This window comes from Macaca thibetana, chromosome 7 (genome assembly GCF_024542745.1).
Source record: "Macaca thibetana thibetana isolate TM-01 chromosome 7, ASM2454274v1, whole genome shotgun sequence".
Classification (NCBI taxonomy): domain Eukaryota; kingdom Metazoa; phylum Chordata; class Mammalia; order Primates; family Cercopithecidae; genus Macaca; species Macaca thibetana.
The window spans coordinates 73,844,897-73,916,985 of NC_065584.1; the positions used below are offsets into that span (position 1 = coordinate 73,844,897).

The 72,089-nt window shown below is 41.7% G+C and overlaps 1 protein-coding gene across 1 annotated transcript; it reads left to right on the forward strand.

Moving 5' to 3' along the window:
• Positions 1–18,162: 18,162 nt before the first annotated feature.
• Positions 18,163–45,729, forward strand: EGLN3 (egl-9 family hypoxia inducible factor 3). Its single transcript, XM_050798125.1, has 5 exons — positions 18,163–18,860; positions 38,186–38,305; positions 40,236–40,372; positions 42,856–42,929; positions 44,049–45,729. Exons 1-5 carry the CDS (start codon positions 18,504–18,506, stop codon positions 44,078–44,080), a joined length of 720 nt encoding a protein of 239 aa, XP_050654082.1. The 5' UTR covers positions 18,163–18,503; the 3' UTR covers positions 44,081–45,729.
• The last annotated feature ends 26,360 nt before the right edge of the window (positions 45,730–72,089 follow it).

Sequence of the window (72,089 nt, forward strand, 5' to 3'; positions counted from 1 at the left end):
TCAGCACTGCTGATTGAGAGACTGTCTTTTCCCTGATGTATATTCTTGGCACCTTTGTTGAAAATGAGTTCACAGTAGATGTGTGAATTCGTTTCTGTGTTCTATATTGTGTTCCATTGGTCAGTGTCTGTTTTTATGCCAGTACCATGCTGTTTTGGTTACTATAGTTCTGTACTATAATTTGAAATCAGATAACGTGATTCCTCCAGTTTTGTTCTTTTTGCTTAGGATAGTTTTGGCTATTTTGGATCTTTTGTGGTTCCATATGAAGTTCAGGATTTTTTTTTTTCTATTTCTGTGAAGAATGTCATTTGCATTTAGATAGGGATTGTAATGTCTAGATTGCTTTGGTAGTATGAACATTTTAATAATATTGATTCTTCCAATCCATGAACATGAAATTTCTTCATTTCTGTGTGTCCTCTTTAATTTCTCACATCAATGTTTTATAATTTTTATAGAAATTGTATTTATTTTCTTAAAGTGGCTCCCTAAAATTGTATCAGTTTCAGGACCCACAAAGCTTGGATACACTCCTAACCTTAACACAACTGGGAGATAGATAATCTCCTATGAGTAACAGAGGCTCCATTGCACAGTGATAGGAGGGGGATATGGTAGTACTATTTTTAGTTTTCTAAGGAAAATTGATCTGTTTAACTAAAAAAGAGAACATGGGCAGTGGGGTGCAATAGAGAACAGGAATGGAACAAAACTGAGAGTTTGAAAAACGTACCACAGGTCATTATGATATGCTCCACCACTTTGAAATCCACTACTACTCTGTTCAATGCATGAGTCCCCAATCCTGCATAGCCCTCCACCCCATTCTCCTTAAGGCTTCAAAACCACTCTCACTTTCACATGAAGACTAAACGCTGCAGGTAAAGTTCAGGTGTCCTTCATCCATTTAATCACAACTCCCTGCCTTTATCAGCCTAGTTCTCCCAGCCCTTGAAGTGCCCCTAAGGAGCTCAGACTAATGGATCCTAATTCCAGAGTCGTTTCCTCTCCCTGGGTTTTCCGATCTCTAATTTGAAATGCAGCTACTCTTCTTCATCTCATGTTTATCAAGAAGATAGCAATACGCTGAAGACATTCCCAGATCATTCTCTAAGCTCCTCAGTCTTCTTGGAGGCAAGCAGCCTCTAAACAGTTCTTATCTTTTAAAAGTGGCGTGAGTATTCACTTTTTATGTGTTTCCTTTTTGCCAGTTGTCTGACAAAACTGATGCTGCTTCTGGGAAGTTTTGGAGAAATTTTGAGGAGGCCAAATGAGTAGTAAGCAGGCTAGCAGGAAGCGTCACAGTCACGTAAATCAAGAAGTGAAGTTATGCGGGGTTTTTTCAACCACAATTTTTTTAAAAAGCAAGGGAGGTGAGGCATGGAACATTTGAAAAATGGAGAGGCAGGCTTAAGAGTAGTGCCACTGTGTTTAGTAAGACATGATTCCATTTACTTTTCTAATTTTCCTTCTTTCCTTCCTTCTGATGAAACAAAAACTTCAACTGAGCTTGCCCAGGTGCGGTGGCTCACTCCTGTAATCCCAGCACTTTGGGGGGCCAAGGCGGGTGGATCACCTGAAGCCAGGAGTTCCAGACCAGCCTGGCCAACATGGTGAAACCCCATCTCTACTAAAAATACAAAAATTAGCTGGGGGTGGTGGCACGTGCCTGTAATTCCAGCTACTCGGGAGGCTGAGGCAAGAGAATTGCTTGAACCCGGGAGGTGGAGGTTGTGGTGAGCCAAGATCACGCCACTGCACTCCGGCCTGGGCAACAGAGCAAGACTCCATCTCAAAACAAAACAAGACAAAACAAACTTCAGCCAAATGCAATTTAAAGACGTCTAATTGAGCAATGAATGATTTGCAAATCGGGAAGCCTTCCAAGCCAGAATAGACTCAGAGACTCCAGCACAGCCACGTGGTGGAAGAAGATTTGTGGACAAAAAAAGGAAAGTGACATACAGAAAATGGAAGTGAGGTACAGAAACAGCTGAATTGGTTATAGCTCAGTGTTTGCCTTCTTTGAACACAGTCAGAGCAGTTGGCTACATTTGATTGGCCAAAACTCGGTGATTGGCACAAGTGTAGGCTACAGTCTGTTTACACCTCTTCTTGTTAGTTTATGATATACAGAAAAACCTTTAGGCTGAACTTAAATATGTAAGGAGACAGCTTTAGGCTAAATTTGTTTTAGTCCTTCCTTCCTTCCTCCCCGGCTCCCTTCCTTCTTTCCTTCCTTCCTGCCTGCCTGCTTTCCTTCCTTCCTTCCCCTTCCTGACTTACCTTTAATGAATAAAAATACCTAAAAATATTTTATATAAGTTTCTTTTGTTATTAATATGATTTTGTGGTGTTTCTGAGGCTCTGCCTTCATCTGATTTGCCTTCAGACTTATAAAATGAAGGCACCTTCAGGGGGTGCCCACACTAAAGATTCCAATTCAAATCCACAATGATTTGGGAGAAAGTGGTTTATTCCTTTAAAATTGAATTCCACCTTGAATATAGTTATATTGAGCGTGAACAAAAGAAATATGGCAGAAACCAGCCACTCCTGATCAGTCAAAGAATTTTGTCAGACCCTTCAACCTCCATCACCCTCTGCAGCCCCCTCCACTTTTTTTCCCAATCGTCTTCCCTCTTCATCTGTGGGGTGTTGGTTCCAGGACCCCTGCAGATACCAAACTCTGAGGATGCTCAGGTCCCTGTGATATGGTTTGGCTGTGTCCCCACCCAAATTTCATCTTGAATTGTAATCCTCATTATCTTCACATAATGTGGGAGGGACACAGTGGAAGGTAAGTGATTCATGGGGGCAGTTTTCCCCATGCTGGTCTTGTGATAGTGAGTGATTTCTCATGAGATCCGATGGTTTTAGAAAGGTCTGGCATTTCCCCTGCTGGCACTCATTTTGTCTCCTGCTGCCTGTGAAGGGGTGTCTTCTGCCATGATTTTAAATGTCTTGATCCCTCCCCAGGCATGTGGAACTGTGAGTCAATTAAACCTCTTTTCTTTTTCTTTCTTTCTTTTTTTTTTTTTTTGAGATGGAGTCTCAGTCTATCGCCCAGGCCAGAGTGCAGGGGCACGATTTCAACTCACTGCAACCTCCGCCTGCCCTGTTCAAGCAATTCTCGTGCCTCAGCCTCCCTAGTAGCTGGGACTACAGGCACATGCTACCATACCTGGCTAATTTTTGTATTTTTAGTAGAGACGAGGTTTCACTATGTTGGCCGGGCTCTTGAACTCCTGACCTCAGGTGATCTGCCGTCCTCGGCCTCCCAAAGTGCTGCCATTACAGGTGTGAGCCATCACGCCTGGCTAAACTTCTTTTCTTTACAAATTATGCCGACTCAGGTATTTATTCATAGCAGCATGAGAATAGACTAATACACCCTGTTATAAAATCATGTAGGATTTGCATATAATTGTGAAAGGAAAATATATCTCAGGACTCCAAAATCACTAAGCCAAATGAAGTCAGGCAAACCTGCCTCTCATTTTATTCCTAAATAAGATAGCTACAAAGATAAAAAAGCTACACACCTCCCTCACAATTTCTTCACAAGGAAATTCCTTGTGGGCGTCAAGTTCTTTTCCCTAAAATGGTTCTGTTGAATTTTACCCTGGCAATGTAAATTGATAATTTATCTTAACAGGCACAGACAAAGGATAGAACTAAAAAGTCATTTCTCTGCTCACCCAATATCTGCATATCTGATTGATTCGATTCCTCCTCCCTATTGTTTATGTAAAAATGCAGATTCACTGAGCCAGACTAAGGCATAAGTGACTATTCCACCACTCCCCTCTCAAATATAAATTGCGTATTTAGTGCAAGGCTGACCAAAGACTCAAAAGATTGCAACCTTTTGTCCCTTATCTACCTATGACCTAGAAGCCCTCACTTTGAGATGTCCCATCTTTTTAGACTGGACCAATATACATCTCACACATACTGATTGATGGCTCATGTCTTCCTAAAATGTATACAACCAAGCTGTGTCCCCACCACCTTGGGCACGTGTCCTCAGGACCTCCTGAGGCTGTCACGGGCGTGTCTTTAACCTTGGCAGAGTAAATTTTCTAAATGGATTGAGACCTGTCTCAGATACTTTTGGGTTCACATAACCTACGCACATCCTGCTGTACACTTTAAGTCACCTCTAGACTACTTATAACACCTAATACAAAGTGAATGCTATGTATATATTTGTTGTATTGTTTTGGGAATGATGACAAGAAAAAAGCCTGCATATGTTCAGGACAGTAGCAACCATTGCAGGTGTAACTACATTTTTGACCTGTGATCAGTCAAATCTGAGGATGTGGAACCCACAGGTATGGAGGGCCAACTGTACTGGCAGAAAAAAGTAGAGGCAGAATGAGGTGCCAGCTGTATTAGAATAGACTAATACACCCTGTTATAAAATCATGTAGGATTTGCATATAATTGTGAAAGGAAAATATATCTCAGGACTCCAAAATCACTAAGCCAAATGAAGTCAGGCAAACCTGCCTCTCATTTTATTTCTAAATAAGATAGCTACAAAGATAAAAAAGCTACACGACCAGAAACGTGGTCGACTCAAGTTAGAGAAAAGAGGCTCCGTTGCTGGGGATCACACTAAAGGGGCACGGGCCTGCCTCCCATCAGGACTCAGTGCTCAAGCAGGGAAGCCCACACAGGTAGGTGCATCCGCCAAGCCCAGAAGGCTGTGCGCTCTGTCATGAGGACCTTGGAACAGGGGCATAGTGTGGGTTGGGGTGGGGTTGGGGTGGCAAGGAGTAGTCTCAGCACCAGTCCCCAGGGTTTTCACGAGCTTGTCACCATGAGGAGCTGAAGAACGAGTACCAGCAGCCACAGTGTGTTCCTTGTGGCTCTGAGGGCTTACAGAGGCTCTAGGGGGCTTTTCAAGACATCTGTTCCTGAATGGGATACCAAAGTTTCAGAGGCTTTTCCTAAGGCCTGAAGTCGGCAGAAACACTGTCAAAGGCCTCTAAAATAAGAGGGCTAATCAATGGGAAGACTCAAAAGGTATTTGTGGCATAAGAAGAAATAAATTCTTATAGAACACCAAATAAAAGTTGCTTAGTTATACCAAGTAAAAAGAAAAAATATGTATATTTGATTCTTGTCCCCAGTACCTATCATAGGCTCCTAAAACCCTTGGAATTTCCTGAGTGATAAGAGCATCTTTTGTTATTTATAAGGAGCCCCTTTTGATCATACCTGAGATGAGATAAGTCAGGGTGGGGCCAGTCACCAGAAAGACCAAGTGTGGAGAGGATTAGAGAGTAGGATATTTTAGCCCCACCCACCAGCTTCCTGGAAGGGGAGAGGGGCGATGGAGATTAAGCTCTGTAGAAACGCTTGAACAATCCTCAATGAGCTTCCAGGTCACTGAACATGCATAGGTGCTGGGAGGGTGGTGTTCCTGGAGAGCACTTGGGAGCTCGGTAGCACCTCCCCCATACCCTGCCCCCTCCACCTCTTCCTCTGGCTATTCACAAAGTGTGCTTCATTGAGTTCTGTGAGCCATCCTAGCAAATTAGTCAAACCGGAGGAGTGACTGGTGGGAACCCCGATTTATAGCCAGTTGATCAGAAGTATAGGTGACAACCAATTGCTTGCAAAGTGGGAGCAGTCCTGTGGGACTGCGCCCTATACTGAGAAGAGCTGGACACTGTGTGAAGGACTCTGAGAGCTCTTTCAAGAGAAAAATGAGCCCATGTTGTAGCTACATGAGGGTTGATCCCTTCAGGAGATTTGATGCTTATAGCTGTCACCCAACTCCAAGCCCCAGCAGCTAGCACCAAACCTTCATCCTGTTCTCTTTGCCTCTGTGGTGCCTACCCCCAAATCCATTCTCTACACTGCGACCAATGCCACTTTTTAAACAATAAAAATGAAGTCCTGCATCCTCCACAACTGAAAAGTCTCCAACAGCTCCTAATCTCACTTCATAAATAAATAAATAAGCAAGCCCAGGGCTCAGCAAATATTTTCTGTAATGGACCACATATTTTAGGTTTAGCCCGATACCGTGTCTACTGTACTGTTGTGCTGCAGCGATTGACTACACGAGAGTGAGGCCATAAAAGAAACAAAGTTTGAGGCAATCACTCTCAGGGTCATGCAAGTGAGAAAGTAGCCACAGACAACATGTGAAAGAACAGGCAAGGCTATTTCAAGGAAACTTTATTTGGCCCATGGCTGTATGCACCAAGCTCTCACGTCCATCTTTGCATTTGCTCTTCCCTCTTCCTGGATGCTCTTCTACAGATTTTTGCATGGATGACTCCAAGTGCTAGGTAACTCAGTAAACAGATTAGACATATATTTGGAGAATCAGCAGGGTCCTAAAACAAGAAAATAATTTTAAAAGAGTTTTTAGATATTACCATAGAAGTATTCAAGTAGTTGCCATTGGGAAGAAAGCAGAACTGTGTTGACCTTGTTTGCAACTTTTTTTTTTTTTTGAAATAGGGTCTCACTCTGTCACCCAGACTAGAGTGCAGTGGCGCGATTATGGCTCACCACAACCTCTGCCTCCCAGACTCAAGCGATTCTCCTGCCTCAGCCTCCTGAGTAATTGGGATTACAGGGGCACGCTGCTATGCCTGGCTAATTTTTGTATTTTTGGTAGAGATGGGGTTTCTCTACCATGTTGGCCAGGCTGGTCTTAAATTCCTGAACTCAAATGATCCACCAGCCTTGGCCTCCCGAAGTTCTGGGATTACAGGAGTGAGCCACCACGCACGGCTGTTTGCATTTATTTTAAGGCTTGGTTGATTATTTTTATTTTGAATTACTTGGGGTAGAAGAGAGAGAAGACCCTATAATATCATCATGTTTAAGACATCGAAAGTCTCTCTTTAAAAATAATTGTTTTAAACTTTTATTTTAGGTTTAGAGGTACATGTGAAAGTTTTTTTACATAGGTAAACACATGTCACAGGAATTTGTTGTACGTATTATGTCCTCACCCAGGTATTAAGCCCAGTACCCAGTAGTTGTCTTTTCTCCTCCTCTCCCTTCTCCCACACTCCCCCATCAAGTAGACCCCAGTGTCTGTTGTTTCCTTCTTGTGTTCATAAGTTCTTATCATTTAGCTCTCACATATAAGTGAGAACATGTGGTATTTGGTTTGCTGTTGCTGCATTAGTTTGCTAAGGATAATAGCCTTCAGCTCCAACCATGTTCCCACAAAAGACATTATCATGGTATATATGTATTCCATGGTATATATGTACCACACTTTCTTTATCCAATCTGTCATTGACGGGCAATTAGATTGATTCCATGTCCTTGCTATTGTGAATAGTGTTGCAATGAACATTTGTGTGCATGTAAGACCTCTAAAGTCTCAATGTGGCCCTGCTGGCTCCTTCTGGTAACTCTGGCCTCACGGCAAGTGTTGCCTTCTCAGGCAAAGTTTTTCCCACTACAGACTTGGTGGTATCCCTCCACACCTATTGCATTTAGCTGTTTCACTTTCTCACAGCATTCAATCAAACTTGAAATTGTTGTGTTCATTCATGTACTTTCTTGTTTGTTTATTTATTTATTTATTTGAGACGGAGTTTTGGTCTTGTTGCCCAGGCTGGAGTGCAATGTCACGATCTTGGCTTACTGCAAACTCCGCCTCCCAGGTTCAAGTGATTCTCCTGCCTCAGTCTCCCGAGTAGCTGGGATGACAGGCATGTGCCACCATGCCCGGCTAATTTTGTATTTTTAGTAGAGACGGGGTTTCTCCATGTTGGTCATTCTGGTCTCAAACTCCTGACCTCAGATAATCTGCCAGCCTTGGCCTCCCGAAGTGCTGGGATTATAGGCGTGAGCCACCGTGCCCGGCCCCTTCCTTGTTTATTGTCTTTCTTTGGCATGTGGTTCTCAGAAGCACAGGGATCTTGTCTGTCTTCTTTGTGTGTGCATCTGGCACTGAGTACGGTGCCTGGCACATGGAAAGAATGAAAGAAAACATTTGTTGACTGAATGAATGGGACAGATGCCTAACTGAAGAACGCAACAGCTAAAACTGCTTCTAGAACTTGATCTGATTATAAGTGAAAATCTCTGGTTGTCCTTCACAGAGCCTTAAAAGTGACTTAGAAACCAGTTTAGAGAACCGCATCAACTTTACCTAATAGAGTTAAATCAATTTAGGTCAAAGCAAATTTGTCAACCGAAAAATTGGATTTAGGCCAAATTACACTTGGTAGAAAATTTTGCTGTGACATCTTCAGAAAATGTTTTCAGCTCTTTATTTATCTTTTATCCACTTGGTCTATTTTCCAAAAATGTTTATTTTTTAAATTCCTGCTTTTTAAGATTTTAATTAACTTGTGGCTTATTCTCTAGAGAAACACAGCAATCGAAGCATCTAACAAATACAGAATGTACTGAAATTAAATCACATTTTCTTCATTTCTAGGCATGAATATGTAAAGAAATATGCAGAGCATTCATTCAGCATATAGTGAACAGCTGATTTGTGTCAGGCACTGTGTTGGGCACTGGAAATACTGTGGTGAACAGGTCCCTGCCCTCATACTCCCGTGGGAGAGAAACATAAAAAGATCCATTTAACCAAACAGACAAACAAAAATGTCATGTTTTAGTAGGGACTACATAGGAAATAAACAAGGAGCTGAGATGGACAATGCTGACATCCTATTAGGTTGGTGCAAAAGTAGTTGCTGTTTTAGCCATTACTTTCTTTTTTTTTTTTTTTGGAGACGGAGTCTTGCTCTGTCACCCAGGCTGGAGTGCTTGGCTCACTGCAACCTCTGCCTCCTGGGTGCACGCCATTCTCCTATCTCAGCCTCCCAAGTACCTGGGACTACGGGCGCCCGCCATCAAGCCTGGCTAATTTTTTTGTATTTTTAGTAGAGACGGGGTTTCACCGTGTTAGCCAGGATGGTCTCGATCTCCTGACCTCGTGATCCGCCTGCCTGAGCCTCCCAAAGTGCTGGGATTACAGGCGTGAGCCACCACGCCCGGCCTCATTCTAGTATTTTTAAATAGAAGGAATTTAACATAAGAAATCAGTCTTAGAAGTGTTGGGAAGTTTGGAGGAACCAAAAGGGGAAGATGTGTTAACCTAGAGATAAGTATCTGCAGAAAATCACTGCCACTTGAAGGGCAGGAGGAATACCAGGGAGGGGGTGATGTTCTCAGAGCCCAGGAGTGTCTGGCATCTGACAGTGCAGGAAGCTACCGATGCTGCTGGAGCTGGCCACTGCCTGACACCTATGCGGCTGCTGGAACTGCTAAAGGCTACTGGAGCCCCTGCAGCTGCCAGTCACTGCGACGCCCCTTTCCAGAAGAGCCTAAAACAAAACAACAACAACAACAAGAAAAATGGGTCTCTCATTTCATGCATCTTCTCACCAGTGCTTCCCATTGGAGCATCTAACTGGGCCGGCTGGCAAGGGAATCTGGGAAATGTAGTTCACAGGATTTCAGCCACCTCCAGCAAAGCAGTGTGCTGGGAATGGTACTTAGCTCAAATAAGCCAATGACCCATGGAGGAATGAAAGATTTGTTTTTAAGTAGCAAAACAATCCCATATCCTTAAAAAAGTTCTTTTTCTTTCTTTCTACAAAAGCAATATGTGCCCATTAGAAAAATATTAGAAAACATAAACAACAGAACATAAGAAGGTCCATATTCCCACTTACTCAGAAACAATCATTAATAACATCTTGGCACCTCTCTCTGTCTCTCACACACGGACTCTTACCTTATATTCCATCTTATAACCCATTATACTAGATACATTCAATAAAACATTGGCTTTGTTTCATCTAGTGTCCAGTGTTATTTATGTTCTACCAACATTTTCCTATTATAAATTATAAATATTTTCCTATTAAAAATATATTTTATAAATATAAAAATTTCCTATCTAAATATAAATATTAAGAAAGGAATTGTCTGGAAACAAATTTGCTATTTAAGGAAGCCATTTGTGAATGATACAATTGTAACCTCTAATTTGACTATTATGTGATTGTTTGCTTAGGTAAAAGACCTAAAACTATTTATTTTAACTATAAGGTAAAATGTCAGGTCTTATCCTGTTCATTTCCTTTTTGAGGAAGAAAAAACGCCATTAGTAGAATTTCTGAGCTGGAAATGAGCAGGCTAGAGGTGGAGAGGAGCTGCAGCTACAGTCTGCACTAGAACCACCCCGTTGCCCCATCTGGTTTCCATGGAGTCAGACTTCTGATGGGGAAGCTGGTCCTCTGGAATGTGCAGAACGCAAGACACCCGGGCAAAGTGTCTTTAAGGGCAGGGACTGTTTATTATGGCTATGGGGTGACTACAGATTTCTTTGGTGTTATCTGTTAGAATGCTTTTGAGTGCTAGTAGCTGAAAGCCACAACTTAATTTGGCTTTACAAATAAGGAAATATATTATACAAATAAGGATATATATATATATATATATATCACATAACTGGAAGTCCAGAGGTAGGAGAGGCTCCAGGGACAGTAAGATAGGCAGCTCAGTGATGTCACCAAGGTCCCAAGTTCTTTCAGTACTCTGCTCTGCCTTCCTCCATGTTGGCTGCATCCTGAGACTGGCTCCCTTCATGGGGATGTGATGGCTGCCAGAGGCCACTGGGCTATCTGTTTCCCTTCTTCATGTGCAGCAAGAAAGAGAAAGAAAGGGAGAGACCTCTCCCTTTGTATCAATTCTCTTCAGTTCAAGCAGGCCAGTAGTTCTCAGCACTGTTGCACATTGAAGTCACCAAAGTGCTAAAGCTGTATTCATTACAGTCATGCTCTGCAAAATGACATTTTGGTCAACGACAAACCACATGTAGGATGGTGGTCCCATAAGATTATAATATAGTACTGCATTGTTACTGTACCTTTTTTCTGTTTAGATATGTTTAGATACACAAGTACTATTGTGTTACAGTTGCCTACAGTATTCAGTACAGTAACATACTGTACAGGTTGGTAGCCTAGGAGCATTAGGCCATACCACAGAGCCTGGGATATAGTGCGCTATGCCATCTGGGTTTGTGTAAGTGCACTCTATGATGTTCTCAACAACGAAATTGCTTAGTGATGCATTTCTCCAAACATATCTCCTTTGTTAAGTAATGCATGACTGCACTTGTTTATTGCTATTATTTTATTTTTATTTTGTTTATTTAATAACATAGTATGTAGCATTATTTATTTATTTTTTCTTTTCAAACTGCAGATACCTAAAGCTTTATCTTCAAAAACATTAATTTATTAATCTGGGGTGGGGTCCAGCTGAGAGTCATTTTTCAGAAGCTCCCAAGTGATTCTAGGGTACAACCAGGGTTTTCAATCACTGGATTTGGCTGGTGCAGGTCACCTGCCCACCTCCAGACCACTAACAGTTACCAGGGTAATGACATAAACTGATTGGCTTGGAATGGTGGGTCTCAAAATATGGTCTCAGGCCAGTGGAAGCAGCTCCTGGAAACTTGTCAGAAATGCAAATTATCAGGCCCCATCCCAGATCTACTGAATCAGAAACTAGGGGTAAGGCATAGCGCTTTGTGATTTAACAAGCTGGCCAGGTGATTCTAATGGCCACTAGAGTTTGAGACCCACTGCCTTAGAGCAATCAGGCTCTTTCTCTGGAGGGAGGGAGAAGGTAAATATATGGCCAAAAGCAGAGAGGTCTGTCGGAACTGGGAAGTCCAGGGCCAGTGGAGCTTAGCACTGCCTACTCCCACTTCCAGGCCAGGAGCAGGAAAGGGCGGGATCAGCTACCTGAACCCCAGAGACCCCTGGCTGTAGAAAGAGGGCCCCACAGCAATGGTGCCACTGACCTTCAGCCACTGATATGAACTGTTAGGAAAGGAAGAAGGCACATTCTGTAGGTAACCATTCATTTTGACCCTGGGGATTTTGGGAACCGTTTCTGTAGGGCTAAAGGGCTACAAAGAATTTAGTATCACTTCCCTAAAAACCCTACAAACTTATTTCTACCTCTGCAAACTTCAACAGGATCCGGGAAAAGAAAAAGGCCACTAGGTAAAAAACAAAGAAATCTGAACAAAATCAGGACTTTGGTTAACGATGTATCAGTATGGGTTCATAAAATATGACACACGTACTATACTAATGTCAGATGGTAACAACAGGGGAAGTGGGGTAGACAGGCACTCTGTGTATCAACCTTCCCGACTTGCCTGTAAGTCTAAAAGTGTTCTAAAATAAAAAGTTTACTCCAAAAGAGATACAATGAACACTGTACAAAGACACAATTTGACGTATTTTAATGATCTATGCAAAGGCTTTTTAGACACTTTCAGCTTAAATGAGAGCTGAGTTGGAAAACATTAATGAACATTTCTGATACTGTCACACTTCCCAGAATCTGCACACGGCCAGAATGATCAAAGAGCAGATGAGAGAGACTGAAACTTGTCTATGTGCTGAGAAACAAGAACTGATAGAGAAAGTAACTTTCTTTGCCATCCTCTTAGACCTGGGAAAGGGTAGGATAGCTCAACTCCTCAGAGAGAAAGGGACATAATCAGATCCTTCCTTCTCTAAACCCACTTTATACCAGTGAGCTCCAGACCATAAATTTACTACAGGCACTTTCTTCTTATTTCATCAGCTCCACTAAAATAAATTCACTCCTGCGTCCTGAGGGGTGGACCACACACTCCACCACACTGAGGGGCAGCTTATTACCAACCGTTCTCCACAGACCTGCGCATCACTAAATCTATGTTGATTCCTGGAAATCCTGGGCCATAATTGGAATGGAGCAGGGAGCAAAACCTAATTTGTAGTTTGGAAAATGACTCTTAACGTAGTGTACTATATAATTTACGGGAAGTTTTGCTTATCTCCCTTCTGCACCAAATATCAGTAAAGAAACCAATAATTAAACTAGTCATACAGGTGAAAGTGTTCTAACTGGAGTTACAACAAGAAAGAGAGTACTTAAGGGCAGAAACATTTTTATGCCAGACAGGTGGCTCAAAATGGTTCTCCCTCCGCACCCCCATGTTACTACCTTGGAATCTCTCAGATTTTGTCCTACATTGTTATACTCTTGCAGTGTGACCTTGGGCAAGTTCCTTAGCCTCTTTATTTCCCATTTTTGTCATCTTCACAATGGGGAAGAATAATAGTACCGATTTCTTGGTGGTGCTATAAGAATTAATTGAAGTAATGTTTGTAAACTTTTAGCACAGTACCAAGTGTTGCAAAAATGTTTAATGGACCAATAAATAAGATTGCCTTTGCTCACAATGAAGTCATGCAAAATAATGATAAACCTTCTGATGATCTAGGATGGCAAACACACACACAAAAAATATTCAGGTACCAGCTAGGAGGAAGAGAACCTCAGGTATGGCAGTACTTTGATGGAAAAGAAGATATGTGGACAGTTTTCATTAGAAATAAAAAACGACATGATGGAACCTTCCCATATTTCTGTTGGAAATGTAAAATGGTGCACCTATTGTGAAAAACAGTTTGGTGGTTCCTAAAAAGTTAAACATTGGCCGGGTGCAGTAGCTCATGCCTGTAATCCCAGCACTTTGAGAGCCCAAGGTGGGTGGATCACTTGAGGTCAGGAGTTTGAGACCAGCCTAGCCAACAAGGTGAAAGTTCGTCTCTACTAAAAATACAAAAATTAGGTGGGCATGGTGGCAGGCACCTACCACCCAGCTACTTGGGAGGCTGAGGCAGGAGAATTGCTTGAACTCAGGAGGTGGAGGTTGCAGTAAACTGAGATGGCACCATTGCACTTCCGGCCTGGGCAACAGGAGTGAAACTCTGTCTCAAAACAAACAACAAACAAACAAACAAACAAACAATTGGCTGGGTGTGGTGGTAGGTGCCTGTAATCCCAGCTATTTGGGAGGCTGAGGCAGGAGAATCGCTTGAATCCAGGAGGTGGAGGTTGCAGTGAGCCGAGATTGCGCCATTGCACTGTAGCCTGGGCGACAAGAGCAAACCTCCATTTCAAAAAAAAAAAAAAAAGTTATAAAATTACCGTATGCCCCCAAAACTGTACTCCTAGTTATATTCCCCAAAGAATTGAAAACAGGTACTCAAAATACTTATGCATGCCTGTTAATAACAGCACTATTATAATAGCCGAAAAGTGGCAACAACCCAAATACTCATCAGTGGATGAGTGGATAAACAAATTGTGTTCTATCTACACAACGGAATTATCACTCAGCCATAAAAAGAAAGAAAGTCCTGGTAAATGGTACAAAACATCATGCTAAGTGAAAGAAGCCAGTCACAAAAGGTTGCAGATTATATGATTCCATAATTAGGAAATATCTAGAATGGGCAAATCCATAGAGAAAGCAGATTGGTGGTTGCTAGGGGCTTGGGAGAGGAGGCAATGGGGAATAACTGCTTAATAGGTACAGTCTTCTTTTGGGGTGGTAAAAATGTTTTGGAACTAGAGAGAGGTGGTGGTTGCATAACATTGTGAATGTACTAAATGCTAATGAATTGTTTATTAAAACATCATAAATTTTATGCTTTGTGAATTTTACCTCATTAAAGTAAGAATACATACATACATACATAGGACAGTGTTATTGTTGAGAAGGCAGAAGCGTCCCATGCTTCCTCTTCCACTCAACTGAGACTCTTCGGTTTCCTCATCTGTAGGAAAATGAAGTTGAATTAGGTGACCACTAATATCCCTTCCAGTTCAAATTTAAAGGTAAGGAAACTCAACATTTTTCTTTCTCCTCTACTCCTCCACATGCTTGAAAATGACTGCATCTGTACTGCAGATGCACACTGGAAGACAATGTTGCTATAATTAAATTACAGGGAAATTAATTTGTTTTAGTTATTATGGAAAGGTATTTTAATATTCATTATTATGACACAAATTAGTGGACAAATAACTAAAGCAAATGCACTTTAACAATTAGCTTGGGTTTTCCCTCTCTGATGCTCAGATCCAGAGCCTGTGCCTGGCTCCAGCCTGTCTGTGTTCCTCCATGCAATCACACACTATGATTTTTGCCAGTCACAGTATCTCTGATTCCTCTGCCAAATGCAGTGCTGGCAGCCCTGAGCTGATCGGGAGGTCCTTGATTGATTAATGAGTGCCCTTGCCAAGCAGGGATGGTGCCAAGGGACTGAATTCCTCTCTAAACTGCCCATGCTTTACAACCAATGTAATCTAGAACGGTTGTCACTAGAACTCGCTTAGACTATTGCTCTAGTTATAACTAGTTACAATTTTACTTTGAAGTCTTGGGTCAACATGTTCATTCTGGAAGGTGGGTGTATAATTTTCTGTATTTTATTGACCACCACCCCTCTACCAGTGATTGTCGGCTTCCATTCCTTTGTAAATTCCCTCCTTCTCATTCCTAGGAATATAAGGTGTATCTACAAAAAACCTTCAGCTGGAAACATTTCAGCCAGTTACTAAGGATTATCTGTCACCTTCCCCCTTTTTGATTCTGTCCCTCTTCAGGGATATCTACTTCTGAGATTTACACAGTCCCCAAAGCTGCAAAACGCACAACCCAATGCCAACCAGGGTCTACATTCAGGCTGCCTTAGACCAGGTTTCTCCTGGTCACCCTGTTATCCAGAGTGCCCCTGGAGGAGATCACTGCAGGAGGCAAATCTGTTCCTTCTGTGCAGGGTTCAAGCAGAAGTGGAGAGGAGGGCTTGCCTCCTTTTTGGTACTGCACTCCATTTCACTTCTTGCTGAAATTTTTTTTTTTTTTTTTTGAGGCCAATTTCACTTTTGTTGCCCAGGCTGGAGTGCAGTGCCATAATCTCAGCTCACTGCAAGCTCCACCTCCCGCGTTCAAGTGATTCTCCTGCCTCAGCCTCCTGAGTAGCTGGGAGTACAGATGCCTGCCACCACTCGTGGCTAATTTTTGTATTTTTAGTAGAGGCGGGGTTTCACCATGTTGGCTAGGCTGGTCTCAGACTCCTGACCTCAGGCGATCTGCCCGCCTCGGCCTCCCAAAGTGCTGGGATTACAGGCGTGAGCCACTGCGCCTGGCCTCTTGCTGCAATTTAACAGTCCTCCAGCTTTCACTTGACGTCTCTGGCTCCCACCACTCAAATGTCCACTGCTCAGACAGACAAAGCCGAGAGACAAATGCCCTGTAGAACTCCTAACTGCTCCCTCCACTGGCCTCTTTTTTGTGCTGGGTCAGGCTAATTTGCCTGACTCTTTTCCAGTGACTTCTCTTTGGGGAGGCTCCCAGCCCCTTTTGCAAATAGATCCTTCCAGATAAGCCCAGACATACTGAATCCCAAGTGGAGGCTGCTATGGCTCAGGGTTAGACATTGAGTTCCCAGTAACTATTTATTAGCCATCCACTATGTGCTAAACACTGGGGTTCCAAGGATGATGGTCTCCTCTCATCATGGAGCTGCCTTGGGAATTTAGACAAGAGCTCTTTGAGCAGTGATGGCCTATTCAAGCCTTTACCCCAAGGAGGGGTACCTCCTGCTCAAAGGTAATACCAAAGGTGCCAACTAATCACTGACTTGGCAGAGAACCTCTCTCAATATAACTAGACGTTTCATCAAAGTTTCTCAAGCACTCCACCATTGACTGCTCCCCCTCAACATCCCCCAGGTTATTACTCAACCACGTGCCTCTGTCTCCTTCTTTCCAACTTGTAGCAGTACCTTTCCTCTTCCACTCTTTGTTCTTGTCCTGGATGTCATTCCCTTTCTCCCCTCAGAGGCAGAGAGGAGAGGGCTGCTGGAGGAAGAAGAAAAGTGAAAAAGCTGTAGAAATTTGTTTCCACAATAAACAATATCTGAAAAGCCTGTACACTTAAATAAAGAACCTGAGTGTACACTAATATGAAGTAAAAAAGGTGCAAATAGGCCGGGCACAGTGGCTCACGCCTGTAATCCCAGCACTTTGGGAGGCCGAGTGGGCGGATCACCTGAAGTCAGGAGTTCCAGACCACCCTGACCAATATGGAGAAACCTCATCTCTACTAAAAATACAAAATTAGCCGGGCCTGGTGGTGCATGCCTGTAATCCCAGCTACTTGGGAGGCTGAGGCAGGAGAATCGCTTGAACCTGGGAGGCAGAGGTTGTGGTGAGCAGAGATCACACCACTGCACTCCAGCCTGGGCAACAAGAGCAAAACTCTGTCTCAGAATAAATAAATAAATTAATTAAAGGTCCTTTTTTTTTTTCTTTTTTTCTTTTCTTTTTTTTTTTTTTAAAAAAAAGTGCAAATAGCTTTGCATGCAATTTATGAATTTTTCTTTTCTTTTTTTTCCTGATTCTGATCGCTAGTGTTCAGTAGGAAAGGGAATCAAAACTCCATAAAGCAAATTGACTTATCTGTAGATAACCAAAGTCTTTTCAGTGGTGTCTGTCCCTCTTGTGAAAGTACAGCTGCTTGTGGGAAAAGTAAGAGACCTAGAATACAGTGTACCTTTTGGGGGACATACTTCTGTTACAGAAGCATGTGATTAATTTTGAAGGTAGAATTTCGGAACATCATATTTTAATAGGAAGCTTGAAAGATAAGTAGAGGAAAACATCAAGCAAAGCAAAATACACCATTTGCAGAGTTCAATCAGATATGACTCAGCATTTCTTCATTGTGCTCATCCCCAGCTCCTCAAGCACATAGTGCCTTGCACACAGTAGGGGCTGAGGGAAATATTTGTTAGTGCATTAATTGTAGTTAAAACTAGATACCTCCTAATCTCTCAGTGGCTTGAACTGGGTCAAACAGCAGAGGAATGGGGTAAATAAGGAAAGACACCAGGTAAAGGTAGAACAAGACCACTGCTTAATAAATATATTTGTTTTTGGGGTTATTATTTTGCTCAAAAGTCTATGAGATGACCAGCCCAGAATGTGGCAGTTAATTCCATTTACATTTTCAGTGTGGGATCCAGGTTTTCAAGTTTATTATGTGATTTTATGCAAAACAATATGCAAATCCAGCGCATTCTAAAAATTCAGTCTGTTCTCCAGCCGCTCCCCTGGTCACAAACAACTAAGGTTGGCGCCGGTCTCTTTGGGATCCTTCGCGGAGGGGCAGAGCAGGCGGGGGTGACGGGCCGAGGGGCGGGGGAAGGGGCGGTCTGGGAGGCGGTCCCGGGGCGGGGCCCGTGACGCGCGGACTCGGCCGGCTTAAGGGCCGGACCTCAGCGTCTCCCCGAGTCTGGCCGCAGTCGCGGCAGTGGTGGCTTCCTATCTCCAAAAGGCGCCCTCCGACTCCTGGCGCCGCGCTGCTCGCCGGGCCAGTCCGGAAACAGGTCGTGGAGCCCCGCACCACTCCCGCTGGTTCCCGAACGCGGATCCCTTCTTCTGAGAGTTGCGAGCAACTTTCCCTTGTCCCCGGCGCTGCAGCGGCTCGGGGACCGTGGCAGCCGCAGGTTTCTGAACCCTGGGCCACTCTCCCCGTGCCTCGGCTTCGCGCTCGTGTAGATCGTTCCCTGTCTGGTTGCACGCTGGGGATCCCGGACCTCGATTCTGCGGGCGAGATGCCCCTGGGACACATCATGAGGCTGGACCTGGAGAAAATTGCCCTGGAGTACATCGTGCCCTGTCTGCACGAGGTGGGCTTCTGCTACCTGGACAACTTCCTGGGCGAGGTGGTGGGCGACTGCGTCCTGGAGCGCGTCAAGCAGCTGCACTGCACCGGGGCCCTGCGGGACGGCCAGCTGGCGGGGCCGCGCGCCGGCGTCTCCAAGCGACACCTGCGGGGAGACCAGATCACGTGGATCGGGGGCAACGAGGAGGGCTGCGAGGCCATCAGCTTCCTCTTGTCCCTCATCGACAGGCTGGTCCTTTACTGCGGGAGCCGGCTGGGCAACTACTACGTCAAGGAGAGGTCTAAGGTAGGACGCGCTCGGCGCCCTGCCGCAGCTGCCCCCGCGGGGACGGGAGGCACTCGGAGTCCGTTGTCTGTCGCCTTCCCAGGGCTGCAAGCGAACTTTGTTTTTTAACCAAGAAGTCAGCCTGGTTTGTCTCTACTTGCTGCTTCACCCCACCCCTCGCCCCAGCTCCTCTGAGCGAAAGTCCACGTTAAGGGGCTCAGGTGAATCATGATGATGACCTTCTGTTGACTTTGAAATATTGGCTCTTGTGGGTGACAAAAGCCAGACAAGCTGTGGCTTTGGTCCGCTTTTAAGACAAGAGGTTCTCAAAGATCCAAAGGAGGGAAAGGGTATTAGAAACACTGTGTATCATCTGAGACACACGTGTCCTTATGATCTTAAATACCTACTTTAAGGCCACCTAATACTGCCCTTCATTGTGGTCAGAAGAGATTTCTACAAAAGCACTCAGAATTCTGGAGGCAGTTGTGATTTTGCCATGTGGCAGTTGGTTTGTGGAGTTGGGCAGGTGTGAAAGGGTAAAACTCTACTCCTGAATGCTGCTTCTGCCCTCTGGGACCCAGCACATTGTTAGACCATCTTCTTGACCGAAAATTCTCTCCTGGTGCTTAGCCCTACACCACCACCTTCCTTTTCCTAACTATCAATTGACAACAAAGTCCACTCAAAACAACCAGTTAAGTGCTCACGAGAGAGTAGTCAAGCACCTCCGGAAAGAAACAGTGTTTTTGTTCACATAGCAGGAAGTGACTCCCTGGGTGGTAATTTATCTTGGAAACACAGGTAGATTGGCAGGAAAACGGGAACATGTAGGTACCGCGATGTTGGTGCATGTACATTACTTTGGGATAGGCTTTCTCAGTCTTTCCTCAAATGATAGTTGAGCCAGTTTTCCAGTGGCAATTCTGAGTGACTTGCGCTTGTCTTACGGTGTGGTCAAGGGACATTCAGAACTATGGAAAACTTTTACTGAAACAGCGAAGCAGAGTATACCATGGCATGAGAGGTACCACTCTCTGACACCTATGTACCACTCTTTGACAATAAATATAGTATTTCTCAAATCAGTCTCAAGACTGATCCTGTCTCAAAACAGACCATTGTTCTCTCCTTTCTCTAGTACACGGAGAGGAACACTCTGAATAAAGGCTAAGTGGTGAGAATTGGAAACGTGTGGGAGTGAAGGGGTGGAGATGGATGAGTGCAGTGGGGAGTCATAGTTTGTTGTACAACTTCCAAGCCAAGAGGCCATGAATAGAGTATCTGAAAGCATCGTTATTAGTGCACCCAAGTAAAGTAAATCTTAGAAGATCCTGCTTTCTAAATTTTACTTTGGGGAAAAAAATTATGTTAGCGGAACTCTGTAGAAGATTGATGTTAAAGTGTTTCTTCACTCTTCTTCCATTGTGTTGGTGGTGGACTAGTCATTTGTCTTTGACTAGTTTGGTTTTTGCATTAAATGACCTTGCTGTCTTCTGTGGTGGGGGTTTGGGGGGAGGGGAAGGGTCAGCTTCAGTGTTGCTGAGGTGCTGGTAGTTTTACCTGAAGAGCAGAGGGCTTCTTATCGGGTTTTTGAATGTCTCTTGTAAACTCAGGTGTTAGGAATTTTTCTTCACCATTCTAGGAGCTGAATTTGCTCTGAGGGACGTCAGAATTAATTGGTATAGAAAGAGGCCACTGACATTGAAAGTTAAATATTTTTATTTAGCTTTGACTTAATGGATAGGGATAGGATTTCAGACTAGAATTTAACTCAAGTGGAATGAAAAACACTGTGTAAGGGTAAGGGAAAGATCTTGTAGATATGATTCATCAATTTTAGGTTATCTTTTGGGTGGAATGAAAAACTTTTCAGGTGACCCTGTCAGAAGGTGATCATGAGTTGAAAAGAAAATTTATCCTGTCCCACCCCCAGATTTCTAGGTTTACTTTGGCTGGTTTGTCACAAAACTCCCTGCCCTTTAGATAAATCACCTTTCGATTGGAATATTCCCTGGCCAATTAGAACCAAATGCAAACCAGGCTTGAGCAAACAATTAGTGTAGCTAAATGTTTTTTAAGTGTGCTTTGCTTGTATACAGAAGTCTCCTTAGTGATGTCTTGTGGTCTTGGGTTTCTTGTTTGAAGTTCATTATTAAAGTCATCATAGAAACACTTTCCGTTTCTACATGATTTATTTTGGTTTCACCTTAATTTATTCCTTCTTTTTCTTCACTCACTTTTTATCCCTCAACTGAGCTCCTTATTTTGTGCTGCTTTCCAGAGCAGTGACAGAGACCTAGTTTACTGGTGCGTCCTTCACAAATGTTTTCAAGAAAAACTAAAATTTTAAATTTATTTATTATTATTATTTTTTGAGACAGAGTCTTGCTCTGTCCCAAGGATGTTGTGCAGTGGCGTGATCTCGGCTCACCGCAACCTCCGCCTCCTGGGTTCAAGCGATTCTCCTGCCTCAGCCTCCCACATAGCTGCGACTACAGGAAGGCCACCACACCCAGCTAGTTTTTGTATTTTTAGTAGAGATGGGGTTTCACCATGTTGGTCAGGCTGGTCTCGATCTCTTGACCTCATGATCTGCCCGCCTCAGCCTCCCAAAGTTCTGGGATTACAGGTGTGAGCCACTGTGCTTGGTCCTTAACTTTATTTTTAACTTTTAATTAAGGTTATTTTCAAACACACATAAATATAAGAGGCTAATAAGCCCCCATCACCCAATTTCAACAATTGCCAATATGTACATTTATTTTAGAACAATTGTTTTTTAGCTACTTAAAATTTCTTGAGGTTTTGCTTATTCATACACTTACCTAAATTTGGGTTTTTTTTTTTTTTTTTTGGTTCTTTGCTGGACTTTGAAAGGTCATTGGATAATATAATATTGTCCTTTATCTCAATGAAGCAATAGCAAAGGCATTGGGAGTAAAACAGAAAGACGCACTGGACCTAAAATTGAAATTGTGGAAGAATATAGAAAGAAATATTAGATGGTTCCGCTTCCTGCCAAGAAAGTGGTTAATGGTCAGAATTTATGTACCTCGTCTTTGCTGGAGAAAATTCCAAGGGTGTTGAAGACCCCTTGGGAAGTGGTTGCTGTAATGTACAGCAGTATGGCGCCCCCTAACTTCACGCATGATCATTGCTTTCAGGCTAGCAATGGATTTATCTGCTACTCCCTTTTGGAGATTTTAGACCATATCCAAGATAAATATTGGTCATATTTTGCTCCTTTTTCTTTGGCTGCCTAGATCTTGAAAAATGGCTGTTTTCCAGAGAATGTATAATTTTTAGAACCAAAAGTCCTTCTGCTTCAAACAGTTCACTGTAGACTCACTACTTAGTGACACTAATAAGAAGAACTACCTTTTATTGAGCAGTTTGTATTGTCTGGCACTGTGCTAAGCACTTTACAGATGCTATCTTGCTTAATCTTCAGAAACACAGTCTTAAACACATTGAGTGATTAAATACGTTGCCCAAAGTTTCAAAGTCAGTGGTAAGAAACAGTTTAAGTGGGGGCTACCAGCTTAGGCTCAGTGTTACTAACCTTGTGGCTTTAGGCAAGTTGCTTGGTTTACACCAGGTGTAAAATGAGGGGAAATAATGCCTTAAAGCTGCTGGGGGAAGAAGCATTCAATTAGATGATGTATATGAAATTTTTAGCAGCATTCTGAGCCTTCATCAGTGTTTTAAGTCTCCAGAGGGGAAATTTGGGATCCTAACCTAGATTTGTCTAAATCCAGAGGCTGTGTTCTTTCCTTTTATTCTCTCCTACTTCTGACTTTTCATTTATTCAGCAAATGTTTATGGAGTGTTCACCCTGTGTGGGGTACTGTGCAGGGTGATGGTGCAATGATGAACGAATTTATACTTTCGTATACTTCGAATTATAGGATCATCTCATTCACACTTGACTAATTCTCAGGCTTAAGAAAACCCTCAAACATTGAAGTGGGTCAGTTGAGTACAACTGAAGAGAAAATGGAGTACTGTGCTGATGTTTTCCTACTGTTATTTTTATTTATTTTTTGAGACAGAGTTTTGCTCCTGTTGCACATGTTGGAGTCCAATGGTGCAATCTTGGCCCACCATAACCTCCACCTCCCAGTTTCAAGTGATTCTCCTGCCTCAGCCTCCTGAGTAGCTGGGATTACAGGCGTGTACCACTACGCCCGGCTAATTTTGTATTTTTAGTAGAGATGGGGTTTCACCATGTTGGTCAGGCTGTTCTCTAACTCCCGACCTCAGGTGATCCGCCCGCCTTGGTGCCTCCCAACATGCTGGGATTACAGGTGTGAGCCACCGCGCCCTGCCCCTACTGTTATTTTTAGGAAAACATTTATTAATAGGGTTTGTTTGTAGGATTCCTGACCAGACTAGCTCTGGAAGATGACATTGTAAGGACTGCATTGTGAACAGACAGATTGGTCCTCCCCTGGAAACAATAAAGAGGAATGATGAAACAGCAAAACATTTATGAATAAAAGAAGATGTGTTGCAAGGTGGTGTGTTTATTCCTTGCTGTTGAGCAATAATAGTTTTGGCCCACCCTTCTCATGTGAGGTCAGGAATATACATTATTTAATGGAGCTTATCATGGTTGCAAGCTACTTTAAGGGAAAAATGAGATACTGTACTATGAAGTGATCTCTCAGGACCCAAGTGCAAGAAATGCAGCCAGGGTTCTCACAAGCTTAGAGGTATGAACTAGGAACCAGAAAGTCCTTAACATCCAGGACAGCTGGTGTGTTCTTTTCTCAAGGGCCTCATGACCTCCATCTTTGCTTCCCTGCTTTTGCTCTTCATTTCTTCCCCTCTTTTCAATCCAGCTTTTGCTGACCTCCCATGCACATGGGCTCAAGATGGCTGCCCCACAATGGCCACCTCAGCCTTTAGTTCCAGATGAGCAGAGACTTGAGTAACATTCCCGAATCCCTATTTTCATTGCCTGGGAGCAAGTCTGATTGTCTCACCTTGGCTCAAGGGACCTATCAGCCGTAGTCAGGCACGGTGGGAGGCATGTGGAAACCATGTGTCACAAAGATGGTTGCCAGGGCCCATGAGAGTTAGAGTTTTTAAAGCACAGAGTTGGAGAGCTGGATACCATAAATGGTATCTCTGCAATTAGAATCTTAAAAATCTATCTGTGAATAAGGTATTTTGGGGAGAAGGAGTGTTGAGTTTGAAGCTCTGGATCATCTTTCTGTAAGGATGTAAGGGATTCCTATAAAAGCTTTTGTATTAAAAATAACTTAGCTCCTGGAGGAAGGAAATTACTCCACAGTAATTTACAGAATACAGCCCCAGTGACAGTGAAACAAGTCTCTCCAATGGGCAAGTTTTCATGGGGTTTTTTGTCTACTTTGTGAATGACAATTGGAAACAAAGAAGGCAGGGGGGGTGTGTGTGTTTAATTTGTAATTTCTTTTGCTCAATTTTGGGCCACTGGCCACTTCACTATAACCTTATCTGCTTCAGTGAAGTGGATAATCAGGGATATCGATTTAATTCATTCCCAGATGACTCAGTGCTGTGCACTGCGGGAGACCTGTCCGTGGATGGGGGAAGGGAGGTGCCGAGTGATTATAAAACTACCTGAAGAACTAAGCTGAGAGTTGAGTGTAGGGTGCAGTGGTTGTCACCAACTCTTTCTCTTTTTCTGGTTAGAAAGTGCACGTTTACACTCATTAGTCATTGTTTTTCTTTGGGTTTTCTCCAATTTCTCTGTTAACTTAAAATGAAGCAACCAGAACAAGTGATCAAAACTATACAAGACGTTAATAATATGGGTTTTTAGGGCTAGAGAGATATTAGAAATCACATCTATCCAATGTCTCAGTCATTCAGCAGTTGTTTTCATATTTGGAGAGATGATATCTCGAGCAGGTCCTTGGGAAGGGATGGGTAAAAGGTACTTTAATAGAGAAGGGGTGGCCCGGTGTGGTGGCTCATGCCTGTAATCCCAGCACTTTGGGAGGTCAAGGCGGGCAGATCACAAGGTCAGGAGTTCCAGACCAGCCTGACCAACGTGGTGAAACCCCATTTCTACTAAAAATACAAAAACTAGCCAGGCATGGTGGTTTGTGCCTGTAATCTCAGCTACTCAGGAGACTGAGGCAGGAGAAGTGCTTGAACCCGGGAGGTGGAGCTTGCAGTGAGCCAAGATTACACCACTGCACTCCAGCCTCTGTGACAGAGCGAGACTCTGTCTCAAAAAAAAAAAAAAAATAATAATAATAATAATAATAATAAAAAAAAAAATAGAGAAGGGGCTACACTGGCTGGGGTTGGTCCATGAGTCAGATAGACTGGGCCCAGGGTCAGTAGGTTAATTCAGTGGCATCACCATTTTATTTGGGAATTTTAAATATAATTCTGACTGCAAATCGATAAACACCCTTAGGTGGAGTTTATGCAAGCCTGTCTCTGCATTAGGCTTTGGAGTATCATGAATTATTTCCCTTTCTAACCTTTCTGCTTCAGCTCAAGCAAAACTGGTAAAATTTTTCCTGATTCCTGAATCTGGCTGGAAAAACTTGTAACTTCATAAGTAACAAACAGCCCTCCATTTTATGACCCTATCCCAAGAACACACCATGTGTGAAAGACTTCTCTGAGGAAGCTTAAAGGTCAGGGTGCAGTTCTACCCAACCTCTGATGAGCAGAGTTTAAGCACCCCCAGCATCTTGTGTATTCCAGGATAAAGCTGGGAAGGTTGCTCACCTGCGGGCCACGTTTGGTTTGGCAAGGCCTCTGCTTTTGACCCAACTTTGCAGCCGTAGGTAAATTAAATTACATTTTGATCTGTGCCCACTGAAGACCAAGGAGTAGCTTGCAGGTTACCATTATGGAGAAGGTTATTAATTTTTTGTTAATTATTGCGGCAACAGACTCGACAATTCCTTGGTAGCAGCACTTTGTAGCTGTTAACTAATATTGCTCTAAGAAACGGGTGTCGCTTTTCTCTAGTGTTTGTCAAATGCACATGTTCTGACAGTAATGATAGTTCAGATGTATTTTGCTGGGCATCTGCCAGGGGTGCCCAGCGGGTAGCTGAATCCAGAGGCACTGGAATTGTAAATACAACAGACAAATCATTTTATGATGCCAGACTAAGGAGTTCAGCTTTGGCAGATTGCCAGGAGCCGTTGATTTGGCTCAGATTCAGTGCTATGTGTCTGTTTGCCAAGCAAGATTAGTTGTCTTGGTTAATTATACATAGAATTTGTACCCCCTTTCTCTCGATTATTTCCATCTTAAACCAGTATGACACTTGCTTTAATTTTGCATCTTGTTTCGATATTGATTTGTGAGTGAGTTTCTGTCCCTGTTTTTGGTGAGTCTGTAGTGACTACATGTTTTCCTGCCCCGGTCCCAACACAATCCCAGCCTTACAGGCCCTGGGTTTGCTGGTGTATAATGCAGGCTTTCAGATCTTGTATTGGATTCATTTGGTACCTTGTTACTTAGTGTTCTCCGTGTTCAGTACAGTGTCAATACCGCCTTATTAGATCAAGCTAATTTTTGATTCTTTAGAAGGTACAATGATTCTCAAGTTCTGGAGTACATGTGCCTATCTCATATTAAACATTATTTTTTCTTTCCAAAATGAGGCCAAAATACTTACTGTTGCTATACAAAAATAATTCCAGAATACAAAGAATCAAATAATATGATAGTAACCTCAATTCTTTGTCAGTGGGAAGAAGACAAAATGAAAAACTCAATTCCAGGTGCCAGTAACATCTCTTTTTTATTCTAATATGAGAACCTGAAGTTGTTTTGAAGTTGTCAGGATAATTGCATTTGAGCATTGCTTGGAAGCTGTAAGGATATACTGTTTGGGACAGTTTGTACATCTTAAGGAGCTTGCTGTGTGTTCTCCGGACACTGAGAACAAAGATTCAGCCCATGACCTCACTCTAGCTTTCCTCTCATTTCTACTCATCTATCTGGTCATACCTGAGGGACCATCATTCAGAAATCTCAATGCCACCCACATGACTGATGAGTCCTTTTTTTGGGAAGGAAAATGACTTCTTTAATGTTCATATTGTTTTGCAGGTTAAATTGAATGACTGGAGTGGAATAAATAAAACCCCTTTTACTTATTTTTATAGAGATGGGGTTTTGCCATGTTGCCCAGGCCTCCCAAAGTGCTGAAACTACAGGGGTGAGCCGCCAGGCCAATAAAACCCCTTTTAAACACAAAATATTGAACACTCAGGCAAGAACATACAGTATTGCTCGTGAAGGGCCTATTGTGCTTGTTTTGTTTAGTTTTGCTTTTTAGGTTCACTACAGAACCTCAAGTTGTCTTTTTTTTTAAACTAAATTTTCATCCCTTTCTTAGTAGAAAAATCCTTGAGTGGGGAATTTTTTTAAAAGTAACTTGCTATGGGAGGCTGAGGCGGGAGAATGGTGTGAACCCGGGAGGCGGAGCTTGCAGTGAGCCGAGATCACACCACTGCACTCCAGCCTGGGAGACACAGCGAGACTCCGTCTCAAAAAAAAAAAAAAAGTAACTTGCTGTAACCATAAATCACTTGCCATTGGTTCTTGTTCTCCCTGTAATCCATTTTATGTACTTTAGCTAGAGTGTAGTAGTCCCAAACCCAATTCTAATCATGCAGTCTCCGTGCTTAAAACAAAATAATCCAAAAATCCAATCATGTTCTTTCTTCATTATCTACTGTACAACACTGTAAAGACTATAAACTTAGCCAGCGTTGACAGCCCTCTATATCTGACCACATCTGACCTTTCTACACTTAGTTTCCCACCACTGCCTTCCTTTCCTCCCAGTCCCTGAAATGCCAGAAACTAACTTGCCAGGCATAATGAGCTTCCCCATTGTCTCCCACTCATCAAAAATCCATCTCTACCGCCTTCTAGTACCTGTTCCCTGAAGTCTTCCCTTCTGCTCCCCAGAACTCTGGTGGCTCAATCCAGGCTGCCCAGTTCCTGGGTTTGTTGGGCTGTTTATGCTGCCCACCGTGTGCTCAGAAATTCCTTGAATGCAGAGACTGTTACGCTTTGTATCTACTTTTAGTGCCTAGAACAGTCCCTTATACTTCATAGGTGCTTGTTGGCTTAATTTCATCTTCAAAAGGAACTTTGATTTTGATGGACATTTGAGTGTTAAAAAAAAAGCTAGAATTTTTTTGGGGGGGTGGGGGGAAATGATGGGGGAAGATGGGTGGCTGCAGCTCGGTCTCTAATTTGATGCCTAAGTATTTAAATATTTTATTAGAGTGACATGTTATGTGAGACCATCTCAAAGGAGGACCTTAGCTTTGTTAAGTTTTTTTTCCCTCCGTTTCGAAATCCTAGGCTTCACCCTAGAAATACCTGAGTCACACCTGGATCCTGGCAGCTCATACCTACAGGTCTGGCTCAGAGATGCCAGGGCCATGAGGCTTAGGGCCCCAGGTTCTGGTCCTAGCTCAGCCCCTGGCAAGTTTCATGGTCTTCCATTTCTACTTCTTTATGGTTGAGTTAGATATTTGTTTTCATTTTTGAACTTAAATTTGGTCAGCACCTACCACTTGACACTAGGATGGACACTTCAGATTTTATTTCGTCTTCCTATGGTCTTGGGCAAGTCAGTTCTCTGAGCCCATTTTCATCATCTATGACATAGGCACAATAATACTGAATAATACTGTATGTCTACCTCTAGGATTATAAGGCATTAAAATTGAGATGACATTTCCATTTGAGAAGGAAAATAGTTGCTTTCAGTGCCTCTTATTTGATTCCTGGAGAGAGTAGACTCGCACCAACATTCAACCCCAGCGCTGATATGACAGTAATCCTCAGAGGCAGAGGCCCACACAAAACAGCAATGCTAGAAAGTTACAATTGGAAAGTTTCCTGCCAGCTTCAGGAATGACACTGCAAAGCTGGTGCCAGAAACTGCCAGAGTCATTCTCCTCATTACTGCTCTACCCACCCACTTTCAGCTCCCCAAATTAATTAGTGCAGTTGACTAATTCCTCTTTACCTTTATCATTTAGGGTGAGGCACTGCACAAAAACTCTTGACTTTGCCATATACGGCCGTTGTTCTCTGTGGTCCCTGGATAAGAAGCATCACCATTATCTGGAAACATGCAGCAAAGTCAAATGCTTCAGCTTCTCCCCAAACCTCCTGAGTTGGAAATTCACACGTTCTCCAGCTGATCTCATACATGCTAAAGTTTGAGAACCATTGAGTAAAGTTAATGCATTAAGAAGAGATTAGATAGGGACGGTGGCGTATCTTCCTACAGTTTCCTTGTTAACAAGAAAGTCAGACGTCAGTTGATCAGACTTTAGATTATTTATTGCTAAAACTAAAAAACCAAAAAACAGATTTTTAGTTCACTTGGGAAATCTTTGAGAAAAATCTACGTGTTGAAACACACACATTTATAGCCTATTATTTGTACCAATATATTTAATTTTCCAGAACTAGAATTGAAGCAAATTTTGGAACCAATTCCCTCCTGTTATGGTGAACGGAGGTGAATGTCTGGCCTTTGGCAAGACAACTGCATTTGAGACCCATGTGGGCCCTGCAGGGGCTACAGAGAGTTTTTGGTGGGCTTGAGGTTGACCTGCACTGGGAATAACCAAAGCAAAGACAAGACAACTTGTACAAGTGTCAATTTTCTTGGCCTCTTGCCTTTGTTAAAATTCCCCCTTTGGACCTTTGAGTTTACAGACTGAATACCAAGCATACTCTTTTAAAAAATATTCTTGCAATTTTTTGTATTTTGTGATTTTTCTGTCACTCCGGAAGGGTGATAGGCAAGGATGAGGTAGATGGAGTCAAATATTTCAAGTAGAACCAAAGATCTTAGTTCCCTCAAAAATGAGGTGGGGGTGAATTTGCCAATGTTAGACATTAGATAAACTGAGTTGGTAAAGCATGACTTAAGACCTCGCACTCTTCAGCCAGACCGACTGGGTTCAAAAAGGCAACTTACCCAAGCTGTCTGTGCCTCCATTTCCTCATCTGTAAAATGGAGATAATGTTCCTACCTCCTGCAGTTGTTAGGAAGTGTGAAGGAGGGTCCGATCTGTGAAGCACACAGAACAGTGTCGGGCACATAGTAAACTCTATACAAATGTTTGTTTAGTAAATAAATATAGCCACTGAATTTCATGAGTTCTAATCTACGCTGACTTGCTGTGTGTCATTTTTTTCATTCAGCAGATCTGTTTTTCCAAGTGCCGAAATGCATATGTAGGTTTCTCCTGTTTTAAGATGATTGTTTCAAGGCATTTTTCATGATGTTTTGATTGGTAACTTCATTTTTTGGTACATTATCCATTAATAAAGTCTTGTCTTACCAATTATTTTGAGTTATGGATTCTTTAAGTATTTTAGGATTAAGTTCAGATGAAAATTTCAAATACTCCATTCTCTGATGGGCCTGCAGTCACAAGTATTCCTTGTCTCTGTTATGCTCAAAGCCTTTAGAGAGCCATAGGTGATGTTTTATTGTTCTGATAAGGCTGTTTTCTCATATCAAAGGAAGTTGAATATTATGTTTCTCTAAAGAAATAACCTGTGATAACTTCTAGGTCCATAGGGTAACTTCTAGGGTTAATGACTTCAACCAAGGACTTGTGAGCGGTGTGACTCAGGGCACACACTGCTGCTCACCTTCCCAGTAACCAGGAAATTAAACAAGGTATGTGCAAAATGCCACCCGGCTACATGAATTCTCAGGAAACAGCAGCTGTTAATATTTGGGGAAAGGCATCAGAAAGGAAATGGTTAAATGCGTCTCGATGTCCTTATCCCTGGGCTGGACTGACCTTTGCTGATTTTATAATTGTGAGGAAGCCTGGTTGAAAACATTTCTCTGGTGACTGGGGTAGCGATGGGGGAGGGGGATGGTTCCCAATGTCCGTTCCCAGCTTAGGCTGCCTGGCGGTGTGCTCGGGTGTGGGCTGGCTGCCACCCTCACGCAGCGCACGTAGCCCTGTCACTCAGCCATCACCCTGCTGGCTTAGAGCCAGTCCTCCACGGGAAGGGCGGCCTGCCCAAACCCAAACACCCTGTATTAATATGGCGATGTCGCCGGGCCTGTTTACTGTGCCTAATTGCATGGGCTCTGGCTGAATCCCCTCCAAGGAGAAGAATTAACCACAATGCAGAAAGGAATGACAATAGTCTCTTAAATTCCTGGTCTCTGAGCCTTTCAGTGGCTTCTTGGGGGAGGGTGATTCACTCAGAAGGTCGTGCATGAAGTGCGAGATCTCCTGGAATAGAATCTTGATCCAGCACAGTTCAACTTTAGAGGCCTTTGAACCCCCTGGACTTTTGTGCAGACTTCTATGTGTGCATGCATATTTCTTACATCCTTTTAGTGTAAGAATCTCAAAGGGCTATTGTGCCTGGTAGAACGATCATCACTGACCCAGGAGAACTAGATGGATGCTTCCAGTCTCTGGGTAGTTAATGATCCTGAAGCTAGGACCAAGTTCATCTGAGGACAGGTTTTAAAGTGAAGATGGTAAATTGTCTGCTATTCAGGCACGGTGCTCTCACCTGACCAGGAGGGCCTGGGCAGACCCACTTCACTAAAGCAACCAAGAGTCGGTTATTAATTCTTATTTTTTATTTTCAGAAGTTCTGAAGTTTCTACAGTATTAGAAAATTCAGGTGTAGGTGTATGATGACTGTTGTTCTACCTTGGGAGGGAGGTCATGTGTAGTGTTCTGGGTAAGTAGGTTCTGCGAGAGGAATTATTTTTAGTGTGGATTTAGGACAAATGAGGAAGGCAGAAGTAGTCTGCATTGTGGAAATAGAGTAGTAAAAAATATTTTCATGAATAATTTGGGGTATATTGAAAGGATTACCTACCTGACAGGGATTTGTCTGGTATTCTAAATCTTCTAAATAGTCTGGTGAGATGGTGAAGCTTTGGGAAGGTGCACATGGTGGCTGGACATGGCTTGCGTTATGGCCCACCAAAAGTGTATTTTCTCTTTCCCCCTCATTTCATTAAATCAGTCTGTAACTAGAGGCACTGGAAGTCAGGAAATAGAATAGCTAGGCTTGCTCTTAACCAACAACAAAGATAACCAGCAAGATGCCAAGATAACTGATGACAGTTTACACAAAATTTCCTACCTTTCTAAGAGCTCACGTTAGCTACAACTATTTTCTTCATGCCTGTCTAGGTGAAGTTTGAATGCATAAAAATTCTAAAGCACTTTTAATATTTACTAGTTAGCACTGCTTCATCATCACATTGAGACCTTTTTTGTCCAATTCTGTATAAAGGATAAATCCAACTGGCAGCAAATGTGAACTTTGTGTCAGTGACATTTTCTTAAAACTTGGAGAAAGCTTTGCATAGTTGCCATCGTCTTGTAAAGAGGCCCTGCGAACATTGTTCTGTAGGAATTTTATTTGACAAGAGTAGATCCCACAAAATGTCCTTGAAGATCACATATCCCTGGACAAGGGAGATGATAGAAGGCTAAAGTAGTAATTCCAGTTTGCTCTTCATGTCCTCCAGATTTAAGTGGCAAATAATTTTTTGAGTTCTTTTCTCTTACTGCTTGTCAGAGCCAAGTGGAAAATAATGGAATTGGACATTTTGGCTTAATTTGTCTTTAGATTTTTTTTTTTTTTTAATAAAACTTGTAAAGAGTATGTCTCTTTCAGGTTTTTTTTTCTCACTCCAGCCTTTCCTCCAGTATGCCTGCATATAGCAGTTTGAATACCTAAAGGGTTTTTCGGTTTTTCTTTCTTTTTAAATAGGAGAATTTCAGTTTTAGAGCTGTCACTAGCACATATAGTGCCTTTGTTCTAGTTACTAATCCCCTTTCTTCTCCCTCAGATGAATTACCAAATGGGGCCCCTACTGCAGCAGGGTGCCTTGATGAAGGCAGGACCTAAAGTATGTGATCATGGGGCTGCCCTGCTCACTGGCTGCAGTCAAGGTGTGTGTTAAAATATGTGCTGAACATAAACCCCCCAGAAAAATAGCCCTGGAAGTGCAGCCTTTAGCTCCTCTACCCACAGCTGACTAAAAACATTGGCAAGTTTGTCACCTAGGCTGTTTTACCCGAATATAAATGAGACCCATTTCTGGCCAGAAACCTCAGCTATCGCATTCTACATTGTGATGAGTTGCTTGGCTGTTTTACCAAGCAAAAGAAGGTGCATGGTCTCATGTATTTCTTCCCAACTCTTATTTATTTATTTACTTATTTATATTTTTTGAGACAGAGTCTCACTCTGTCACCCAGGCAGGAGTGCAGTGGTGCGATCTCGGCTCACTGCAACCTCCGCCTCCCAGGTTCAAGTGATTCTCCTGCCTCAGCCTCCTGAGTAGCTGGGATTACAGGTGCGCCCCACCATGCCCGGCTAATTTTTGTATTTTTAGTAGAGACAGGGTTTCACCATGTTGGTCAGGCTGGTCTTGAACTCCTGACATTGTGATCCACACACCTTGGCCTCCCAAAGTGCAGGGATTACTGCGCCCAGCCCCCAACTCTTTACACATCTAGTTGTCTGTGTCGTCGTACCTTATGGTGAAGAAGGGAAGGATCCTGGGTCTCTGTTGCTCTGTACTGGGTGGACATGGGGGAAGGACTTGATGGAGCGAGGTATGAGGATGCAATTGGAATGTGGATGGCATTAAGGATGAGGCATTGTCTTTGGACAGGATGTGTTTGAGTCTGGTGGAGACAGATGGGGAAGGTGCCCACTCAGCAGCTGTCTCCAAGTAGCTTCACTTCTTGGAAGGCCTCACACAGTGATCTCAAAATATAGCCTGATATATATATATATGTATATGTATATGTATTTATATATGTGTATATATTTTATATATATGTATTTATAGCCCTGATTAAAAAGTTGGGATCAACAACATTCAGGAGAGTTTACATAAAAATCTGATCACCTGCTACTCTCATAAAATCGGAAGATTTGCGCTCTTTGAAAGTAACAGCAAGTCCCCTCAGTGTAGGTGGCATAACACACACTCCAGAGTTCTGACTCATGTAGACCTGATTGGCTTCAATCATTTGTTACTGGCAAACATCAAAAGCTATTTTAGTTTGCCAGTCCTGGATTCAAAACTACAAAACACTTAAGTAGAATTGGATCTCTGAAGAAGAGACATTCTACAGCTTCAGTTGAGGGGAAGACAAACATAACACATCATCTTTAAAAATAGCTAACATTTATTAAGCACTTTGTGTGCCAGGCCATGCACTAAGCATTTTGCGTGGATTATCTCCTTGAGTCTTCATAAACCCATTTCACAGATGAACAAACCAAGGTGTAAATAAGTTAAATGCAGATTTTCCCGTACTTAGGTTGCATTTTATTTCAAGTACGCTTTGCTCGAGACCCTGCTTACTTCGAAATGAATCCTCACAGAGGTTGGCTGGTATTTCTGCTTGGCAGCTAGAGGGGATCTAGCATTTGTCGGCAGATCAGAATACTAGTTTAAAGCTCCTTCAACCACATAGTTTGTTTTTTTTTTTTAACCACATAGTTTTGAAATCATGCTATTCTCAACAAATCTTAAACAATGGATTTTCATTTATTGCAAATTTTGCAAATAAAATGAGATGTAATTAATACTTTAATTTGGTAGGTTAAATTTTGTATAAAATGCCACTTTATTATAACTTGTTCAAGATTGAGTCATACTAGCGAATCTGTCTCACATCATGAGCAATTTAAAATACATTTCTATGAAAATACATGTTGTAACTATTAGTAGAGAAGTGGTAAGTCTAACCGCAGGGTGGGTGTACACCCTTCTCACCTATGGGTCTGAAAAAATGATCGGCATTGCTGAGTGGATGGTGGAGGTCACTGATGCTGAGTTTTTGAAGTGGCTTTTATATGCAGTCAAGCTGCGGTTGATGGCATTCAGGAGCATTCTGTTTAGGCATTGGAATGGAAATCCTGGACTTTTATTTTTCAACTTTACCTTTGGACTTGATGAGATAGGTGTTTTTTGTTTGTTTGTTTGTTTTGTTTTGTTTTTAATGAAGTCAGCTTACTGGTAACTCTTACCAGAACCAGTTTTCTTTTCCACCTGTGGCATTTGGGGACCACATTTTTATACTGGGTTTTGACTGTTATGGTTCTATATATCTGTGTATATATTCAAAGAATACATACACATTTCTTGTCTGGACATGGCTGCATACGTGTCTAGAGCACATATTCTGGTCTAGAGCCAGCCTGGGCCTACCTGATTCACCTCTCCACTCATTTCTTATTGCTACAGAGCTAAGGGGAGGCCTCTGGGAATGGGGATGGTGGGAGGTGGGGTGGGTACACTGTATAATGTCAGTGGACGGAACGGTAAATGTGTAGGGGGACACGTGGATTTAGCAGCATATCCAAGAATAGAACTATAGGACTATACTGTATTGGCTGCTGGAGATGACACTAAAGTGTTAAACTTCTGTAAATTTCAAATATTAATCTAGTCAGGAAGTTTTAGAAAATAAAAAAGCCTGTACTAAAGTAGGCATCCTCTTGACATGTGTCAGTTTATTGCTTGGCATGTTTGTTATATGATCATTAAATTGTTCTGGCCCGTTCTTTTAACAATACAGCATTGAAGACTTCTCTTCTGTTAAACACTAAATCCCTTCCCCAGCTTGATGAGGTTTAGATAGCAACTCAGTTGGACGGATCTGCTTCCGGAGTTTGTTACTGCCCCGTGCACAAATTGGCACAGAAGTGAATGGCTAGTTATTGAAGTCAGGCTTGCTTCTTGGTGCATCCTTAGCCTCATGGTTTTAGACCCTGTCAAAGACGAGCAAATAGTTGGGAATGTGCCCAAGCAAAGACCCATCTCCTATGGCACTCATCCAGAAAACACACTGATAAAATTGGCCGAATGTAGCCTCAACTGGCCCACTGATGCTTGAAATGATTTCCTTCCATTGTTTCCAACTTGATGCATGTGGTTTCTGGAACCAGGAGAGAGGGTGAATATTCACTCTGGCCAGAAAAATTATCTCTGTTCCTCACTCTTAAGCAGACAGATACTTTGCTGACATGTAGGGGTTTTGTCCTAATAGTAAGTCCTCTGGAATTGGCTGTTTGTCTCTGTGTGTTTTATAGATGCAGCATTTAGTAGAGGGTGTACTTTTGTGAGTTTGTATCCATCTTTTTTTTTTTTTTTCCCAATATTTTAATCTGAGCTGAGTTCTGAGGCAGAGAAACACTCCTTAATGACCTGAAGAACGATGTTGCTTTTTCAAGGGTTGATGCTTAGATCAAGTCTTAGATCTTCTTGGGCCTTTGACAGATGTGTAACCCAATCCCCTCTTTATAGGAAAGAGACAGCCTGGGATCACAGTTAGTTGCAGAGTGAACTATGGTAGGCATCCAGACCACTGACCTTTTCCTTAGAGAAGAGCTGTTTCAGCATATAAGATTATAGCATTGATGTCGTACTTTTTCTTTTCAGACACACTCAGTGGGGGGAGCGTGAGATAATAGTGAATCCAGCCTGTAATTGTTTGTGGCTTAAGCGACTTTCATTATTGGCTCTGTGGTGGCTCTTATAATCCTAATAGCTGCTTCCAGGGGTGGGTAATTCTGTAGTCATTATAGGTGACTTTATTTATCTCTTCTTCTCTTGCTAGGCCCTTCAATTCTGTTTGCTACCAATCACCCTTCCTCAAGCCATGCTTTGCTTAGTGGTACCTTCATTTGTTAAACCTTTATTGCTGATGTTGCCTCACAGTTTCACCTTCTGAAAGATGCTCAAGCTAACAGCCTAACTTGAGCTCTAAGGATGACATTGCATTGACATTTTCATGTTCAAAGGCAGGATATGGGGATTGTTTGCTGCATGAGGATATGAAGTTTGAGAGAGATGGTGATTTAAGATTTAAAATTGTTGTGAAGTCAAGTTACTATTCAGCCTTATTGTCGATCTGGTATGCACGATCTAGTATGCAAGGTGTGTGATGCCTAGTTCCATGTCATAGGAGCAGTAGTTTCATGCTACTATTGAGAGTGACTCGGCAGCCACGTTCAAGTTGATTCATTGAACCACTAGCCCATTAGCTTGGGGCTGTACTCAAATGGTCATTTTACCGATGAAGCAATGCTGCCATTTATCAGGAAATCTATGGACTGGATCCTTACATGTATGTTTGAAGATAGGTCTTTTAAAATGACAGAAATAGCTATTGATCTTGGTAAAACGTGAATTTACTCTTTAGAGAAAGAGCCATTCACTAGTTCATTGATTTATTTATCACATTTTAGATGGATACCTTCTATATGTCAGGCACTGTCCTAGGTGCTAAGAATACATCAGTGAGTAGAATAGGAAAAAAATTCCCTGTTCTCATCTAATGTTGTTGGTTCCAATATTTTCCTTGCACCTACTGCATCCCTATAAAAAATATTGTTAAAACATGGCAGTATCCTGTGAAGAAAAGAACTGGCTTTCTATACTTTGCCTTCTTCCCTCTCCCCACTCTCTGTTACAGTTTTTCCCGTGGAACAATTAGAGGTTTGTTTTCTCTAATAGTAATTTTCAGTAGGATTTTTGGTATGGCTTTCTACTTTATTCCTCCACCTGATTGATACAGGTAGCAGTTAGACAAAGAGAGCTTCAGATTATCACCTGATTTGATAATTATTAGGAAGAAGACATGCATTAAGAAACACATATTAAGATACATGCATGGCTTTTTTCCTGAAAGGAATCTCCCTGTATTGTCTTTGTTAACAAGTTAGGGCGTGGCTTCCTATTGATCTTCCTCTGTTCCTTCTATCCTAAGCATTTTATTGAGTAAGCCTGACCTTTTCCTCCTTTGGTGATTGGTTCTGTCACTTTGTGTATGCAAGTACCTTTAGCCATTGTTCTGAAACAGTGTGAGTGATTCAGGGGCACTTGCTAAACAGTCATAATCCTTAAGCTCCACACCTAGTGACTCTGATTTTGTAGGTCTAGCATGGGAAACTAGAAACTGCTTTTCCAAAAACGAGTATTGAAGAAAGGCAGGGCATCCAAATAGGTTATGCAAATAGGGCATGTAGTTAGGTTACTTTAAGAAAGACTGTGTAAAATGTTCTAGAACTTTGGGAATATTGTTGAACTACTTTCTACTGGACAGAGCCATAGTATGACCTGGCCATTACTCTTATGCACAGAAGGGTCCAAATTTATGTACCATACATGAAATTAAGAAGCCAGCAACTACCTGTAAATGTCACATAGCACCCAAGGAGACTGTGTTACTTATCTGCTCACCAGTGGGAGGAGAAGATTGTCTGTCTCAGCTTTGTTAACCAGCTTTCTTGGGATTTCTCCATAGGCAATGGTGGCTTGCTATCCGGGAAATGGAACAGGTTATGTTCGCCATGTGGACAACCCCAACGGTGATGGTCGCTGCATCACCTGCATCTACTATCTGAACAAGAATTGGGATGCCAAGGTACTCTTGAATAATGGGAGTAGAGTGTGGGGTTAAAAACTATAGGAAAATGATTCAGATAACTTAGAGGAGAGTTTATATTGGGTTCATAGTTGCCCTATCTCCCACTGATGAAACATTTCTATTTCCATTTCATAACCTCCTGCGACAGTGGAATTAGTACTAAAGTTGTTAAGAAGAAAATAATGAAGTTAATTTGGAGGGGGATAGGTAGGGTGATTATTAACCCTACCTCTGAGAAGGGTGGTTGATGAAGAGAAGGTAATTTGATATTAGAATTAATGATTAATTTTTTTCAGTTTAAATCAGAGTTGCTCTGACTCTCAATGCAGAATAAGATGTACACTTTTCCCTCCCAGAAGCAGCATTGGGAAAGTTCCACAAAAATAGAACTGTAGGATATAAAACCATCCCCAAGAGAGATTTCCCACACAGTCCTCTCCCTCAGGGTGATATGTCTCATTGATTGCTGCTTGCCATGGCTTACTATGGTTTGTGAATGCCAAAGGCTTTGTGGCTTATTTTTGTATTATAGAACTTATAGATAGATGGAGATATGAAGCCTGGTTCCATGCTCACAGACATTTGTGTGGACTCTGTATGCTTTCCGAAAGTTAAGAATGATTTAGGAGTCTGGGAAGTCAGATAACTTTTCAAGCTTATTTGGCTTTTGAACCTTCTGCATCTCCATTTCCTGTTCATTAGGCAAATACTGGCTGTCATAAAGCAATAATATTTTATCCAAAGTCAGAAAAACGAAACTTGGGAAACCATCGAATCAGTGAAAAGGCCTATCTCTTCTCCCTGTTTGGTAACATCTCTGGAATACATTGGTAACATGACTGGGGTACATCCATTAGGTCTTCTTTAAAATCTTGAGAAGTGCTAATAGAGACAAGAGAATAAAGTTATCAGATTGGTAATGACAAATTGGAAGGTCTGCAATCATTCAACAAATATTTGAGTTCCTGCTAGTGTCAGTCATTGTATTATGAAGAAACATTGATGTGTGAGGCCTGAACTCTACATTGAATAATGTTATTCTAGTAGGATGAAATAGGTTGACATGTAAAAGAAAAAGTAATTCAAGGAAAACAGTGATATATGTCATAAAAGGTGCAGATTAGGTGGTCTGAGAGTTCAAAAAAAAGAGCATGTAACTTCCAACTAACGAGGTCAGATAGGAGTTAAGGGAGTTCAGAAGAGCAGTAAATTCTAATTGAAGGGGAAGTTACATGTGATGATTTTCTTAGAAAGTTGTTAATGGTTAGATGGAACCATGTGAAATTGCTGGGTATTTTTTTTAAAGTCAAAAACACTCAAATATTAGCAAATCTGTATGATTCAATCTAATAGTACTCTATTTTACGTCCATGGGCTTTATGACTGTGGGGGGTGGTGGGAATGCTTTTTTTGGTTTAAGGTGAATAAGGAGGTATCTCTAGCCAAGTTTGGTATAAAATTTGGTACAAAGTGGCCAGGCGTGGTGGCTCATGCCTATAATCCCAGCACTTCAGGAGGCCCAGGTGGGTGGATGACCTGAGGTCGGGGGTTCGAGACCAGCCTGACCAACATGGGGGAAACCCCATCTCTACTAAAAATACAGAATTAGCTGGGCATAGTGGCACATGCCTGTAATCCCAGCTACTCAGGAGGCTGAGGCAAGAGAATTGCTTGAACCAGGAAGGTGGAGGTTGCAGTGAAACGAGATCATGCCATTGCACTCCAGCCTGGGCAACAAGAGTGAAACTCCATCTCAAAAAAAAAAAAAAAAAATTTGTACAAAGTATGAGGTTGAAGTAAAAATCTGGGGTACCATGCATTTGGAGTGGTGGTTAGCAGATGGCATGTTTCTAAATGGGGCTGAAATATGGTTGTCGATAAACTACATGAGAGGTAAGAAGTAATCCCCCTTCTTTGTGTCTTTAAGCTACATGGTGGGATCCTGCGGATATTTCCAGAGGGGAAATCATTCATAGCAGATGTGGAGCCCATTTTTGACAGACTCCTGTTCTTCTGGTCAGATCGCAGGAACCCACACGAAGTGCAGCCTTCTTACGCAACCAGGTAATAGCCGGAGCCATGATTCCTCTTCCGGAGTTCGTTGTATAAACCCTAGTTCCAGGGAACTCTCTAAACGTGTCCTGTGCATGTGGGGGATTGATCACACCCCATAGCTGATAGCGAACTTGTTTGGAGTCTACAAAAATTAAAGGGGAAGCTTTGCATTCTTTAGCATACCAAAGCTAACCTCAGTTTGAAAGTACTATTAACAAGTTGTTTTCTATTAGGTGAGCATATTGGATTCCAATTTCTCAAGAGTATTTTTCTCTTCTCTCCGTTCCTCCTTTCTCTTACCTCTCTTTCCCTTTTTTAAAAAAACCTACTGTTGAACTATGCCTAGAGAATGTTGGCTGTCACATATCAGGAATTCTGTCTGGTTACTTTGGATGAGTTTACAAGCCACTAGTTGCAAGCAGAGAAAGAACCTTGAGAAAAGAAAGAGTAATTTGTTTTGACTTTCTCTTTTTGTCTGTTCCTTGGTTTGAAATTGGCTTGGGCTTGCTGTATCCATGGTCCAACAGTTGAATGTTTTATTAATCTTTTCTTTATGTGCACATGAAGATTCTCAGAGTAGCTGAGCACCTTAGTATTGTTTAGGACCAATTTAGACAATCTTGATAAAAATCTTCATTCTCAATTGTGCTTCTTATTTACCTTTGTCTGTGTCTAAAGCAATAAACCAGGCAGCATTGGAGGGCTACGGAGTGCGGCTTATACTGAGACTAGCATTCAGGGGCAGGAGGAGAGAGTTTTGATAGGATGATGATTAAACCCTGACAAGCCTAATTAAATTAAGATCACATGTGTCCTCCCGAAATCACACAGCTTAGCCCTAAACCCAGTTACATATTAACTGCCACATTGGAATGTCTTCTAGATGAGCAGGGAACGAATTCTACCACTGAAGTCAGCTTTTGTGTTTTATGGGGTATGTAACTAAACCCTGTTGTTTGTGGCAGAAGCCTTTGGTTATTCCCCAGTATCATGATGACTGGCCTTACAGGGAAAACATTAGCAAATTTGATGAGAAGCCCTTGAAAAAGACTCAAGTGCTGTAGAAATTTCAGTAGCTAACAATCATTACAAAATGAAACTTTTAAAAAAACCAAGTATGAAATGGCTCCCATTATAGTCTATCCAATGAATGGGATAAAGCAAATTAGTGGGGGGATGCAGTAGAAAGCTCTGGGGCATTATTATTATTCAATTGCAATTTTGCCTCAATGTCCAAAACTAAAGAAAGCAAGCCAAGAGTTTTAAACATACTGTGATTTACATAAGTCGTTTTTCAAAGCTTCACTCAAATGTCATCTCTCCTCTATGTTCTCGCTACCAACTTGGGTCTCCCAGTCTTTAGCAGAATGACTCCCTTCTAGTCCTTTCTGTAGAGACCATGTTTACCTGTTACATTATTGCAAAATCACCTGTCTCCCCTACTTTGAGCCTGAGATCACAGAGGAAGATCTGATCACAGGGTCATTTGAATTCCTAATGCCCAAGAAAATTTCTGGCACATACCTGGAATTCCTTATGCATTTTATTATACTGAAATAGAATTAAAACCAGAGAAGTTAATTTTAAATTAAAATCAGGGTAGACAGGCCGGGCACAGTGGATCACACATGTAATTCCAGCACTTTGGCAGGCCGAGGCGGGCAGGTCAAGAGATCGAGACCATCCTGGTCAACATGGTGAAACTCCATCTCTACTAAAAATACAAAAATTAGCTGGATGTTGTAGCGTGCACCTGTAGTCCCAGCTACTTGGGAGGCTGAGGTAGGAGAATCGCTTGAACCTGGGAAGCGGAGGTTGCAGTGAGCCGAGATCGTGCCTCTGCCTGGCAACAGAGTAAGACTCCATCTCAAAAAAAATAAAAAAATAAAAAAAATTGGCTGGATGCAACGGCTCACGCCCGTAATCCCAGCACTTTGGGAGGCCGAGGCAGGTGGATCACAAGGTCAGGAGATCAAGACCATCCTGGCTAACATGGTGAAACCCCGTCTCTACTAAAAATATAAAAAATTAGCCGGGCGTGGTGGTGGCCGCTTGTAGTCCCAGCTACTCGGGAGGCTGAGGCAGGAGAACCTGGGAGGCAGAGCTTGGAGTGAGCCAAGATTGTGCCACTGCACTCCAGCATGGGCGACAGAGCGAGGCTCCATCTCAAAAAAAATAAATAAATAAAATAAAAAAATAAAAAAAATTAGAGTAGACTTGTTATATTATATATAATATATATATTATATTATATTATATATAATTATATAATATATAATTATTATTATAAATAATTATATTATATATATAATAATTATATTATATATATTATATATATATAATATATAATATAATTATATATAATATAATTATAATATAATATTACATATAATATGGAAAACTTTAAAAGTTTTAATGTGAGATTTATAGGACATTTGTGTTTTTAGTAGTAGTATTAAACCTCTTTCCTTATATCTGCTTATCTTTCACAGATATGCTATGACTGTCTGGTACTTTGATGCTGAAGAAAGGGCAGAAGCCAAAAAGAAATTCAGGAATTTAACTAGTATGTATTTGACAATTTTCTGTGACTTTTGATCAAGTTAATCCTTGACTTTTATTCAATTTTATATATTTTTAAACATGCTCTGTTCAATCTGTTACAGCCTAACTTTATAGATAATGACATCTTGATGGGTTTTATCCTGAAACCTTGGCCTCAGGGCTCTTAGAAAAATCAGAAACAATGCAAGGGGCTTCCCCTGAGAATGCCCACTGAATGTATGATGGTTTATGATAGATGGGAAATAGTTAACTTTTTCTTATTAGTGTTAACCAGTCAAATGTAACATTAAATTTTGCCCATGATTTTTGGCATATTGCAAAGGAAATGTAATGGAACCCAGTTATGATGGCAAAATTTATTATATTGGGTGAGACTGTGACTCTCAGTATAACAGCAGGGCTCATGTAATATAAACTGAATATAACATATTCCTATCCCATATAGCTCATATAACTATTCCTAATATAACATATTCCTGTCCCATATAACTCATATAACTATATAAACTCATATAGCTATTCCTATCCCATCCAACCAGTATTAGAAGGCAGCATTTCCCAAAATATGTTGCATTAAAACACAAATCCTGCCAAGTTGGTAAATTCCTGGTCCCAGAAATGTGGGAAATGTTGCATACTGTATGCCTGTCTTAAAGAGTCACAGTGCTCACTAGCATATTAAATTAAGGCTCTAAGAGATCCTGCGGTAAGGACACATATATAATATTGCCTAGCCCATAGCCCATTTGGACTGTATACCTCTCAAATACCAAAGTGGTCTCCAAATTGCACCCAGGATATCTGTTTGTTTTCTCTTCCAGATGGCCTCCACTGCTTAACTCTGATATGTGAGTGAGGCCACATTTCATACAACTTATGCTCAACACATTAGCCCCAGAGGCCAATGCTGGATGTAAACCCAAAGTTCCTTCACAATCTGTGAGGCATATGGGAAAGATCCCATTGCAAAGTCAAGAGAGGATCCTTTTGCAGAGCTCTATTAGGAGGCTTATATAAGATGGGAAGTGTTTACTGGAGGCTTTTTGGTGACATCTGTGACATAAAACTCATCAGAGCTGACTCCATACCCTCTTTATTCTCCTTTCTATCCCCAACCCAGGGAAAACTGAATCTGCCCTCACTGAAGACTGACCGTGCTCTGAAATCCGCTGGCCTTGTTCATTTTAGTAATGGTTCCTGAATTCTCTTAAATTCTTTGAGATCCAAAGATGGCCTCTTCAGTGACAACAATCTCCCTGCTACTTCTTGCATCCTTCACATCCCTGTCTTGTGTGTGGTACTTCATGTTTTCTTGCCAAGACTGTTGATCTTCAGATATTCTTTGCCAGATGAACTCATTTGCTAACTCCAGAAATTCCTGCAGACTTCCTACTCGGCCAGCGGTTGAACTGATAGATTCGGTAATACTGACTGTCAAGAGAAGAGCCTAGGAGCATAGCGAGGGAATGAACCTTACTTGCACTTTATGTATACTTCCTGATTTGAAAGGAGGAGGTTTGTAAAGAAAAAAATGGAGGGGGTAGATGCCACAGAGAGGCATCATGGAAGTCTTAACAGCAGGAAACAGAAATCTGTGTCATCTGAACAATTTCCAGATGTTCTTAATCCAGGGCTGTTGGGCTTTCTGGAGAATTATCACAACCTAATGACATTAATACCTCTAGAAAGGGCTGCTGTCAGAGTGAACAATTTATAAGTGTCCCATGGGGCAGACACTCCTTTTTTCCCAGTCGTGCAACCTGGATTTTCTGCCTCAGCCCCATTTTGCTGAAAATAATGACTTTCTGAATAAAGATGGCAACACAATTTTTTCTCCATTTTCAGTTCTTAGAAAAACTAAAAAACTAGATATTAGTTGTTTTGGTTGCTTTGTTGGAATGGAATTTGAATTTAAATCAAAGGAAAAATATCTCCCTGGTAGTTTTGTGTTAACCTCTGATAACTGTGGAAAGAGCTAGGTCTACTGATATACAATAAACATGTGTGCATCTTGAACAATTTGAGAGGGGAGGTGGAGTTGGAAATGTGGGTGTTCCTGTTTTGTTTTTTTTTTTTCAGTTTTCCTTTTTAATGAGCTCACCCTTTAACACAATAAAAAACAGGGTGCTGTATTTTAAAAAAGGAAATGGAAATAAAAAAAATCTCAAAGCTATTTGAGTTCTTGTCTGTCCCTAGCAGCCTTTCTTCGCCCACTTGGCTCTCCAGATCCGCTGTGGTTGGCAGTATGGCCAGAATCATGGAATTTGCTAGAACTGTGGAAGCTTCTACTCCTACAGTAAGCACAGATCGCATTGCCTCAATAACTCGGTATTGAGCACGTATTTTACAAAAGCTACTTTTCTTAGTTTTCAGTATTACTTTCATGTTTTAAAAATCCCTTTAATTTCTTGCTTGAAAATCCCATGAACATTAAAGAGCCAGAAATATTTTCCTTTGTTATGTACGGATATATATATATAGTCTTCCAAGATAGAAGTTTACTTTTTCCTCTTCTGGTTTTGGAAAATTTCCAGATAAGATATGTCACCATTCATTCTCATGACTGCTGTATTTTGTTGTATGGTAATAGTTACCACCTTCTAAATCACTACGTAATTTACTTATTTATTATGTTTATTGCCTTGTATCCTTTCTCTAGAGTGTAAGCACAATGAAGACAGGAATTTTGTGTATTTTTAACCAATGCAATATACTCTCAGCACCTAAAATAGTGCCTGGAACATAGTGAGGGCTCAGTAGATACTTGTTGAATAAACTCAATCTCCTACATTAGCATTCTATGGTTTGATTAATCTATTCCATCTTTGGCAGGAAGGGCTTGCTAGAATTTTTACACACATCTTTGTAACCTTGTTGACTTATACATTTACGCTAAGAGTTTTAGAAAGCTTTGGTCATAGTGTCACTTCATATTTGTTTACCCATGAATAGGTTATTCACTGACCACTATGAATCTGAAAATTGAACAAATTATATTTTGCCCTTCCATATCCTGGAAACAACATTAGTAAAATAACATTAGTTTCAGATAGGACAGAGTAAATTCCCTTTTTCAAACAATTTTGAAAAATTTCAATAGGAAAGAAAGGAAGTTTATTAAGAATTTTATATTCTGTAAAATTGTAACTATGTATTTTTCATGATTCCTAATGTCATAAGAATGATAGTGACAGTATTCTGAAGGAGGATCATATAGTTCCAAAAGCATGTCTTGTATCTTTCACTTTAGTCAATATGCCAAAAGAGCTGACCTCCAAGGCTTTGCTTGTTCCTTCCAGACAAAGGTCCTACAAGCTAACAAACCAATTTTTTTATGTGTACTGATTTTTTTTTTTTTTAATGGCTCAATTTGAATCCTGGAAAATTAAGCTGGAAAATACAACTTTAATGCTCAGAGTCTGTTTTTTGCTCCTCTCTTTGACAGCCCACTTAGGGGAGGAGTTAGCCCTGCTAAAGAAACATTATTTGGCAAATAATCTGATCAATTTTATTTATATTCCCGGCAATGAAATATTAAGAGCCTACCTCACCATTATGTCACTTATATAGTCCAGAGTTCTTGGTAGGAGATTAAATTTTGAACCAAAGATCCAATTTCATGGAAATAAAAAGTCTTACCTAAGTGCATTAGATAGATCCTTAGTAGAGTGCTTAATACCACTAAATGCTGGACTGTCAGAATCATGAATTATCCATTCAGACATGATTTTGTTTTTCTTTAACTCAGGTTTTTTAGAGGCTGGCTTGTCCTAATTTCTTTTGCCCATTCAGTATTGAAATTTCCTGTGTTTTAAAAAGCAATGATGGGAAACACCACGCTGGGTCAGCAGTTTGTATAAGATAGGAGTTTGGACATGTCAGGTACTTATATATTTGATTGACTATGAGGACAAGCAGAAGGGATATTCTTAGTAAAGTTATTTTAAAAATGATACAACATTGACTTAGCTTCAGTCTTGAATCTTTTGAATGGCATGAAGAGTTGGTTAGTAAGGTGGTTAGAGACTATTGTTAGAACAGAATAGAAATAAACTCTTTTTTTTGAGACAGAGTCTTGCTCTGTCACCCAGGCTGGAGTGCAGTGGCGTGATCTCGGCTCACTGCAACCTCTGATTCCCGAGTTCAAGCAGTTCTCTGCCTCAGCCTACTGAGTAGCTGTGATTACAGACGCCCGCCACGACGCCTGGCTAATTCTTGTATTTTTAGTAGAGACGGGGTTTCACCATCTTGGCCAGGCTGGTCTCAAACTCCTGACCTCATGATCCACCCGCTTTGGCCTCCCAAAGTGTTGGGATTACAGGCATGAGCCACCGTGCCCAGAGGAAATAAACTTTTCCAATGAAGCTGTCTATAGTTGAACTCTGTTGGATAATATATGCTGGTTTATATTAAAGACCCAGTCTACTTTCAGACCCAATCTACTCTCATCCCAGTATGGGTTTTAGTACGCTGTTTTCTTGTTGTGTTGCTAGGTCAGGATTTACCATGGTTCACCACCTTTACATTTGCAAGGCCATGGCTAGAGAGGTTAAAGAGTTGTGATGTAAAGAAGCTGAGAACAATGGGTAAGATGACTCGCAATACTCAGGGAATACCTATATGCCAGGCCCTGTGCTACGTGCTCCCACATATTTATTCTTTGCAACCACTGTGAGTCAGCTCTTCCTCTTTCACAGCTGAGGAAACGTACTCAGAACGGTTAGGTGGCTTGTCCAAGGTTATGCAGTGATGGAGTAGCACACCAGGATTTGACAGAAGACTTCCAGCTCCTCAGTATTTGTTGTCTTTGGAATCTCCTTCCTGCCAAAAGAGCAGGAATGAGTGGAGTTGGGAGAGGGGGAGTTTTAAATGCTTGCTGCTTGATATTTTTATATAATGTTATGGTTATGAGCAAGGGTGTCATGCCATCCTAAAAGAGTGTCAGTCATTCAATAAAAACCACACAAGCAGAAAACATCAGCTGGATTCTCTCCTGACTTTGCAATGGGATCTTTCCCATATGCCTCACAGATTGTGGAGGAACTTTGGGTTTACATCCAGCATTGGCCTCTTGGGCGAATGCTGAGCATGAGTTGTATGAAGCGTGCCCTCACTCACGTATCAGAGTTAAGCAGTGTAGGCCATCTGGAAGAGAAAGCAAGCTGAGATTTCCTGGGTGCAATTTGGAGGCCTTCCATCAGGCCACAGCACACTGGGACAGTTAGACAATGTGCAAGCTGCTGCCCTCATGTCCTTGTGTCAGATGCACTTAGGGGGAGGAAGGGAAACAGATTTCCTTTCTTTTTGATACATATAACTTTCCAGCTTGCACTTAAGGTAGAGCTGAGATGTCAGTGGAGTTCTGTTACAATTCTCCATCAAATAAGTTAAATGGCCTACTTTTGTCACCTCTGAGGGACATTAAGTAGAGATGGACAAACATTTTTAATTCTTAAAACCATTTGAGCCATGTCTACCTATTTTTTTATGGTAGCCTGTAGAAAGATGCTATTTTAATTTCTTTAAAACACAGCTCTTTGCCTTACTTAAACACCATGAAAAACTATGAATATTGAAAAATCACATTTTTTCCTTGGATCTTGCTTGTTTGATCTTTTAAAAACAGTACATAGAAAAGTCAACTTTTCTGGAAGTACTTGCTGCTTATGCTCCTGAGGGCTGAAATTTTTCAGAAAATAAAGGTCATTTTGTGATTCTTTTTTAAAAGTCAGAGAAACAGACAATGGCTGTTATATTTTATTGTCACAATTTTGCAAGAAGATTTAAGAGCAGTTGAGTGAAATTCATTATTTTAGGAGTGGCTAATCACTAGGTCATTACAAATTAATTTAACAGGTACATACCTCAGAGGTATTGCAGGTTTGGTTCCAGACAACCACAGTAAAGCGAAAATTACTAAAGTGAGTCACACAATTGTTTGGTTTCCCAGTACCTATAAAAGTTATGTTTATACTATACTGTGTCTATTCAGCATGCAATGGGATCTATATGCAATAGCATTATGCCTGAAAAAACAACGTACATACCTTAATAAAAAACACCTTATTGCTAAAAAATGCTAATGATCATCTGAACCTTCAGCAAGTCATACTCTTTTTGCTGGTAGAGGGTCTTTCCTCCATGTGGATAGCTGCTGACTGATCAGGGTAGTGGTTGCTGAAGATTGTGGTGGCTGTGGCAATTTAAAAAAGAAGACAACAGTGAAATTTGCCATATTAATTAACTCGTCCTTTCATGAAAGATTTCTCTGCAGCATGCAATGCTATTTGATAGCTTTTTTTTTTTTTTTTTTTTTTTTTTTTTTTTTGAGACAGAGTCTTGCTCTGTTGGCCAGGCTGGAGTGCAGTGGCACAATCTCGGCTTATTGCAACCACCGTCTCTCGGGCTCAAGCAATTCTCCTGCCTCAGCCTCCTGAGTAGCTGGGATTACAGGCGTGTGCCATTATGCCCAGCTAATTTTTGTAGTTTTAGTAGAGATGGTGTTTCACCATGTTGGCCAAACTGGTCGCGAACTCCTGACCTCAGGTAATCTGTCCGCCTTGGCCTCCCAAAGTGCTGGGATTACAGGCGTGAGCCACCGTGCCTGGCCTTGATAACCTTTTACTTATGGTAGAAGGAGTCAGTCCTCTCAAATGTGCTGCTGCTTTATCAACTAAATTACATAATAGACTGGGTGCAGTGGTTCACACCTGTAATCCCAGCACTTTGGGAAGCCGAAGCAGAGGGATCACTTGAGCCCAGGTGTTCAAGATTAGCCTAGGCAAGATGATAAGGCCTCGTCTCTATAAGAAATAAAATAAAATTACATAATATTCTGAGTTTTTATTTGTCATTTCAAGAGTCTTTTCCAGAAGCAGATTCTATCTCAAGAAACCACATTCTTCACTCATCCATGAAAAGCAACTTATCTGTTCAAGTTTTATCATGAGATTGCGCAATTCAGTCCCAACTTCAGTCTCCTCTTCTGATTCGCGTTCTCTTGTTGTTTCCACTACATCTGCTCTTCCTTCCTCCACTGGAGTCTTGAACCTCTCAAAGTCGTCCATGAGTGTTGCAATCAACTTCTTCCAAACTCCTGTTAATGTTGATATTTTGACCTCCTTCCACAAATCAGTGTTTTTAATGGCATCTTGAATGGTGAATTCTTTCCAGAAGGTTTTCAATTTACTTGGCTCACATTCATCAGAAGAATCACTATGGCAGCTATGGCCTTATTAGATGTATTTCTTAAATATGACTTGAAAGTCAAAATTATTCCTTGGTCCATGGCCTGTAGAATGGAAGTTGTGTTAGCAGGCATGAAGACAACATTAATCTCTGTGCACCTCCATCAGAGAGCTCTTAGGTGACCAGGTGCATTGTCAGTGAGGAGTAATATTTTGAAAGAAATCTTTTTTTTCGGAGAAATAGGTTTCAACTGTAGGCTTAACATATTTAGTAAACCATGGTGTAAACAGATGTGCTGTCATCCAGGCTTTGTTCCATTTATAGAACACAGGCAGAGTAGATTTAGCATCATTCTTAAAGGCATTAGGATTTTCAGAATGGCAAATGAGCATTGGCTTCAACTTAAAGTTAGCAGCTGCATTAGCTCCTAACAAGAGAGCCTGTCCTTTGAAGCTTTGAAATCGGGCATGGACTACTTTTCTCTAGCTGTGAAAGTCCTACGTGGCATCTTCTTCCAATAGAAGGCTGTTTGATCTACACTGTTGTTCAGTGTAGTCACCTTTATCAATGATCTTAGATAGATCTTCTGGAGAACTTGCTGCAGCTTCAACATCAGCACTTGCTGCTCCATTTTGCACTTTTATGTTACAGAGATGGCTTCTTAACCTTAAACATCATGAGCCAACCTCTATTAGCTTCCAACTTTTCTTCTGTAGCTTCCTCTCCTCTCTCTGCCTTTATAGAATTGAAAAGAGCCTTGCTCTGGATTAGGCTTTGGCTAAAGGGAATGTTGTAGCTGGCTTGATCTTCTATCCAGTCCACTCAAACTTTCTCCATATCAGCCATAGGCTGTTTCACTTGCTTATTTGTTCACAGGAGTAGCACTTTTAGTTTTCTTCCAGGACTTTTTCCTTTGCATTCACGAGTTGGTTAACTGGTGCAAGAGGCCTAACTTTTGGCCTATCTTGGCTTTCGACACACCTTCCTCACCAACTAACTTGTGACCTAAAGTTGGAGATGTGTGACTCTTCCTTTCACTTGAACTCTTAGAGGTCATTGTAGGGTTATTAATTGGCCTAATTGCAAGATTGTTGTGTCTCAGGGAATAGGGAGGCCAAGAGAGGGCAACAGCCAGTTGCTGGAGCAGTTGGAACACGAATGCAAAATTTATCAATGAAGTTCATCATCTTATATGGGTACAGTTTTTGGGACCCCGAGATAATTACAATAGTAACATCAAAGGTCAGCGGTCACAGATCACCATAACAGATAATATAGTCATGAAAAAGTTTGAAATACTGCAAGAATTACCAAAAATGTGACAGAGAGACATGAAGTGAGCATGTGCTGTGGAAAAATGGTTCCAATAGTCTTCTTAATGTAGGGTTGCTAGAAACCTCAATTTGTAAAAAATAACTACGAAGCAGAAGAAAGTGGAGCGCAGTGAAATGAGGTATGCTTGTAGTCTTCGTTTTGTGCCTTTTGAGGGAAACCGCATATCCCTTATGACTGGGTGCATGTTTTGAAGTGAGCTTAGGGAGGCGATCAAGTTCACAGATCTCTGAAAAGCTACAGGGATGGAGCATGGGGGGTCCCAGCAAGCCTCTTCACTTCAGGGCTGCAGCCAGGACTGGGTGTGGACAAGGGGAGCAGTAGGGAGCAGCTGGGGCAGGATTTAAGTGTTCACCAACTATCTGGAGTTTCCAGATTCTCTATTCTCTACCATAAAATGCTGGGAGTAGGAATATTCCAAGAATGGTTTCCATAAACATTCACTTTTTTTTTTGAAGGTAATATATGCACATGGGGGAAAAATGGAAATAGTTCAAAAAGGTATAGAGGAAAAAAAGTCTGTCTTCCCGGGAAACAGTTCCTTGGCCAGGATTTTTGGCCTTGACTCACTCTCTGGGGGGAGTAGGTGAGGGAAGGAGAGCAATCCTGGAAAGTCAGCATTTCTAGGATGAGAGGCGTCCTCTGGCTGTTTGGCACGTTTGCTCGATCATTTCCTCCTATTTTTATGCTTATTCATCCTGTGGCCTGTGTTCTCCTTGACATGCCTATTTTTTTTTCCACCCTCCTGTGGGGAGAGATAACATTCTCAGGACCTAATTCTCATCTGATAAGTTTTATTTTTAACCAACTTCTACACCCTTTCCTTTTTGCTTCTTATTTTCATGGGCGCATATACTTCTCAGCCTTCTCTGGCTTTCTCAGGAGGCGTGTGCAAAACGTCTGGCATGGTATCTTGTGCCAGGGGTTTTCCAAATGGGAGCAGCTGGTCAGGGTACTGGGAACCTGGCTCAGCTTCCAAGGGCAGGGAAACTTTCTCCTCTGCACATGTTCCTGTTTTTAACCAGGCAATTCACTCCTACCTCCTGCTTCCCCTCTGGGCTGTCTGTAAATTTCATTTTATCATAAATTCATATTATCTTGATGAAGGAAACCCACTTAAAAAACAACAAGACATTGTTACTTGCAGTGATGAGTGTGGACTAGTCTCCCATCAGCAGCAGTTTTGTAGCTACTTAAGGCTTCCACGGTGTGACAACTAAGCCATGAGTTTACATGATGATTCTTGGTTTGAGATTTAATCATACTAACAAGTTTTCCACCCAAATGAAGAGAAAGGGTGTTTTGTTTTGTTGTCACGTGATCTCCAATGGCGGCTTTCCCAGACAAGTATGTTAGGAGTAAACTGTTAGCTACTTAAGTATATATACATTCTTGGTTTTTTTTAGCCTTTGACCCACCACTCCCCTCTCCCCAAATATAACTAAATATGGTTATGGCTGAAACTTTTCAAACTAACATCAGGGCGAAGAGGAACTTTTTAACCTGGAGAGGGGAATGGGGTTTGCAGGGACTGGCTGCATTCCCCAGAGAGGGGTGTGCATGGGAACGCTGCTCTCAACTTGAACTTCATGGCCTCCAAATACATTTTGTTCTCAATGGACCAGTTGTCTCTCAAGTACACTTAGCTCTGTTGTGCATGGTGTATGCAGTCACTAAGCATTTCCTATAACACTGCATTAGGCACTTGGAAACAAGAGTTTAAAAAAAATCCATGTTGTAGCTTCACAGGATGAAAGATTATTACCAAATGACTTAAGAATACTACTAACAAAATTACACACCTCATCATGGTGTACCAACAGATCCTAGGAGACACATACAAATTAGGCTAATTGGAAGACAGTTAAATAAAGGCACATTTTACCACAGTAGGGAGGGTACAGGAAAATCACAAGGTGGGGAGGGTCTAGGAAAACCCTAGTACTAGACTGCAGGAAAGGGTGTGGGGTATGGGAAGAAATCAGTAACCAGAAAAGAGAGAGGCCCACAAGAAGAGAAGGAAGGGAACAAACACCCTGGCCTTTCCCTCTTCCCTCTTCAGACCTGCAGGAGCACACCCTGGGCTAAACACATCTAGAAGTCAGCAGTCAACACAGTCTGTTGACATAGCCCATGCAGGTTGAGCTCCTGTGGCTCAGAGTGGGCATAAGGATACAGAATGTGGAGAGGCAAAGGGAAAACAGTCGACACAGATGGCCTCCAGATTTCACATGATCCAGCCCTGCCTGTTCCTCACAGCCTTTCTCCTACTAGGCTATCCCCTATTTGCTATGTTTCTGACACACTGCCATTTTCCTCTTCTTCAAACAAGTCAAAGTTGTTTCTGCCTCAGGGCCTTTGCACTTCTTCCCTCTGCCTAGTGTTCCTCCCTTTTCTACTTTGCATGGATGATGATGGGCCATTTAGATCTCAGCTCCTTAAAAAGGATTTCCATCCTAATGTTCCTTCTGTTTCACCCGCCCATGGTCTGTCTCACTATCCAGGTTTTACATTTAAGAGAGTAATGAAACAGTTTCATTTTAAAATGTTGGTGTTTACTATATACTGGAAGTCGTATTCTTTGTAGCTATTCAAGCTTAAGGTGAAAAATCTACATGTCAACCTTAACATTATGCAGTGGGTACCTGTTTGTATGAACCTCACTGGGAATGTGCAAACTAAGACATGTGGACATCACTGGCAGGGCATAACCGCTCAACAGGGCCTGCTGGAAGGAGTGAGGCATAAAAGGGAATATCTGTGCTTTTCACCATGTTGATCTGCACTGCATTTCCTTATCTACAAAGACCCATAAAGTCTCTTCCAAGGCTTCAGAGAGCTCCCACCTCCCTCGGATGGCCACACCCTGGCCCATTCTAACTCAGGTGGATATAAAGGAACCACAATTTGAAGTGACTACTTTGGTTCCACCTAAGGATTTGGTTTGTGTGGCAGACCAGGGCCATTTCCTTGTCTTTCAGAAGGCGCTGTCCCATTCCTTTCAGGCATCATCCACCAGGAGTGAGGTTTGAGGAGCCAAGCCTGGGTGGGAGCAATTTGAAGATTGTATCGCACTTGATAATTTATGGTGAACTTTTGCAGCATTGTCTCATTCAGAGATGGACATGAAGCTGTTCTCAATGGCCTTCCTCCAAGTGCCATGATGTTCCTGACTTGAGCAGGCAGCCAGGATGCCCCTGCACTTTCACTAGCGGCCTGTGGCAGGGCAGACCTCCATTCTGACCAGTGGGGCCTGTGCCACCTAGTTGTAAGTGTCTTCATGATCACACCTGCTTTTGAGGACAGACACATCTGTTTTGGTTTGGAGGTCAAAGTTTTATTCCACATTCTGCTGTTACTTGGTGGGCCACCATGCTTGTCCTCCGGTGGTGCTCTCCTAGTGTCTGGATTCAAGAGGAAATGTCATGGACATCTAAGAACAGGGACCAAAGCCACCTGGACTAGAACTGGAAGCTAAGAGAACAGTCAGGACTGAGGAACCTCTCAGGGCAGCCATCTGCCTCTTTCTGCTGCCCCACTCTTCTCAGCTGCTCAGTTTCTTTTGGACCCTGGGGCCCCACGTGACTTTCTAGCTATTCCAGCTGCTTTCAGTTTTCCAATTCTCAAGAAAAAAAATATGATTTACAAAGTTCATTTTTTTGTTTTTTTGAGACAGTGTCTTGCTCTGTAGCCCAGGCTGGAGTGCAGTGGCGTGATCTTGGCTCACTGCTACCTCTGCCTCCCGGGTCCCAGTTCAAGCAATTCTCCTGCCTCAGCCTCCTGAGTAGCTGGAATTACAGGCATGCGCCACCATGCCCAGCTAATTTTTTTTTTTTTTTTTTGTAATTTTAGTGGAGACGGGGTTTCACCATGTTGGCCAGGCTGCTCTTGAACTCCTGACCTCATGATCCACCTGCCTCGGCTTCCCAAAGTGCTGGGATTACAGGTGTGAGCCACCGCGTCTGGCCATACAAAGTTCATCTTTTTGAGCCAGACCAGAAGTCTGGATGGACTGCCTGCCCTCTGGCCACATGTTCACAAGTGCTGTAGATGGAGGGGATGGGATACAATCCTATGGTATCCTATCCTATAGGGCTGTTTAGAGCTGTTTCTCTCAGAAGGGGATGTGGGCAGAGTAGGCGATGGCAGGTATTCCTTTTCTAGGAATATAAGCGGTAGAGCCGATGTGCTTTGCCTGGCATAGTATAAGAAGTTTCAAGAATCCTGTCTGCCCCTAAAATATCCTGCAGGCCCTGAAGGAAGTACCTGACTTGAATTTCTGTTATTATTCACTGAAGGGCTAGTATATTTATTCACCGACTCTAGAGTCATTTAGCAGCAGGGTTAGGTTCAGGTATAAGAACATATTCCATCCCCTCCAGATCACAAAGGAGCACTTTCCCTCTTTTGGTCTGTCAAAAACAGAAATGAGGCCAGGTATGGTGGCTCATGCCTGTAATCCCAGCACTGTGGGAGGCCGAGGCAGGTGGATCACGAGGTCAGGAGTTTGAGACCAGCCTGGCTAAAATGGCGAAACCCCGTTTCTACTAAAAATACAAAAATTAGCCATGCATGGTGGCGGGTGCCTGTAATTCCACACAGTTGGGAGGCTGAGGCAGGAGAATCGCTTGAACCCAGGAGGCGGAGGTTGCAGTGAGCCGAGATCGTGCCACTGCACTCCAGCCTGGGTGACAGAGCGAGACTCCATCTCAAAACAAAACAAAACAAAACAACAGAAATGAATACTGGGTGTTTATCCAAAGGAAAGTAAATCAGGGTATGAAAGAGATACCTGCACCCCCATGTTTATTGCAGCTCTATTCACAATAGCAGAAATATGGAGGCAACCTATGTCCATCAGTGGAAGAATTGATAAAGAAAATGTGGTATATACAGAAAAAATGGAATACTACTCAGTCTCAAAAAAGAATGAAATCCGGTCATTCGTGGCAACATGAATGAGCCTGGAGGACCTTATTTTAAGTGAAATTAGTCAGGCACAGGAAAATACCAAATGTTCCCATTCATATGTAGCGCTAAGAAAACCATTGAGCTCATAGAGGTAAAGTGTAGAACTGTGGTTATTAGAGACTAGGAAGGCTGGTAGGGAGGGGAGGGGAAGAGAGACTGGTTGACAGATACAAAGTGACAGCTGATGGGAGAACAAGTTCCAGCATTTTGTAGCACTGTGGGTGAATATAGCTAGCAACAATTTAGTGTATATTTTCAGAAAGCTAGAAGACAGGATTTTGAATGTTCATAGCACACAAAAAAATGATAAATGTTCCAGGTGATGAAGGTACTAACTACCCTGATTTCATTATTATACATTGTATACATGTATGGAAAATCACTCTGTATCCCATAAATAGGCACAATTATTACATGCCGACTAAAAATAAAAGGAAAATAAAATAAAATCAGACCCATATTTCACACCACAGGCAAGAAAAATCTCCAAATGAGTTCGAAATTTAAATGTAAACAGTGATAGCATGTAAGCAATGGGTGATTTCCTCACTAACTTTGATGTAAATAAAGCCTTTCTAAATATAACTGAAAATTCAGAGACATAATTAATAAATTTGACTATATTAAAAAAACCAGAAGTGAAGCAATTCAAATTACTTGTCACTTAAGAAGTGAACAGTTATGATTTGCTAAAAGTACACTTTTTCATCCTTCCAGGAGTGTTAAACATTTTGGTGAAGACAGGTCTGTTACATCAGCTTGTGGAGGTCTCAGCTGAGGGTCAGTGTCCCTGAATTTCCCTCTGTTCTTATCACTGGGCTCTGCTGCCCCCACAGCTGCCTGGACTGTGGCTGCAGAACACACAGAGGAAAGGAGCCGGGGACTGGGGCTCTGACTGAGGGACCAGGGCAGATGCATTCTCCCTGACCCTACAGATCTTACCAGTCTCATCCCATGGACTGTATTTGCCAGTCCCCAGCAGGGACAGGTTTCTCGTTTGTGTTAAATTGGAAAGGTAACAGTCTTAGGTATTGTCAGTTCCACGTTGGTTATTACTGGCAAGCAAGGAGAGATGGTGACATGGCATACTGGCTGACTTCAGATGACAGAGGAAGTTTGAGATTGCTGTCACTGCTTGTTTGGAACAAACAGAACAGAAAGGCCTAAGACAGGCTTAGCTTCTAAGGAAATGATATATCCTTATTTGGGTTCTGCCCAAACATCTCTTTCATATCTCTTGAGACTGCAATAGGGACCTCTCCTCTAATTTTAAGTGGAGAGTAGGCTTGCTGTTCCGAGGATTTAGAATGGTAAAAGCCAAACTTGTATTTGTGGGTATGTTGTGTCGAAACCCCACTAACCTTAATAAGAGAAGGCACCAGGTTTAAGAGGCGAAAGAAGAACCCCAGCACCAACAAATGAGACATGGGGTTTTATTAGGTGCTTATGTACGGGGGAGAGAGTCCAGTGGCAGTGGGCTGGCCAGGAGAACTGCTACCACCTGCAAACCTGCTGTTTATGTAGCATTTTCACTTAACACCCTCTCCTCAACAACCTCTACCTAGCCACCTTCTTTTAACCCAAAACTAAGGGCCTCAATGCCCTGTACAGCCCATGTTCCATGGGATGGACCCAGGGCTCAGATATTTACCATAGGCAAATAACAAATCTCTGGGTTTGGCATGCCTGGATTCCCTAGCTCAAAATACACATTCAGGTGGCATCTGCCATACAGTGTCATTCTAAGGGTATGCTTAAATTATTACTATCAGGTGCATTAACCCTATAGCATATAGGTGAAAGTATTGAACCTTTGAAACTGGCCTTAAGCTTACTAGCTATGTAACCTTAGGTGAGTTCCTTACCCTCTCTGTGCCTCAGCTTCCTTGTCTATAAAATGGAGCTCATAATAGAACATATTTCCTGTTGACTTTTATGAGGCTTAATGAGTGAATATTTGTGGAGTGGTTACAACAGTGCCTGCCACATGATGACCAGCATATTCTATTCATGCTTGTTTAATAAATACAAACACTGTGAAACTACTGCCCTGGTAGAAGAAGTTAGTGTCTTATCTCCAAAGATTTAAATAATGGGAAGCTACCTATTTGCCTCCTTGTATGTGCAGTGATTGCGAAACAGATTCACCATTTGACACCTGGACTCCGAGAGCATGAGGAGCAGGAAATAGGGGTTTCAGACAGTCCCAAGCAGAGCCGAATAAGACCTTGGCTTAGGAAGCTTGGATGGAGGGGTGGAGGAATGGGAGGCACCCTGTCATGGGGCAGCAGCTGAAGGCACTTCTTCTCATTTCGCATTTCCCAAGGTGCGTTCTGCCTCTATACTGCACTTGACTCATTGGGAAAATGGAATGAGTATATGAGTAATACTTGACCCTGTGCGAGCACTTATAGCTACACAAATTCAATCATGTCTCTGAAACCCACGTAGGAGCCTGGTCTTGGCGATGACCTGTACAAATGAAAGTAATGTTATTATGAAGTTTCGTCTTCAAGGAGAATAATTACATCATGGCCATTTCTTTCCCTATTAAATTATGGCCAGCTGCCTCTTAATAAAAAATAAAAAGAAGGACTCTGTATTTACCGTAGTTAAACGTTAATGGTCTTACCATAGGCAAGGAACAAATCTCCGGGTTGGGCGCCTGGATTCCCTAGCTCGAAACACACATTCAGGTGCATCTGCCATACAGGGTCATTCTAAGGGTGTGCTTAAATTATTGCTATCAGGTGCACAGTTAATGTTTTCCCCAAACCCCAGCCATGTGTCTCCATGGGGGTAGAGATCACTGTAAAAGAGCGATATCCCAAGATTGTGAAGAAGGGGCATTGATGACCTTTAACCCTCTATAAGGGCTGAGCTCCTCCACAGCTGCTGCTGCTTTACTGAACAAACTGCTATGCCTGAGACTGGAGGGGTCTTTAGAGGTCAGCGCGTTCCTCCATCAGATGCCTGATTGCCCCTTCTCATTACCAGCTGTGCCTTCCTTCTGCAAAACCACACTTAAGCCAGACTAGTGCAGGGTCCACTGCCCACATGGTTGGAAGTGTGTGGTCGGACAACTGCCAACGTTCTGGACCTGTGAACTAGTCCTTGCTACAGTATTTTCAAGCTTGGAAAAGTCTCAGCTCTGGGATAAGGTAAGTACACTCGATTTTGACATCCTTGGGTATATGGTGCTGCTTTTTGGATGATAAACACACAAATGGGCAGGGAATGCTGCAGGAAGCTAAGCACAACCATCGGTGTTGTGTGTGTGACATGTAGGTGGGCCTCTTAGACGTTGAGAGACAGTACCGGATGTTTGGGGTATGAAATTGTGTCAATTAATTACCATTACTTCATAGTAGCTTGGCAGAGAGTCAGAAACAACATGTATTGGAAATAACATGGACTTTGGAGTCAAACCTAGTTTTAAACTTCAGTTCAGCTGTTTATAATTGTGCAAGCTGTGTATATTATTTAACCTCTAGATCCCTCAGCTTCCTCCTTTGTCATCTTGCCTCCACTCTTAATGGTTACATAATAACTTACAAAATGTTTCTTGTCCCCATGAATCTGGGCTCTGCTGGCTTAGAGGCTTTAGTGCCCAAAGGACATACACTTTCACCAGGAGGTACAGTGATACATCTGTTGAATTTGGATATTAAAAGCACCACCTGGCCGTTTATGGCTTCAGGAATTACTACTAGGTAAGTAGGCAAACATGAACAACAAAAACCAGTGTTGGCTGGAGTATTCGATGAAACTACCAAGGGCAAGTAAAAGTCACTGTTGCCCAAAAAAGATTCAGAAAAACAGGATGGAAGATATCAAGGCTTACCCTGGGTTCCATCCCTGGACTAATGTGCCCCATAATAAAGGTTAAGAGACAGCTCTAGCAACACTCCTCAGGCACCACTTCATGGAGTTCAGCCCCATTGAGAACGAGGGTTGGGTTACTCTTCCAGGCACAGAGCCCTGAACAGCTGTGGAGCTGGTTGAAGGGAAAGTGTAATGGTTAAACAATTGTTTAACCACTGAAAAGTGCAACAGTTAAACAGTTACCAGTTGACTCCATATCCACCCTTCATTACCTGGATGATGGAGCTAGGCCCTGGAAAAATTTCTCCCTTGCCATCTCACACAGTGTTAAACTTTGTCAGTAGAGGGTGCTGGAGGGATGTCGCAGGAGGAAGGGACCTCTCTTTCTGTTTTCAGTGTGCACCTATTTCGGCTTGCTCCTTGCTTTGCAGTAGCATACATTGCAGGACACCAGGTGGCACTTACCCTTTAGCAAGTTTTAGCGCTAGTCCTCAGCCCGTGTGCTCGGCCCGTGGCACCTAGTGCGAGGTTTCCTGATCACCAACCAGCCTCAGCCCCCAGAGTTTGGATCAGCTCCAGCCCACCATCCAGTGGGCTGCAGCCCAGCCTTGTGAAGGGTTTGCCCTTCCAAGTTCCTTCCTCCCTCAGCTGCTCCTCTTCAGCCCTGGGACATCTTTTATGTATTAACATATACTCCCTATACATATATCTTCATGTTACAGTGTCTCTGTTCAAATTACTTAGTTTCCATCTCCTGCCTAGACCCTGACTGATACAGAATTGGTATCTGGAGATCCCTCCTGCTCCTCCTGAAAGTGAGCGTGCGCACACACGTACATACACGGTTTTCGAGGGCTTTGTTTGGGCCTAAGTGCAATGCTCAGCTACTTGCCAATTGGAAATGAGATGTGAAAAATCTATTGCATGCTGTGGCATCACAATTAAGCCCTTGTGTCCTTGTGTTTAATTGCGATGAAAATGTCAAAGGAAGCAGATTCCTTGGAATCCCAAGCAATTGCTTGACCTGACTGTTCCAGCAGTAGTGATGACTACATGGCTGTGATGTGGAGTGGATTTTCCTGACTTTACTAGAGTATTTACACAGAGAAAGTGATGGAATCAGGTCCTCTAACGTCTTTCAGCTCAAGTGACAGTCTGAGAACCAGAGAGCTTCTATCTTAGCCCTAAAAGAATTGCTGTTTCTTATTACCACAGAGCTGCTACTTCTGAAAATAAGACATAAAATTTAATTGCATGGGTTGTGGAATTAGGATAGTTAAATTCACAGTGTTGCAAAATTTCTTGTGTTAAAATTTACGGCATTGACTGGGAAAGAATGGGATTCTGAAACTTGGAATATCTGATTGGATTCAGATAAAACTGACAATCCTGAAACCCCAAGTCATGCTGAGCTTCCTTGGCCAGTGAAAGTCCTTGGCCTTCATTGTCTGAATAGACTAGACTTCTTTAGCTTGAAAACCTTTATAACCTCATTTGGGGCAGATGCCTTGAAAGGGGATGTTTGTTCTTCTCAAGACCCACCACGACCATCCCTTGTTCCATTAGCCCTATAACTAAGGTCAATTCTCAGCATGCTCCAAGGACAGATATATACTAGGATTGGGCAGGGAGATAACTCAGACACTAAGCAAATTGCAGGACTTTGCTAATACACCTATCAGGAGAAACCTGGAGAGTAAGTATGGGAATGGATTCTAAGGGTGTTACCTATTGTGGTTCTGGATTTTCTCCACCTTGTATTTTTACAAGGCTTTTTGCTTTATATTCTTTGAAGTCCTGGAGAAAAAGCACAATTCTTTGTGACTGTTATGATTTTTGTGGATTATAAGTTTTAAAAATTCCCTCTTTTTTCCTTTGGTGATAACAGACAACATAGAGTTCAAGCAACTATTAATATTATTATGCTCATCTTCTAAGTAGAATTTTTTTTTGCATCAATCTATTTTCAACTTTTAGGTAGTATTTCATTTGAGGGGTATCTCTTATAAAAAGTCCATATCTTTACTTCCCCTCACATAAACCATCTGTTACAGGCACTGTGTGTTAGATTGACATGCCATATTTTACCTTGTTTGTTTCCCTGTTTGTTTTGTTTTTTTGTCTTTGATCAGTTTTTTGTTTGCTTTTATTGTTCCTGTTTTTTCTCTAGGGGTTCAGAAACAATATATGACTTTTTTTCTAGCAGTTAACCTTACATTTTTGACATCTATTTAACATTTTTCTATCTTCTAATCAGAATGTATAGCTTCCTCTTGCATAAAATGTTTGCATGTTTTCTTCCAGTATTTCATCCACCTCTCAAATTAAGATAATCTCAGATATTAGTTCTGGGTTTTTTTCTGTAATAAAGAATTTTTAGAGAATTTTTACTGCCTTCTAGATTGCCATTGTTTTTATATTCCATGTATTCCTTTTGTATTCATTATTTTTTCTTTAGCAAGAAAACATCCTATAACAGTATTTCAGAAAATATCCATGAATGTTAAACTTAAGGTCCTTGCATGTCTGGATTTTCCTCCTCTCCTCTGAATGCTACTTTGGCTGCTTGGTCTATCATTAACTGAGATTTAGGCTGAAATCTCTCATTATGAATGTAGGTTTTTCTATTTGTTCATGTAGTTGTGTTCATTTTGCTTTATTGAAAAGCAACCATTTTATTAAACATATATAATTATAGAGCTTTTTACATCTTCTTGGTGATTTGAACTTTTTGAAAAATCATTGAGATGATCCTCTTTCTCTGGTGATGCTTTTTGTTTAAAAATCTCTCATTTGACATTGATAGAGCCACTTCAGCATTCTTTTTAAAAAATCATCTTTAGTGTCAATCTTTGAGCATCCTCAGGCTTAAAAGTGGCTCTTAACTGCACATAGTTGGAGTTTTTCAAATAATAAACTTTGTTTTTTAAATGGATAAATGTTTCAGTTTAATTATTTTTCAGTTAAATTTTTTAATAGAAGTTATATTTTGAAAAATTTAAATCTACTGAAAATTTGCAAGTATAGTAAGCACCAATTAGTTTTGCCAGTTATTAACATTTTACCCCATTCTCTCTAAATATGTCTCTACATAAATGCATATTTAGATATACATAAAATTCATAAATATATATACATATATGTAGTTTTATGAACTATATGAGAGTTGACTATCAGGGACATGTTTCTCACAATGATAGAACTATCCACTCTAACATTTTAATATTGACATAATATTATCATCTAATATATAGTCCATATTGAGATTTCCCTAATTGTCCCATTAAGGATTTTTATCAATATCCCTGCTACCCAGGATCCAACCAAAGGTCATGAACTACATTTCATTTACTTTTAGTCTCCTGTAATGTGGGACAGGTCCCCAGCCCCTTTTCATTTGTTATTCTTTTTTTAAAGTTTTTCATGGCATTCTCTTTCTCTTTCTCTCTCTCTCTCTCTCTCTCTCTCTCTCTGTGTGTGTGTGTGTGTTTTAAAATCCATCTCAGTTGTTTTATAGATATCCTTCTATTTGGATTTGTCTGATGCTTTTCCCTTTCATGATTAGCTCTAGGTATATATTTTTGGCAGGAGTACTACACAGATAGGTAATGTTCTGTCTTTATCAGTGTGGTATAATAGGGATGTGTGTGACACAGCTGGCCTTACTGTTAGTAATATTAAGTTTGGTCAATTGGTTACGGTGGGTTTCTGTCAGATTTCTCCACATTTTGCTTCCCAACAGTTGTTTACCCAATATTTTATCATCCATTGATGATTTCTTTTTTTCTTTTCTGGCTGTAAAGGAATCTGTTGCTATCGTTGCTTCTACACTTGTTAGTTGGCAGCCTACTCTAAGAAAGAGCTTCCCCTTCTTTCTCCTTTGCCTCATCTTTTAAAAAATAAATTTCTAGTATCAGCATGGGTTCATGAATGATTTTGTTTACTCAGTGTTATAATATATTCCTATCATGATTCATTTTAAGATTTAAATGATACTATATTTGGCCGTGAAAGCTCTTTGAAGCTCCTGTGTCAAGGGCTCTTGTGTCCTTTTGATCGTACCCACCAGTTTCTGAACACTTCTTTACTCTCTGGTATAAGATCTTCCTTTTTACCTAGCCTGGCTCTGCCCTGTAATCAGTTCATTTCTCTTGTGTAGTGGAGAATGGATTCAGAAACTGAAATCTGGATACTAGGTGTGTTCCTTGTAGAGATTTAATTGCTTCTAGGTCCTTTCTGTGGCAAGAACTAACTAATGATGCCTCAATTCCATTCTAAAATCATAGCATTTCTTTTCTTTTCTCCACATATTTGACATTTGTACCTCTCTTCTCCCACAATGAAAACCTGGGTTCTCAAGAATACATTTGCTCAGTCCTGCAAGAAATTAAAAATATTTCATAATTGCTTCATCAACAACGAACTCAGTAAGTCAAATTTAAGATTTCTTTGCAGTTTTCTTTTTGTCCTTAGATTAAACTGTATTTCACTGAGGGTGTATTGTCAGAGTACTATGTTCAGAAGTTATTTAGATTATTTTTTTCCTTCTATGTAATTATGTATCAATATGACATATAGCTATGTTCTTTAGTTTCTGTTTGCATTTGATTTTAGGGTTTCCTCATTCTTGTTTTCAATGTATTTTTTAAATACATAAAACATTAACATGGTTCAAAAGTCAAAACTATATAAAAAAGTATACTCAAGAACTGATTCCATTTTTTCTCCATTCTACCCACTTAGGTAGCAAATTTTATTTCATCCTTTCTGTTTTATTTTGCAAAAATAAACTTATATATATTCCCATTTCTTCTTTCTTACACAAAAGATGACAAATTTTTTTACACCTTGTTTTTTCACTTCAAAATATATCCTGAAAACTACCTGTAACAGATCGTAGAAATCCTCCTCATTTTTTTGTATGTTTCAGTAGCTTAAGTGTGATCATTGGTTGATTTTTAGATCTAACATTTTATTTTGCGCTTTGTACTTACCCTGTTTGTTAAATTTTCTGCCTTCTTGCATTTTTCAGTATTTTATCATTCAATATTTCCCCCAACTAGTTTAGACTTTCTACATTCTTTTTCTTCTCCTTTGAGATGTTATCCTAGAAATTACAGCATGCATCAAAGTTTAAAGTTCTTTGATAACTTTACCATCCTTCTGGAAAATGCAATGATTTTGGAATATTTTAACTCTAAATATCCCTCTCCCAATTTATATACTATTGTTATGTATTTTATTTCTGTATTTCAAACCCTGAAGACATATTATATTCATTCAATCTTTATTTAGATGAACTTGCAAATCCTTCTCACATCTCTTAATTTTCATGTTGCATCATTGTTAATTCTACCTGAGAGATAGAGGTTAAGTTTTCCTTTATTTAGTTGACAAACTCTGTTTATGTTTGTCTGAAAATATCTTCATTTCACCTTGGTTCTAAAAATATTTTTGCTGGGAATAGAATTCTAGGTTGACAGTTATCTTCAACCTACTAAAAGAAAAGATCATTCCACCATTTTCTGTCTTATTGCTGTTGATCTGACACTCTTTTGAAGAAAATTGGTTGTTTTTTTCTTTGACTTCATCTAGGAATGCTCACCTTATCTTTGGTTTCCAGCAGTGTCACTATGCTGTGTCTAGGCATGGGCATATTTTCACTTATTCCAACTGAAATTCACTGAACTCCTTGAATCTGGATTGGTTATGAACAATTCTCAGCCATTGTCTTTTCAAATGTGGTCTCTGTTCCACTCTCTTCTTCAGGAACCCCAGTTGAGTGCCTTCGATCTTACCTCTGCCTTCTTACTTAATCTTTTGCATTTTCTATCTGTTTATGTCTTTGGAATACATTCTGATAACTTCTTTTGATTGTGTGTATGTGTGTGCTATTTACTGAGTTATTAACTTTGGTCATCACATTTCTTAATTCTAGAAATCCTATTTGGTTCTTTTCCTTATTTGCTAAATTGGTTTGTAATAGTTTCCTGCTCCCTGCAGATGTTTTCAAGCATATCTTCCATATTTCTTTAAACCTAATAATCAGAGTTCTCTCATAGACAGTCCAAATCTGGGGGGTGGTGTGTGTATCTTTGTGTGCATGTGCACACCTGATAATGATTTTTCCCCTCATGTTGACTTGTGTTTAATATGTATCCTCATCACTGGTTACTGACTATTGTCTTGGAAATATCTCTTGAAACAAGTGGATAACCAGAAAAAATTACAGTCTTCTGGAAAGCATTTGAGTTTTCTTCTTCTAGGCACCAGAGGGAAAATCTGGTCCTGGACCACCTTAGCCAGAGGTTTTGGTTCTGGTATTACACAGGATGTAAGATCTCACAGGAGGCCTGGATTCCTCTGGTTCATTCTCAGCTTTGGGCCCTCAGGTTATTGAGGGGAGAGGCTTCCATTAGACTTGCTGTTATGGAATCATTGGGGTATCCCTTCACCAGCCAGAAACCTCTGTGACCAGTGGCACCTTTGCCCAAGTTTTGCTTGGGCCCACTGGGCCCACTTGGCCTGGCAGGCTGTGCTCAGCTTGCACTCCTGGCCTGGATCCCATGCCTGTCAAGTGTGAGCAGAGTGGTGAGGTGAGTGAGCCAGTGTGGGGTCCAAGCCACTGCACACAGCCAGGCATGCTGTGGGGCGGGCAGCTCCAGGTGTCAGCATGGGTGCCAACTCCCTACAAGGCTGCAGCTTAACCAGGTGACCTGCAAGCAACTTTCACAGCTGCCATGGCACCTGGAAGCTTGGAGATGCCAGAAACTGCAGAGCCCCAAAGAGGGTGTCACAGCCCTGGCTTGGGGAGCTTCTAGGTCTGGTCTCCCTGAAGGGCCACAACTCTTCTCTCCTTGTAGCATGCAATGTGGTGAGCAAGGGGTGTGTTTCAGCCCCATTTGTGTTACAGCTTTCAGCCCCACCATTCAGCAGGTCCCAAGTTCTTGTCCCACACTAAGGAAGAATGAGGTACCTGGACAAGTGGAGGGTGAGCAAGGAGAAGAGGAACTTTACTGAGTGATAGAACAGCTCAGAGGAGACTCACAGTGGGTAGCTCCTCTCTGCAGCCAAGGTGTCCTGATGAGTGTTCATCTCTCAGCAAAGAGGAGACTGTGGAGTGGGTAGCTCCTCTCCACAGCTGGCTGTCCCAATGTCTGTTCAGCTCTCAGTAGGGAGGAGGCCCTGGAGTGGGTAGCACCTCTCTGCAGCTGGTTGTCCTGATGTCTTTCTAAGTCTGGCTGAGTCCAGGGTTTTTATAGGCTTCAGAGGGGAGGATGTGCATGCTGATTGGTTCATGGGTCTCCATGGGTGGGCCCAGAAAGAGTACCATAAGTTCCCACTCCTGTCTGCAGGAATGGCAGCCTGGTCCCTAGGCTTTAGGCCTTCCCTGGCTTGAAGGTGAGGCTTCACTGGGGACCTGCCCATTTCTACCCAGAAGCCTGTTTGCCCCCTACTGCTGCTTAAGGTGCCCAAGCTGTTCATGCTGATGGGTGCCTGCAGGGCAGCACCAAGCTCCTCTCAGCAACCCCCTTAGCTTCCCTCCCATGCTCATTGGTGCTCAAAGTCCAGAGGAGGCCAAGGCAGCAGGGGGCTGTCATGTCAGTGCTTCCCTGACCTTGCTCACACCTGGCTGGGTTGCATCAGCACCTGGGCTTGGCCTCAACTTTGCTCCCCTAGACTGAAGTGAGTACTGGGAGTGGGGAGAGGGCAGACAGTGGGAGCAGGCACTTCTTCTTCTTCTTCTTTTTTTTTTTGGAGATAGTTTCATTCTTGTTGCCCAGGCTAGAGTGCAGTGGCATGATCTTAGCTCACTGCAACCTCCGCTTCCCGGGTTCAAGCAATTCTCCTGCCTTGGCCTCCCAAGTAGCTGGGATTACAGGCACCCACCACTACGCCCGGCTAATTTTTTGTATTTTTAGTAGAGACGGTGTTTCACCGTGTTGGCCAGGCTGGTCTTGATCTCTTGACCTCATGATCCGCCTGCCTTGGCCTCCCAAAATGCTGGGATTACAGGCGTGAGCCACCTCACCCGGCCTGGGAGCAGGCACTTCTAAGCCTTCTCTGCACTTTGTTGAGAATGCAGAGATGCCTGGATCTGCAGCAGTGGCTGGGCAGCTGCAGTTGTGCCTGGGAGGGTGGGATTCCTGCTTGCTCCCAGCCCCCAAGAGCATAGGGATGCCTGGGTCTGCAGCTGTGGCTGGACAGTCATTGCTGTGCCTAAGGAGTGCAAAGCTCCAGCCCTGTCAACTCAAAGGAGCAGGGCCTGTTCCCAGCTCTGGCCAGGTCCATGGAGTGCACAGCCCCAGCCGCATCTCCTCCACTGCAGCTGGCATCATGGGGCAGTGGCTGCTCTAGACAGCCCACTGCTGCGATCATTGCCACCTTATGTGGGTCTGGGCTTTAACATATGTCCCTTTTATAGCCAAAAGGCATTAACATGCAAGTTCAAATCTAGTGGGAGCAATAAATCCCTTCCAGACAAACTGGCTTTCTATACTTACTTACCTCCAGAGTTACTTTTATTCTAATAACTTCTGTGTTGTTAGCTGCTCTTACCTTTAAGAAAGGTGTGCATTTCTTCTTTCTTATTTTAATGTTTTAATCAGGGATTTGAGGTTCGTTTTTGCTGTTTTCAAGAGGGCCTAGCCCATTATTACAGATGATCTGAAGTATTCCAGTTTCCTCTAACAATTTATTTCTGCCTGCTTTCTGATTTTGAAGGGTTAGTATGCTTCCATTTTTGGTTATAAAGCAGGCCAAATGTTGTTACTTTCCAGTGCTGTATGTATATAGAATGCATATAAAATGAGAGAAGGAAGCTTTTCTGTGCCAGGCACCATAAGTGTTTTTATAATTAATTAGTCTTTACTACAACCCTGGGAGATGATAGAATTGGAGGTGGCTATTGTTATTCCCATTTTATGTAAGAGGGAAATGAGGTTAAGTAACTCCACTAAGGTCATAAAAGTAGCAGGTGGCCAAGCCATAGAGTCAAGCCAAGGTCTGACACTCATAGCCTGGCTCTTAACCACTGCATCCCAGCAGTTTCCATTTACAGAGATGTAGCCAGTTACTGTAATTAAAATCATTAGAGATCTAGTGACTTTGAACTCAATTTTGACTCAATATGCACAGAAATCATAGACTGAATATGTACTGATGCTATAATACTCAAGGCATTGCTAGTCAAAGCCATGATTCCACCCGTATTTACCTTGTATCCGTGTACATACACAGGGCTGCACTTCTCACCTTTGCACCATCAGCAGAGACATTGGCTAATCCTTGGCCAGGGCAACACCACTTCCGCAATTTATTTTCTGTTCTTTTTTTTTTTTTTTTCCTTCTCTCTAGACATTTAGTGCAGAAGGAGGCAATAGGTTATTTACTGTCTGCCATCATGTTGCAAATTGGGTTCACTAATCAATTTTTTTAAATATGAAAAGCTGTTAAGAGTATGAATTTTATTCCTTTTGGCTTCTGTCATTCCTGTGGGTTTTTATATGAAGCCATACATTGTAGTGGTTAAGAATGTGGGCTTTAGAACCAGGCTGCCTGGGTTCAAATTCTGACCCTGCTACTTACTAGTTCTATGACTTTGGGCAAATTATTTGACCTTTATGTGCCTTGGTTTCCTCAGCTGAAAAATGGAGAAACGGGAACTACCTCATAGTGTCAGGAGGAGGATTAAATGTAAAGTAGTTGAAACAGTGTTTGACACAGTGTTATTATCATAGTGTTATTATGAGGATTAAATGTATAGTAGTTGAAACAGTATTGATAACAATTTAATGCTTATTCTTACTAATATTTTCATTGTTTATTTCTGAATAGTCTCTAACTGCAGGGTTGTTTTTCTGAATCAAGAATTTTATTGGAAAAATTTCCAAGTGATTAGTATATTTGTGTTTATTTTTACTTTTTCCAGGTTTATTACATATTTTAAACAGAAACGTAACAAAAATTTCAAAACCACAAGTCTTATAAGGATTTCAGTAATCTAATACCTGAACAAATTTTGTTACAGAAACATTTGAGAGTGTTTATTTTCTACAGAATAGAAAGTTATTTGTGTACATATAGATCATCCTCGTTAATGTTAATTTTCTAATACTCTATACTTTTTAGCCTACTCGATCTGAAAATCAGAAACTCTCTACAGTCTCTAGATACATGTATTTTGGATTTAGGTTTTTTTTTTTTTTTTTTTGGAGATGGAGTTTCGCTCTTGTTGCCCAGGCTGGGGTGCAATGGAGCAGTCTCAGGTCACCACAACATCTTCCCCCCAGGTTCAAGCACATCTACTGCCTCAGCCTCCCGAGTAGCTGGAATTACAGACATGTACCACCACGCCCGACTAATTTTGTATTTTTAGTAGAGACGGGGTTTCTCCATGTTAGGCTGGTCTCGAACTCCCGACCTTAGCTGATCTGCCCGCCTTGGCCTCCCAAAGTGTTGGGATTACAGTTGTGAGCCACTGCGCCTGACTGATTTAGGTGTTTTTTTTTTTTTTTTTTTTAAATCTTTGCTTTGTAGTTAGTGGATTCTTCTGATGCTTGCTGAAGGAAATTTTTTTTTATTGAATTATTCTTTTTCCTGTCTTTTATTACTGTTTTCTCAGAATCTCTGAGAGTCAAATTTTGGTTTAAGATTAGAGTGCTTTATAGGAGCTAGAAGAGCAAGCTATTCTCCCTGTCACTGGATTAGCACCAACTGAAACAGGGGCTGAGACATTGAGATACTGGTATAAGAAGGTGGTGGAAACATATAGTTAAGCTTGTTCTTGCTCATTTTTAAACCATAATATTTCTTTGGCTTCAAATAACACAACAACTTTCCTCCTGCTCCTTCTGGCATCCCTAGGAGGAAGCCAAAAGAGCCAAGGGGAAATCAGATTCTACATGAAGAGGTAAGGACACTCTCCCAAGCCTTATTAACTGGGAACAGCCTGCTCTCTCATAGGGCAGCTCTTCAGAGGCTGTGTTTCATGACATTGCAGACATGGTGCCTGCTTATTCTCAGGCTTCCACGAGAATTTTTCCTCTCCACACTCTATCTATGAAAGTTGCTAGGCAGCAAGGAGATAAAAGTGTTAGAGGATGCGACCATTTTCTTGCAAGTTTTTGTCTGTTTCTACCTACACAGAGCAAAGAAGCTTTCCTGTAGGGATTTATCTTCAAAAGCAAAGCATTCTTGTCTTTGCTTCTCTGCCTACATTATTAGTAGTAATGGAATGGCCCAGTTTTCTAACACTACAAAATCAAGGGAGCACAACTTACGCATTTAACTGCCTGTGCTGTACTTCCTGCCTTGAATGCCTTCCCCTGCCATGGAAAGACTTTGAAGGTTGCTTAGTGCAGGGGTTGGTATTTCACTAGTGGAGGGAGTTGATTTGCTGCCAGACATTCTCTTGTGCAGCCGTGTCCCTTCATTCCCACATGGGCGCTGTTCTTTGTATAATGAATGACACCCTTGCCTGCCATCAGCTGGACCGGTCTTTGGAACTCTTGATCCAGCAGTGGTGATGGGCTTGCTGTTACTCACTACTCTTTATCTAGCAATCACTACAGTGTATCAGAAGAGCAACTATCTGGCATAAGAGAAAAAACTTTAGCAGGGTTTGATTCTCTTGTTCTTTTACCTACCGAAATCTTATCTTTGCAAGACAAGTTTAAACACTACTTCTGTTTTTATCCTTTATCTTAACTTAATTTCCCACTACACAATGCTATAAAGTTCAAGGGACTCAACATATACTGCCCTTGTAGTTGTCAGTCAGAATGTTTTATTTTACTTGGTTTTGTATGTATGTTTGGGGAAAAAAAACTAAATAACCTTTTAT

Coding starts and splice junctions, on each gene's coding strand:
- EGLN3 (XM_050798125.1), top strand. CDS start 18,504: ATGCCCCTGGGACACATCATGAGGCTGGACCTGGAGAAAATTGCCCTG. Junction 38,306..40,235: donor ACAAGAATTGGGATGCCAAG/GTACTCTTGAAT, acceptor TGTGTCTTTAAG/CTACATGGTGGGATCCTGCG. Junction 40,373..42,855: donor CAGCCTTCTTACGCAACCAG/GTAATAGCCGGA, acceptor TATCTTTCACAG/ATATGCTATGACTGTCTGGT.